Source organism: Oncorhynchus nerka, unplaced genomic scaffold (assembly GCF_034236695.1).
Source record: "Oncorhynchus nerka isolate Pitt River unplaced genomic scaffold, Oner_Uvic_2.0 unplaced_scaffold_1084, whole genome shotgun sequence".
Lineage (NCBI taxonomy): Eukaryota > Metazoa > Chordata > Actinopteri > Salmoniformes > Salmonidae > Oncorhynchus > Oncorhynchus nerka.
The window spans coordinates 40,079-112,167 of NW_027040232.1; the positions used below are offsets into that span (position 1 = coordinate 40,079).

The window sequence follows — 72,089 nt, forward strand, 5'->3', positions numbered from 1 at the left end:
CCTTTTTGGGTAGGCACCAAACTACCTTCATACTTGCATTTATTTTTTAAAACATTTGTCATTGTGCCCTCGAGCAAGGCAATTCAATTCAATGGCTCCAGGCATGTCGTTAATCATGTCTGACCCTGTCTAAAGACCCCAGCTCTCTGTGGCTGTTGGGATTTACGAGAAACACATGTCCTACTCACACCTGGACAAGTGTGAAACAGGACAAATAACAGCAGCTACTATAGTCACCATCTAGTGAGTCTGACCTGAAATAACCCCTGAACATCTCATGACTGTTTTAATCATGGTAGTTATCTACGGTTTCTCTTTCCCTGTTTGGAAACATGCAGAACTAGTTCATCATCGTTCCATTGGATAATAATGGACATGTGGTAACTTGCTGAACTAGTTCAACATCGTTCCATTGGATAATAATGGACATGTGGTAACTTGCTGAACTAGTTCAACATCGTTCCATTGGATAATAATGAACATGTGGTAAAAGATAAGATATGTATCTAAAGAGGAAAGGCATCGGCACATGCAGGATGCGTCACATATGATGAGGGTTGAGGCAAAAGGAATGGCAAATAAGTCTGGCTGTGCAACCGATTGGTAAACGTATTGCAAATTGAGAAATCATGTGACTAAACAGAATAAAAAGAAGAAGATACTACACTGAAACAAAGATAAATTACATAAAGAATGATAGTAAAAAGCTATGGAGCACCTTAAGTGACATTTTGGGAAAAAAGGCAAACAGCTCCATCATTCATTGAATCAGATTTATCACAAAACCAACTGACATTGCCAACTACTTTAATGATTTTTTCATTGGCAAGAGTAGCCAACTTAGGCATGACATTCCAGCAACAAATGCTGACACTACACATCTAAGTATATCTGATCAAATTATGAAAGATAAGCATTGTAATTTTGAATTCCGTAAAGGGAATGTGGAAGAGGTGAAAAATTGATTGCTGTCTATCAACAATGACAAGCCACCGGGGTCTGACAACTTGGATGGAAAATGACTGAGGATAATAGCGGACGATATTGCCACTCCTATTTGCTATATTTTCAATTTAAGCCTACTAGAAAGTGTGTTCCCTCAGGCCTGGAGGGAATTAAAAGTAATTATGCTAACTAAGAATAGTAAAGCCCCCTTTACTGGCTCAAACAGCCGACCAATCAGCCTGTTACCAACCCTTAGTAAACTTTTGGAAATAAATGTGTTTGACTAGATACAATGCTATTTTACAGTAAACAAATTGACAACAGAATTTCAGCACGCTTACAAGGAAGGACATACAACAAGCACAGCACCTACACAAATGACAAATGACAGCACGTACACAAATTGATGATAAAAATAATGTGTGGGCTATTTTTTTAGACTTCAGTGTGGCTTTTAACATTATCAATTATAGTCTTCTGCTGAAAAAATGTAGGTGTTATGGCTTTACAGACCCCGTTATATTGTGGATAAAGAGTCTTACAGAACATAGAGGGTGTTCTTTATGGGAAGTCTCTCTAACATAATCCAGGTAGAATCAGGAATTCCCCAGGGCAGCTGTCTAGGTCCCTTACTTTTTTAAATATTTACTAATGAAATGCCACTGACTTTGAGTAAAGCCAGTATGTTTATGTATGCGGATAACACTATACACATCAGCTACTACAGTGACTGAAATGACTGCAACACTGAGAGCTGCAGTTAGTTTCAGAGTGGGTGGCAAGGAATAAGTTAGTCCTAAATATTTCTAAATCATTGTATTTAGGACAAATCATTCACTAAACCCTTTAACCCTAAACCTCAACTAAATATTGTAATAAATCATGTGGAAATTGAGTAAGTTGAGGTGACTAAACTGCTTGGAGTGACCCTGGATTGTAAACTGTCATGGTAAAAACATAATGATACAGCAGTAGCTAAGATGGGAAGAAGTCTGTCCATAATAATGCATTGCTCTACCTTCTTAACAGCACTATCAACAAGGCAGGTCCTACAGGCCCTAGTTTTGTCGCACCTGGACTACTGTTCAGGCGTGTGGTCAGGTGCCACAAAGAGGGACAATTGGCTCAGAACAGGGCAGCATGGATGGTCCTGGGATGTACACAGAGAGCTAACACTAATAATATTCATGTCAATCTCTCCTGGCTCAAAGTAGAGGAGCGATTGACATCATCACTATTTGTATTTGTGAGAAGAGTTGGCATGTTGATAGCACCAAGCTGTCTGTTCAAATGACATGCACACAGCTCAGACACCCATGCATACCCCACAAGACATGCCACCAGAGGTCTCTTCACAGTCCCCAAGTCCAGAACAGACTATGGGAGCAATGACTACATGTAACTCTAGCCAACATCAAGTCACTGATGCAGCATTAAAATTAGATAAAAAAACAGATAAAAATAGCCTACCCCTCTCGGTGAGGGGGTAAGGAGTAGGCTACTGGTGTTCTCTGTGAGAGGGTAGGCTACTGGTGTTCTGAGTGAGGGGGTATGTGGTAGGCTACTGGTGTTCTCTGTGTGAGGGGGTAGGGGGTGGCCTACTGGTGTTCTCTGTGCGGGGGTAGGCTACTGGTGTTCTCTGTGTGAGGGTAGGCTACTGGTGTTCTCTGTGTGGAAGTAGGCTACTGGTGTTCTGAGTGAGGGGGTATGTGGTAGGCTACTGGTGTTCTCTGTGCGGGGGTAGGCTACTGGTTTTCTCTGTGCGGAAGTAGGCTACTGGTGTTCTCTGTGCGGGGGTAGGCTACTGGTGTTCTCTGTGCGGAAGTAGGCTACTGGTGTTCTGTGTGCGGAAGTAGGCTCATGGTGTTCTGTGTGCGGAAGTAGGCTAATGGTGTTCTCTGTGTGGGTAGCCTACTGGTGTTCTCTGTGTGGGGGTAGGCTACTGGTGTTTTGTGTGAGGGGGTAGGGGGTGGCCTACTGGTGTTCTCTGTGCGGGGGTAGGCTAATGGTGTTCTCTGAGCGGGGGTAGGCTACTGGTGTTCTCTGTGCGGGGGTAGGCTACAGGTGTTCTCTGTGTGAGGGTAGGCTACTGGTGTTCTCTGTGTGAGGGTAGGCTACTGGTGTTCTCTGTGTGAGGGTAGACTACTGGTGTTCTCTGTGTGAGGGTAGGCTACTGGTGTTCTCTGTGTGAGGGTAGGCTACTGGTGTTCTATGTGTGAGGGTAGGCTACTGGTGTTCTCTGTGTGAGGGTAGGCTACTGGTGTTCTCTGTGTGAGGGTAGGCTACTGGTGTTCTCTGTGTGAGGGTAGGCTACTGGTGTTCTCTGTGTGAGGGTAGGCTACTGGTGTTCTCTGTGTGAGGGTAGGCTACTGGTGTTCTCTGTGTGAGGGTAGGCTACTGGTGTTCTCTGTGTGAGGGTAGGCTACTGGTGTTCTCTGTGTGGGGGATAGGCTACTGGTGTTCTCTGTGTGAGGGTAGGCTACTGGTGTTCTCTGTGTGGGGGTAGGCTACTGGTGTTCTCTGTGTGGGGGATAGGCTACTGGTGTTCTCTGTGTGAGGGTAGGCTACTGGTGTTCTGTGTGAGGGTAGGCTACTGGTGTTCTCTGTGTGAGGGTAGGCTACTGGTGTTCTCTGTGTGAGGGTAGGCTACTGGTGTTCTCTGTGTGAGGGTAGGCTACTGGTGTTCTCTGTGACGGGGTTCATTGTTTGTTTTGGTTTGCTGAAGTTTCACTTTAAAAATAAAGATGTGGAACTCTAATCGCGCTGCACCTTGGTTCTATTGTTCCTATGACGAACGTAACACTATATTACTAATAAATTACATGAGAGAGACAGACAGACTGAGAGGTAGCCATGGATACAACAACATCAGGAGATATATCACTATACTACTAATAAATTACATGAGAGAGACAGACAGACTGAGAGGTAGCCATGGATACAACAACATCAGGAGATATATCACTATACTACTAATAAATGACCCGAGAGAGACAGACAGACTGAGACAGGTAGCCATGGATACAACCTCACAACCTCAGAAGATATCAAAACATTTAACAGAGACAGAGAGCAGCACTTTGAGGAGGAGCCATCTTGACCAGAGGTGGTTGGTGTGTAACGTGATTGGACAACATTCTCACCAGCACTCCCATCAGTCTGTAGTTTACTATACAAGCCCCAGGTCTCAGGCAAGATGACATCACTGTGAGGCTACTGTCTACCAGACAACCTACCTGTGTTACTCTGGTACACTGGCTACAGACTACAAGATCAGGGCTACTGTCTACCAGACAACCTACCTGTGTTACTCTGGTACACTGGCTACAAGATCAGGACTACTGTCTACCAGACAACCTACCTGTGTTTCTCTGGTACACTGGCTACAGACTACAAGATCAGGACTACTGTCTACCAGACAACCTACCTGTGTTACTCTGGTACACTGGCTACAGACTACAAGATCAGGGCTACTGTCTACCAGACAACCTACCTGTGTTACTCTGGTACACTGGCTACAGACTACAAGATCAGGGCTACTGTCTACCAGACAACCTACCTGTGTTACTCTGGTACACTGGCTACAGACTACAAGATCACTTTTGAATTGCACTGAATTAAATTATACTTCCTGTCACTTAAATTCTTATTCTACATCCTGTGCAGTGTTGCCAATTTAATTATAATTTCAACTCATGAGTTGAATGGGAGTCTATTCTAAAATTCAGATTTGAGCACAACCCTGGTGTATAAAATATCATATAGTGTTTTTGATTGCATTATTCTATACTGAACAAAAATATAAATGCAACATGCAACAATTTCAACAAATTTACTGAGTTACAGTTCATATTAGGGAATCGGTCAATTTAAATCAATAAATTAGACTGTAATCTATGGATTTCACGCTTGGGCAGGGGCGCAGCTATGGGTGGGCTTGGTAGGGAATAGGCCCACCCACTTGGGAGCCAGGCCCAGCCAATCAGAATGAGTTTTTCCCCACAAAGGGCTTAATTACAGACAGAAATACTCCTCAGTTTCATCAGCTGTCCGGGTGGCTGGTCTCAGATGATCCCACAGGTGAAAGCCGGATGTGGAGGTCCTGGGCTGGCGTGGTTACATGTGGTCGGCGGTTGTGAGGCCGGTTGGACGTACTGCCAAATTCTCTAAAATGATGTTGGAGGCGGCTTATGGTAGAGAAGTTAACATTCAATTATCTGGCAACAGCTCTGGTGGACACACCTGCAGTCAGCATGCCAATTGCATGGTCCCTCAAAACTTGGGACATTTGTGGCATTATGTTTTGTGACAACTACACATTTTAGAGTGGCCTTTTATTGTTCCCAGCACAAGGTGCACCTGTGTAATGATCATGCTGTTTAATCAGCTTCTTGATATGCCACACCTGTCAGGTGGAGGGATTATCTTGGCAAATGAGAAGTCCTCACTAACAGGGATGTAAACAAATTGGTGCACAACATTTGAGAGAAATAAGCTTTTTGTGTGTATGGAACATTTCTGGGATCTTTTATTTCAGTTCATGAAACATGGGACCAACACTTTACATGTTGCATTTATATTTTTGTTCAGTGTATATTTTAATTTTCACGTCAAAATTCATATCCACCCCACAAACAAGAAGTCATCAACTCACTTCATGCTACAAATGCAAAGTCATTCATTCATTTACATTTATGCTATCATTAATTTCTACAATTGACCTGTCTGATGATAATAATATTAATGACAACATGTATGAATTGACCTGTCTGACGATAACATGACAACATGTATGAATTGACCTGTCTGACGATAACATGACAACATGTATGAATTGACCTGTCTGACGATAACATGACAACATGTATGAATTGACCTGTCTGACGATAACATGACAACATGTATGAATTGACCTGTCTGACGATAACATGACAACATGTATGAATTGACCTGTCTGACGATAACATGACAACATGTATGAATTGACCTGTCTGATGATAACATGACAACATGTATGAATTGACCTGTCTGATGATAACATGACAACATGTATGAATTGACCTGTCTGACGATAACATGACAACATGTATGAATTGACCTGTCTGATGATGATAATATTAATGACAACATGTATGAATTGACCTGTCTGACGATAACATGACAACATGTATGAATTGACCTGTCTGATGATAACATGACAACATGTATGAATTGACCTGTCTGATGATAACATGACAACATGTATGAATTGACCTGTCTGATGATAACATGACAACATGTATGAATTGACCTGTCTGATGATGATAATATTAATAACATAACATTACATTCACAGAAGTTAGAAAATAATAAAGGCATTAAAAATGGCATATGTCTATTTTTCTCTTGCATTCCTCCCTCATAGCATCACATGCCCATGGCTCCTCCTCTTCCCTCCTCCACCTCTTCCCCTTCATCACACATTACAGTGTAATGTCCTGCTGAACCACCAGGGGGCCCTAGAGACAGGGATAAGTGTCCTACATAGGGTTGCAAAATTGCTGAATATTTTAATAAATTCCCTCGTTTTCCCAAAATCACTTTTGGAGGATTCCCTGAATCAGGAGGGTATACGCAGGAAACATATATTTTGTATGCATTCTTCATATCTTAAATAAATCCTACAAAGCCAAGAGTCCAAATATTATTTTATTACAAATACAACCCGTGGTCCAACTGGAAACATAAAGAACAAGATCATATCAGAGATGTTATATCGACTTCGCAGCTAGATTAGAATGGTTTAACCATGGTCTCTTGACTGACTCTCACACCTACCAAGAGGGCGACGCACTACTAGAGACCTCTAGGTAGGATGTGTCATGGGATGAGCTGGGCTGCTCAAAACGAAAGGAAACTGTAGCGCTCTGCCATCGGGCTTCATTGTTTTCCAGTCGGCTGGCTGCGCCTGGAGTGTCTGAAAATGGACTCATCAAAAGTAAGACAATATAGTTCGGAAAGGAAAACTTAGTATGTTACTATTTTATCTGTAAACGTCCCTGAAAAGGTTGTTGATACAGTTAAGTAGCTACATTGTATCCGTTTCATATTTGATTTACAGCAACATGGAAGTGCGAGATCGACTCGATCAAAGTAACGGAAAAAGGGATTTACATGATGAAATGCAATAACGTGATGTAATAGATATTAATGTAGGCCTATGAACTATATATTCTAATCTTGCTATGAATTCATAACGCAGTAATATCATAGTAATGTATAGCTAGTACTTGGCACGTCATTCGAACGAGCGAATAAAGCGGGAAATAGTTTAGAATGTACTTTGTAACGTTAAAGGGTAAACTGTTGCGATTTACAATCAAGTGATGTTGTCAAGAGAACTAGTGTTCTCAACAATGACTATCTCATCCATTAAGTTTTATTACACGCCTAGACCCTAACCTGGTGTGGTCCTCAGTAAAAAAATACTTCAGACAAGACAGACTGTGTGTGTGTGTGTGTGTGTGTGTGTGTGTGTGTGTATAGGGGGTAGCTGCCTCTGAGAAGGAACAGAAGCCAGCAGGGGAGGAGAGTGAAGAGACGTCCAGCGAACCGTCCAGCACCTCTTCTGGAATGTGAGTGGACATAGAGGATATTAGTCCAGGGTGCGAATTATGGGTTGGCTCAAATAAACCGTCAGGGTTGGGAAGGTTACTTTCTAAATGTGATCTGTTACAGTTACAAGTTATCTGTCCAGAAATGTAATCGGTAACGGTTACCCACAAACTCAATAACTTAATCTGATTACACTCCGTTACTTTTAGATTACTTTCCCCTTAAGAGCCATTAGAAGAAGACAAAAATGTATGTTACCAATTGAACGACATCTATTGCAGGATAAATCACTGTTAAAGTTTACATAACTGGCTTTATATGGATGGAAAATGTATTTATGGGTTGGTTATGTAAATGTACTTTATGGGTTGGTTATGTAAATTTACTTTATGGGTTGGTTATGTAAATTTACTTTATGGGTTGGTTATGTAAATGTACTTTATGGGTTGGTTATGTAAATGTACTTTATGGGTTGGTTATGTAAATGTACTTTATGGGTTGGTTATGTAGGCTTCTTCAAAACCATCACTTTCAACCCCATATAATAATATGATTAAATTATATCTTTACATTAAAAACCAAAGTCTATCAGAATTCCAGTCATTCCAATAAATGTTATCCCCCTTGATGTTCAAGAATAGGACTTGGAAATAGCCAAAGTATTTAACCTGAGCATGACCCCAAAACTAAGGACTTAGCCAGCCTTACTCTGTTTATGATTTTGTTGTCATGGAGGACTGATTCGCCTCATTGATTCGAGTTGAAAAATAAATGCTGTTCTCATGGAACGGTGCTTTGCCAAGAGTGTGCAATGCTGTCATCAAGGCAAAGGGTGGCTACTTTAAAGAATGTCAAATACAACATATATTTTAATTTGTTCACTACATGATTCCTTAAGTGTTATTTCATAGTTTTGATGTCTTCACTATTATTCTACAATGTAGAAAATAGTCCAAATAAAGAAAAACCCTTGAATGAGGAGTGTCCAAACTGTTGACTGGTACTGTATTTATAATTTATAAGTCCAAAAATGGATGTAGCAACTACAGATTGGCCCTTTAAGCCTATCAAAAGTTTTAGGAAAAAAAGCCCCACTTTTATTCCACAGGCTGGGATCCTCACTATGCAGCTGTTATTCTATAGGCTGGGATCCTCACTATGCAGCTGTTATTCTATAGGCTGGGATCCTCACTATGCAGCTGTTATTCTATAGGCTGGGATCCTCACTATGCAGCTGTTATTCTATAGGCTGGGATCCTCACTATGCAGCTGTTATTCTATAGGCTGGGATCCTCACTATGCAGCTGTTATTCTATAGGCTGGGATCCACACTATGCAGCTGTTATTCTATAGGCTGGGATCCTCACTATGCAGCTGTTATTCTATAGGCTGGGATCCACACTATGCAGCTGTTGCAAGAGCACATTTTTCACTGGCTGTCCATTGATTTCAAAAACAATGATTGATAGGCAGCTTAAACATCTTGAATTCAACCATTATTGGGTTAAAATACACATTTAGATTTGTTATCAGCCATCTACAACCACCACAATCCGTAAGCTAAATGAGAGAGCAGCAGTGTGATCAATGAGCTATGTAGATCAATATTAAGTGATATCCGTATAGCCGTCATCCTTACCTCAAAGCGTTTCTTCAAGTTTGATACCGACAGCAGTCGCACCATTGGAAGACATAGCTTGGACTGTAGCCTACAAAAGTCTATTCCTGCTCTTTTCCCGCGATCCATCCAACACATTTGGTGTGTCATCATAGTGGTCTCTGACATCATAGTGGTCTCTGACATCATAGTGGTCTCTGATTGGTGGTCAGACTCGCTCAGGTGGAACAAACTTAAACTTGTGCCTTTTTTTCAATGCTGATTTAAATGTTATTGAGAAAACAAAGAAGTGTCAAAGATTTTTTTTCCACAAACATATTTTCTGAATTTAAAAGTAATCCTCAAAGTAATCATCAAGTTTTTCAAAAGTATCTGTAATCTGATTACAATATTTTTCCTGGTAACGTCAGTTTTTTTTGTAATCCCTAACATGTAATCCTTTACTCCCCAACCCTGTAAAACGTCTCCCTGTCCATGAATGGAACTGTAGAATTCTATAGCTGGCTAGACAGAGGTGCTGTCCACTCAGTAGTGCTGAATTTCAGCCTCAGTTGAGCTCCTTTAGACACATGGACATCCAATCCATCCAACAAGTATACGTTAAAACCTGTTAAGGCTAGGCAGAATATAGTCTTACCTTCAGTACTATGATTACTTTTGAGTAGTCTTACCTTCAGTACTATGATTACTTTTGAGTAGTCTTACCTTCAGTACTCTGATTACTTTTGAGTAGTCTTACCTTCAGTACTCTGATTGCTTTTGAGTAGTCTTACCTTCAGTACTCTGATTGCTTTTGAGTAGTCTTACCTTCAGTACTCTGATTGCTTTTGAGTAGTCTTACCTTCAGTACTCTGATTGCTTTTGAGTAGTCTTACCTTCAGTACTCTGATTGCTTTTGAGTAGTCTTACCTTCAGTACTCTGATTGTCACGGTGATAAAAGTAACTCTCCCTAAACGTTCAATACATTTTTCAGAAAAAAAGTTGGTCAACTGTGTTTACTTGTGTTTACCCTCCACTAGACCTACACCACTGCTGGTGGCCTACACTCTCACACGAGGCAATTTTACACACTTGAACACACTGGAACACACGCAGAACAGGAAGCCTACATTCAATATAATACATGAGTTGAATCAAAACATGTTTTACATCCTAGTTCATGAGTTGAATCAAAACATGTTTACACCCTAGTTCATGAGTTGAATCAAAACATGTTTACATCCTAGTTCATGAGTTGAATCAAAACATGTTTTACACCCTAGTTCATGAGTTGAATCAAAACATGTTTTACACCCTAGTTCATGAGTTGAATCAAAACATGTTTTACATCCTAGTTCATGAGTTGTCCATAATTCATGAATGTTTGGAGTCTTTACAGATCATTTGACATAAAACACTCCCTTTCTTTCCTTACATTCATTACATTTGACAGTTTTATTTGTCATTATTTAACAACAACCTTTTATTGCCTGTCATAACTCTTCTCATTACAGCCCCCCTTTGTCCCTGTTTTCCTGTCATGAGTGGCCTGGTAATGAAAGATCAGTATCTCAATGCATTCTTAGTTTAAATAGTTAGCAGGGCGTATACCACCACCACCCCCATTTACTTCACCCGCCACTTATCATTCTAGTGTATCTTCTTCAGATGTCGTTTACAGTTCATTTTCCCAACGGCACATGTAACTTTTGCCTTTCACATTTCCTGGCCCGTGAAAATGTCCCAATTTTAATATCCAAGTAGATACTTCTGTTTCTACCATTTACATGAGTCTCTCACCTGAGCTTGTTCTCTCTCTCCACGCTCACTCCACTCGCGCTCTCAGCACCCCGGTCCTGGTCTCACTCCACACGCGCTCTCAGCACCCTGGTCCTGGTTTATGGCTCGGACTCAGATAGGAGTGGTAAAAGTCACTGTCTCTCATTGCACGCCTTTGTTTCTCTTTCTTCAGCTGGTTAGGGAGGGTTTTGAGGTTTATACACAGTGGCTATGGTCAAATTATTCCTACCATGCATTAAGACACGATCTGACGTCACCTTCCATGATAACCTAAAGAAAACACAGATCAGAACAACATTCTACTGGCGACCTCTAGGAAGAGTTACCAGATCATGAAGTTAGAACCCTAACCCCTCGCAGAATTCCCACTTCAGGATCCCGTTCTGGTGAAATTTGTATCAAAACAAAAACACAACATGAAATCAGCAATACATATATCACAATACATACATCACAATCCATACATCACAATACATGCATCACAGTACATACATCACAATACATACATCACAATACATACATCACAACCCATACATCACAATCCATACATCACAGTACATGCATCACAGTACATACATCACAATACATACATCACAATACATACATCACAACCCATACATCACAATCCATACATCACAATACATACATCACAATCCATACATCACAATCCATACATCACAATACATACATCACAATCCATACATCACAATCCATACATCACAATACATACATCACAATCCATACAATCCAACCCATACATCACAACCCATACATCACAATCCATACATCACAATCCATACATCACAATCCATACATCACAATCCATACATCACAATACATACATCACAATCCATACATCACAATACATACATCACAATACATACATCACAATCCATACAATCCAACCCATACATCACAACCCATACATCACAATCCATACATCACAATCCATACATCACAATACATACATCACAATACATACATCACAATACATACATCACAATCCATACATCACAACCTATACATCACAACCCATACATCACAATCCATACATCACAACCCATACATCACATTCCATACATCACAGTACATACATCACAACCCATACATCACAACCCATACATCACAATCCATACATCACAGTACATACATCACAACCCATACATCACAATCCATACATCACAACCCATACATCACATTCCATACATCACAGTACATACATCACAACCCATACATCACAATCCATACATCACAATCCATTTGAAGTAACTGTCATCCTTTATTAACATAACGTTCTATATGCAGCCTGAACACAATACCAGTGTATAAGTACCACAACGACCAGGACCTCAGGGTCATTTACCCCTTTCAGACACGTGATGAAAAAATAACATGTTAAATCAAAAATAAACATATTCGAATAACTAATAGTTGATCATTCCTCATCAGGAATTTTTAGTATACAGGGCTTTAGACACCATTAAAATGTTTCTTCTCCCTTTCGTTCCCTGCCCTTCGGAAACCATTTAAATACCTCTTCAAAACATTTCCTAACTGAATTGAAAAGACCCCATCCAATAAATCCCACAACACGGCGACAGTATCTCTCCACCGAGTCTAACGATTCACTGGTCTCCTTAACCACCGCGCTACAATGTTCTTCCTGTTTGTGAACAAACATTTTAAAAGGTAGTTCTAGGTTTGGCAATCCCAATACCAATTCCTCGTGACCCCAGTTAATTTTAGGTTAGGTAACCCCTATACTAATTCCTCATGACCCCTCCACCCTTTCGTCCATGCTAGAATCCTATTCCAGAATAAGACGACATCAAACGTACATTTATTTAAAAATAAAACCACATAAAATGTCTCATGATTTAAAAAAAAACCAAGGCCTTCTGAGTTTATAAGGAGTGTTTGGCCATATCATTTAAATGTGTTATCTTTAGAATCAATTCCCCTGGCATTTCGCCTAGAATCTTCCACCCAAAATGCGTTTTCCTGTGGTAAATTTAGCCAATTTGTCATCGTAAGGAATCCGCAATAATTACATGTGGTTCTCTAACCCTTTCTCTTACCAAGGCGGCCGCCTAAGCCATTTCGTCTGCTTTACGATTACTATGGCGACTTGATCTGTACGACTAGTATGAGCTTCACATTTCACCACTGTTAATTTACTGGGTAACTGACATGCTTCTAATAAAGCCTCGCGTATGCGATTCACCCTCCCCAGGCAACGGCATTAACGATGCAGGATTCAAAGCACCAATCTTATGAAATTGTAGATTTTTCCCATTTAACGTGAACTCCCATTCTGTCCATCTTGCGCTAGTAACATGTTGTGCTTTCGTGCTGTTCACTATGGTTGCTACTGCGTGTGGAACATAGAGATCTAATTTTTGACCCATTGTAAAGGAAGCAGTGTTATGCAACACCATTTCTGCCGCCTGTATCGCTCTAAGGCACGGTGGCTCTAAGGCACGGTGGCTCTAAGGCACGGTGGTTCTAAGGCACGGTGGCTCTAAGGCACGGTGGCTCTAAGGCACGGTGGCTCTAAGGCACGGTGGCTCTAAGGCACGGTGGCATGGTGGCTCTAAGGCACGGTGGCTCTAAGGCACGGTGGCTCTAAGGCACGGTGGATCTAAGGCACGGTGGCTCTAAGGCTCTAAGGCACGGTGGCTCTAAGGCACGGTACCTCTAAGGCACGGTGGTTCAGTGGCACGGTGGCACGGTGGCTCTAAGGCATGGTGGCACGGTGGCTCTAAGACACGGTGGCACGGTGGCTCTAAGGCACGGTGGCTCTAAGGCATGGTGGCACGGAGGCTCTAAGGCACGGTGGCACGGTGGCTCTAAGGCACGGTGGCTCTAAGGCACGGTGGCTCTGTGGCTCTAAGGCATGGTGGCTCTAAGGCACGGTGGCTCTAAGGCACGGGTGCTCTAAGGCACGGTAGCACGGTGGCTCTAAGGCACGGTGGCACGGTGGCTCTAAGGCACGGTGGCACGGAGGCTCTAAGGCACGGTGGCACGGTGGCTCTAAGGCACGGTGGCTCTAAGGCACGGTGGCTCTGTGGCTCTAAGGCACGGTGGCTCTAAGGCACGGTGGCTCTAAGGCACGGGGGCTCTAAGGCACGGTAGCACGGTGGCTCTAAGGCATGGTGGCACGGTGGGTCTAAGGCACGGTGGCACGGTGGCTCTAAGGCACGGTGGCTCGGTGGCTCTAAGGCACGGTGGCTCTAAGGCACGGTGGCACGGTGGCTCTAAGGCACGGTGGCTCGGTGGCTCTAAGGCACGGTGGCTCTAAGGCTCTAAGGCACGGTGGCTCTAAGGCACGGTGGCTCTAAGGCACGGTGGCTCTAAGGCACGGTGGCTCTCATGCACGGTGGCTCTAAGGCACGGTGGCACGGTGGCTCTAAAGCACGGTGGCTCTAAGGCATGGTGGCACGGTGGCACGGTGGCTCTAAGGCACGGTGGCTCTAAGGCACGGTGGCTCTAAGGCACGGTGGCATTAAGGCTCTAAGGCACGGTGGCTCTAAGGCACGGTGGCACGGTGGCTCTAAGGCACGGTGGCTCTAAGGCATGGTGGCACGGTGGCTCTAAGGCACGGTGGCTCTAAGGCACGGTGGCACGGTGGCTCTAAGGCACGGTGGCTCGGTGGCTCTAAGGCACGGTAGCTCTAAGGCACGGTGGCTCTAAGGCATGGTGGCACGGTGGCTCTAAGGCACGGTGGCACGGTGGCTCTAAGGCACGGTGGCACGGTGGCTCTAAGGCACGGTGGCTCGGTGGCTCTAAAGCACGGTGGCTCTAAGGCACGGTGGCTCGGTGGCTCTAAGGTACGGTGGCTCTAAGGCACGGTGGCTCTAAGGCACGGTGGCTTTAAGGCACAGTGGCACGGTGGCTCTAAGGCACGGTGGCACGGTGGCTCTAAGGCACGGTGGCTCTAAGGCTCTAAGGCACGGTGGTTCTAAGGCACGGTGGCTCTAAGGCACGGTGGCTCTAAGGCACGGTGGCTCTAATGCACGGTGGCTCTAAGGCACGGTGGCTCTAAGGCACGGTGGCTCTAAGACATGGTGGCACGGTGGCTCTAAGGCACAGTGGCTCTAAGGCACGGTGGCTCTAAGGCACGGTGGCACGGTGGCTCTAAGGCACGGTGTCACAGTGGCTCTAAGGCACAGTGGCATTCCTGTATCCACCGAGTCTAGCGATTTACTCCAGTACATTACTGGTCTTTCTCATCTCTATGAACCACTTTAAATCAAAATTGTATTGGTCACATTGGTCACTGTAGCGAAATGCTTGTGCTTCTAGTTCCGACCATGCAGTAATATCTAACAAGTAATCTAACAATTTCACAACAACTACCTTAGACACACAAGTGTAAAGGAATGATTAATAATATTTACATATAAATATATGGATGAGCGATGGCCGAACGGCATAGGCAAGATGCAGTAGATGGTATAGATTACAGTATATACATATGAGATGAGTAATGTAGGGTATGTAAAAATATATAAAGTGGCATTGTTTAAGTGACTAGTGATACATTTATTACATCCCATTTTTAATTATTAAAGTGTCTAGAGATTGAGTCTGTATGTTGGTAGCAGCCACTCAATGTTAGTGATGGCTGTTTAACAGTCTGATGGCCTTGAGATAAACTGAAAAACAGCTTCTTTCATCTGCTAACCAGACTCAATTGCACAGGGTGGGGTCGAGACCCAAGGTCTCGAGCTTAATGACGAGTTTGGAGGGTACTATGGTGTTAAATTCTGAGCTGTAAGCGATGAACAGCATTCTTGCATAGGTATTCCTCTTGTCCAGATGGGTTAGGCAGTGTGCTGTGTGATTGCGTCGTCTGTGGACCTATTGGGGCGGGAAGCAAATTGGAGTGGGTCTAGGGTGTCAGGTAGGGTGGAGGTGATATGGTCATTGACTAGTCTCTCAAAGCACTTGATGATGACGGAAGTGAGTGCTACAGGGCGATAGTCATTTAGCTCAGTTACCTTAGCTTTCTTGGGAACAGTAACAATGGTGGCCCTCTTGAAGCATGTGGGAACAGCAGACTGGGATAGGGGTCGATTGAATATGTCCATAAACACACCAGCCAGCTGGTCTGCGCAAGCTCTGAGGACGCGGCTGGGGATGCCGTCTGGGCTGGCAGCCTTGCGAGGGTTAACACATTTAAATATTTTTCTCACGTTGGCTGCGGTGAAGGAGAGCCCACAGGTTTTGGTGGCGGGCCATGTCAGTGGCACTGTATTGTCCTCAAAGCGAGCAAAGAAGTTGTTTAGTTTGTCTGGGAGCAAGACATCCTGGTCCGCGACGGGGCTGGTTTTCTTTTTGTAGTCCGTAATTGACTGTTAGACCCTGCCACATACGTCTCATGTCTGAGCCGTTGAATTGCGACTCTACTTTGTCTCTATACTGACGCTTAGCTTGTTTGATTGCCTTGAGGAAGGAATAGCTACACTGTTTGTATTCAGTCATGTTTCCGGTCGCCTTGCCATGATTAAACGAGTGGTTCGTGCTTTCAGTTTTGCGTGAATGCTGCCATCAATCCACGGTTTCTGATTGGGGAAGGTTTTAATAGTCACTGTAGGTACCAAATCACCAATGCACTTGCTAATAAACTCGCTCACCGAATCAGCGTATACGTCAATGTTGTTGTCCGATGCTATCCAGAACATTTCCCAGTCCACGTGATCGAATCAATCTTGAAGCGTGGAATCAGATTGGTCGGACCAGCGTTGAACAGACCTGAGCACGGCGTTTCCTGTTTAAGTTTCTGTCTATAGGCTGGGAGCAACAAAATGGAGTCATGGTCAGATTTGCTGAAAGGAGGGCGAGGAGGGCTTTGTATGCATCGCGGAAACTTATCGATCGAACAGAGACTATACTAGGAGAAAATTCCATTCTTGCTAATCTCAAAACGATTAGTTGTTGCTCTTTTGAAAAAGATGCAAACTGTTGTATAGCGGAATTTCCTTCGAATGCAGGAGGTTCCAGTGTCACCTTATACTCATTCTTCCAATGTCCGATTGTCCTACATATAAAACAGGGAGCTATCCCCTTTTATGTTTTTTTCCCCGCTACGTTTCTTAGTCTTATCTTGGCCATTGAAACTATAGTTTCAACTATAGTACTACCCTGATTTTCTCTATGGCCCTATTCACCCCTTGCACGTCTGCGAGGTGAGCAGAGTTATATTCTACTCTCAAAACATCGTCTTGAATTAAATCTACTACCCCGCAATTACCGTTTTGATCACAGGGTTCAAACCTGCCATCAAAGCAGAAGTGTAAATTCTATCAATACACTCCCGTACCCAGTCTTTCTGTGGCAGCATACTGGTACTCATTCTGGGTTTATCGTGGTGCATATTTTGTTGATAGAATGCTGGCATCAAAACGCTGGTATATTGAGCTTTTGATTCTGGTTTAATGTCTTTGTGCCAAGTCATAATTGCCTCCGTGAATTTTTTATTAGATTGGAATTCTCCGTCAGCAGGTAAATGTTGTCCAATTTCATCTAATTTGCTCAATTTTTTCCATATTCCAGCCGAATTGGTAGAATGCTCGTGCGCTTCTTTCAGTGCCTCCATGGCTTTATTAAACACTGCTAGCTCTATATTGCAGGGATAAATGGGACCGTTTGTCGCCATATAAATAGTTATTATTCCCTAAACACCCCCCGACGGTGTTCAGGGTATTTTAGATTTCTTCACTCCCATCTATAATACACACCTTCTATTAGCTATTTTCTAAGATAGCACAACACACTCCCCCGGATAATAATTCATTGGTCACGGCACTTAATACTTTCTATTAGAAAAATAGCTCCTGCAAATTTATTACGGAGAATACGGATTACTTAATGGCTTTCTCCTGTATCTCCTCCAATATCCCTATTATTGATAACACTCATCACCAAAATGATTCACACTTGTCTTCCTATTTCCACATAATCTGCCATGGTTCACTACCCCAACAGGGCACAAAACAAACCTCCTTCACACATACAAACTCACACCCTGTGCTCTCACGGCCACTGTGACTGGGCCTTTTGCCCTTCTTACTGGTCTATATACCGTTACACTATGGTTTTACCCTCCACAGGACTACCCTGTTTAGGTCTTCCTCTCTCTCTAGGAGATGTTACCCTCCACAGGACTACCCTGTTTAGGTCTTCCTCTCTCTCTAGGAGATTTTACCCTCCACAGGACTACCCTGTATAGGTCTTCCTCTCTCTCTAGGAGATTTTACCCTCCACAGGACTACCCTGTTCAGGACTTCCTCTCTCTCTAGGAGATTTTACCCTCCACAGGACTACCCTGTTTAGGTATTCCTCTCTCTCTAGGAGATTTTACCCTCCACAGGACTACCCTGTTCAGGACTTCCTCTCTCTCTAGGAGATTTTACCCTCCACAGGACTACCCTGTTCAGGTCTTCCTCTCTCTCTAGGAGATTTTACCCTCCACAGGACTACCCTGTTTAGGACTTCCTCTCTCTAGGAGATTAGTAGTAGTGCTGTAGGGGAACAGAACAGTGTAGTGACCACAGCATGTGGTGGTGGTGTAGGGGAACAGAACAGTGTAGTGACCACAGCATGTGGTGGTGGTGTAGGGGAACAGAACAGTGTAGTGACCACAGCATGTGGTGGTGTAGGGAACAGAACAGTGTAGTGACCACAGCATGTGGTGGTGGTGTAGGGGAACAGAACAGTGTAGTGACCACAGCATGTGGTGGTGTAGGGGAACAGAACAGTGTAGTGACCACAGCATGTGGTGGTGGTGTAGGGGAACAGAACAGTGTAGTGACCACAGCATGTGGTGGTGGTGTAGGGGAACAGAACAGTGTAGTGACCACAGCATGTGGTGGTGGTGTAGGGGAACAGAACAGTGTAGTGACCACAGCATGTGGTGGTGGTGTAGGGGAACAGAACAGTGTAGTGACCACAGCATGTGGTGGTGGTGTAGGGGAACAGAACAGTGTAGTGACCACAGCATGTGGTGGTGTAGGGGAACAGAACAGTGTAGTGACCACAGCATGTGGTGGTGTAGGGGAACAGAACAGTGTGTGACTGTTTCCTGTGTCCAGGTTGACCCTGTCTGGAGAGAAGTGTCGTAGTGATGATGAGGATCTAGAGACTGAGATCTCTAGGTGGAAGGGGGAGCTGAAGGTAAGACTAGTGGTCATGTCTGAGAAGTCAAATGTCATTGTGATCAAACCACATATAGATCACAGCCACGTGTGTGTGTGTGTGTGTGTGTGTGTTAATGTTCCTAATGTATTTCATGATGATATGTGATATTGAGAGACCAGTAGAAATATTATAGTACGTCTTAACAATATGAATATATTCATGTTCTTTATTTTATTTCAGTTGTCAGGTTTTATATTCCTTCCTCACTGTTGTTATCTTTGTTGTTTTAGAGAACGTTGGCTGTTCCAGTTCTGTTGCTGACCACTCTGGTAGAGATGAACTCAGATGGGTTGAGGAGATTTCAGTCTAACCTGACTAGTGGCCATCCGTTTAGCTTTCCTCCCATCCCAGAGAGCCAGCTGGAGAACACTGACAGACAGGTCACAGTGGATCAGATGGTGAAGAGATACGACCATGAGGGAGCTGTAGAGAACACACTGAAGATCCTGAGGAGGAGGAATCTGGATGATCTGGCAGAGAAGTTAGAGAGAGATCACACTAGAGGTAACATAGACAGAATGTACATCAATCTATACATCACCATCACAGTTCAGTGTAGGTCTAACCAGAAATAACATTCAACTGACTTCATAATAACATTCAGCAGACCCCTCTTTTATAATGTGTATTCATGATGTATCCAGGTGACCCCTCTTTTATAATGTTTATTCATGATGTATCCAGGTGACCCCTCTCTTATAATGTTTATTCATGATGTATCCAGGTGACCCTCTCTTATAATGTTTATTCATGATGTATCCAGGTGACCCCTCTCTTATAATGTTTATTCATGATGTATCCAGGTGACCCCTCTTTTATAATGTGTATTCATGATGTATCCAGGTGACCCCTCTTTTATAATGTTCATTCATGATGTATCCAGGTGACCCCATGATGATTAAACAACAATCCAACATTCATTACATTCCATACAGTCACCAATACAGTAGTGAATATTTCACAAACAGATGAGACTTTCTAACCATGACTGTATATCTCTTCCTGAGCTTCCTGATCTGGAAGATGAACCAGAATGATCTGGCAGAGAAGTTAGAGATCAGAGAAGTAGAACTGTAGACAAGGACCCTAACTGACTCTCTATCCCCCTATCTTCCCCCTCTATTTCCCCAGTTTCTCCCTCTTTCTCAGGTATTCCCACTGCCTCATACATGTCCTTATTCCAACCCAGGCCCAAATCCTCCCTCTCCCCCTCTACGACGCAATACACCCCCTTCTCTCCAGCTCCCCTCCTTCCTGTTGTCACTAACTACTGGTAGCTCAGGACAGCTTAGCTCACAGGTAAGAGCACGGTTAGAGAAGTGTTTGATCACTTCTACCCTCATATGTTAAAACACCTGTACTCACTGTCATAGTCAGTTCTACAGTTCTACCCTCATATGTTACATCACCTGTACTCACTGTCTTAGTCAGTTCTACCCTCATATGTTAAAACACCTGTACTCACGGTCATAGTCAGTTCTACAGTTCTACCCTCATATGTTACATCACCTGTACTCACTGTCATAGACAGTTCTACAGTTCTACCCTCATGTTACATCACCTGTACTCACTGTCATAGTCAGTTCTACAGTTCTACCCTCATATGTTACATCACCTGTACTCACTGTCATAGTCAGTTCTACAGTTCTACCCTCATATGTTACATCACCTGTACTCACTGTCATAGACAGTTCTACCCTCATATGATAAAACTGTCATGTGAAACTGTACACACATACAGTCTAGATAATTAACTAATCTCTCATTTACACTATGAGTGGTAGAGATCAGGCTATATCCACACACACACACACACACACACACACACACACACACACACACACACACACACACACACACACACACACACACACACACACACACACCACATTAGACAAAAAAAGCTGTGAGTATATTCCTGTACCACGTTGTTTGTATGTGGCTATGTTAATGTTCTTTAAATCAGTAGTCAGTATATTCTCTATCTCTATCTATCTCTATCTTATCACCTTTGTTATTTTAGAGACCCTCCATGTTGGATGTTCCAACTGTGCTGCCTACAACTCTGGAGGAGCTCACTGAAGAACAGCTGAAGATATTTCAGTCTAGCCTGTCTAGTGACCCAGAGAGTCAGCTGGAGAACACTGACAGACAGGACACAGTGGATCAGATGGTGAAAAGATACGGCACTCAGAGAGCTGTGGGGAAACATGGAGGATCCTGAGAAGGACGAACCAACATAATGTAGCAGAGAAGTTAGAGAGAGATCAGGGTAGAGGTAACACAGTAAAACTGTCTGAAGAAAATATATCATAAATGTTCCTTCAAACAAAGACAACATGATTTAAATAGATAATTGTATATCAACAGGACAATGTAATGAACAACAACACCATTATCTCTCTTCACTTCCTCTTCTATACCTGTATCTACCACAGCAACAACATGCTCATCAGACACTGGTAATGATGAAAAGAGAGAGAAGAAACAGGGCCGTCTGGCTACAAGTTCTAGAGTCTGGGACAGAGTGCTACACAAGGCCACACAACACACACACAAACACACAGGTTCTGAGGTGAGACATAGAGAGGTGAGACATAGAGAGTCTGGGACAGAGAGGTATCAAGCACCAGTTTCATTGGAATTCATATGGCCAAAGATGCCCTGGTCAAGTTGAGGAAGAGACGGGATGTTTGGGTCCATCTTTTCGCCTTCATTTTGGAGGACTTTTATTTCGACACAAGTTGAAGAAATGTACCTGCAGAACCTGTGTGTTTGTGTGTGTGTGTTGTGTGGCCTTGTGTAGTCTACTCACCTTGTGTGTGTTGTTTGCAGTCAAACAGAGGTTTCCGGAGTGAAAGGTCAAGCTCCCTCCTGCTGCCTTCATCATGCTCATCATTACAGCCTGTTGAGGAATCCATGGGTCATCTCGCCTTCAACACACTTCTCCATGCCTCCCACTTTCATGTCTCACCTACACGTAAGTCACCTGTCTATGTCTCACCTCTCCACGTCTCTCCTCTCCACGTCTCTCTTTTCCATGTCTACTTTTTCTTCATCTGAGAAGAGCCTCTCCTCTTCCCTGGGGTTTACCAATACTTTACCAGCCTGATTCAATAGAGTCTGTCTGGTATTTTAACATTATCTACAGCAGTTTAAACACCATCAACAACATGGACCAGGGGGTGGGATAACAACATGGACCAGGGGTGGGTTAACAACATGGACCAGGGGTGGGTTAACAACATGGACCAGGGGTGGGTTAACAACATGGACCAGGGGGTGGGATAACAACATGGACCAGGGGTGGGATAACAACATGGACCAGGGGTGGGATAACAACATGGACCAGGGGTGGGATAACAACATGGACGAGGGGGTGGGTTAACAACATGGACCAGGGGATGGGTTAACAACATGGACCAGGGGTGGGTTAACAACATGGACCAGGGGGTGGGATAACAACATGGACCAGGGGTGGGGTAACAACATGGACCAGGGGTGGGGTAACAACATGGGCCAGGGGTGGGGTAACAACATGGACCAGGGGTGGGGTAACAACATGGACCAGGGGGTGGGATAACAACATGGACCAGGGGGTGGGGTAACAACATGGGCCAGGGGTGAGGCCACCATGACCTCCACTCCACCATGACCTCCACTCCACCATGACCTCCCTCCACCATGACCTCAACTCCACCATGACCTCCACTCCACCATGACCCCCACTCCACCATGACCTCCACTCCACCATGACCCCCACTCCACCATGACCCCCACTCCACCATGACCTCCAGTCCACCATGACCCCAGGCCACATTTACATTTACATTTACATTTAAGTCATTTAGCAGACGCTCTTATCCAGAGCGACTTACATGACCTCCACTCCACCATGACCTCCCCTCCACCATGACCCCCACTCCACCATGACCTCCACTCCACCATGACCCCCAGGCCACAGCCTTTCAGTGGACAGTGTCTCTCTGTCTTTGTTTGTCAATGTTCCTCTCTTCCCAGAACCCAATGATCCCATCTTAGGACAGGCCTTGCCGATATCACCCAGCCCTGTGGCTCGCTCTCCCAGTTGTTCCTCATCAGACACTGGACCAAGTGAAGAAGAGAGAGAAGAACGAGTTTTACCAGCTCAAAGAGTAGTGGCTGACACCGAGATGGAGGAGTTAACCTGGATGGAGACAACTGCAACAGTCCAATCAGCTGAAGATCCAGTCTCCAACAGTCTGACTCCAACAGTCCAATCAGCTGAAGATCCAGTCTCCAACAGTCTGACTCCAACAGTCCAATCAACTGAAGATCCAGTCTCCAACAGTCTGACTCCAACAGTCCAATCAACTGAAGATCCAGCCTCCAACAGTCTGACTCCAACAGTCCAATCAGCTGAAGATCCAGTCTCCAACAGTCTGACTCCAACAGTCCAATCAGCTGAAGATCCAGTCTCCAACAGTCTGACTCCAACAGTCCAATCAGCTGAAGATCCAGGGCCCTCATACAGTTATGCGAATAGCCTCACCTCGAGTTGGCAGCCATCGCTGGTAAAGGATTATTACAGTGATATAATTATATAATATATTGACTGACAAATGAATTGGATTTATCTATAAATATTTTGAATACGTATATACAGTGCATTCAGAAAAGTATTCAGACCCCTTGACATTTTCCACATTTTGTTACTTTACAGCCTTATTCTAAAAATGATTAAATAAATTAAAATCCTCATCACTCTACACACAAGACCCCATAATGACAAAGCGAAAACAGTTTTTTAGACAGAAATACTTTATTTACGTAAGTATTCTGACCCTTTGCGATGAGACTCGAATTTGAGCTCAGGTACATCCTGTTTCCATTGATCATCCTTGAGATGTTTTTACAACTTGATTGGAGCCCACCTGTGGTATATTCAATTGATTGGACATGATTTGGAAAGGCACACACCTGTCTATATAAGGTCCCACAGTTGACAGTGCATGTAAGAGCCATAACCAAGACATGAGGAATTGTCCGTAGAGCTTCAAGACAGGTGGATGCACAGATCTGGGGAATGGGTACCAAAACATTTCTGCAGCATTGAAGGTCTCCAAGAACACACAAACACTCTTCCTAGAGCTGGCCGCCCGGCCAAACTGAGAAATCAGGGGAGGTTACCAAGAACCTGATGGTCACTCTGACAGAGCTCCAGAGTTCATCTTTCGAGATGGCAAAGCCGTCCAGAAGGACAACCATCTCCGCAGCACTCCACCAATCAGGCCTTTATGGTAGAGTGGTCAGATGGAAGCCGCTCCTCAGTAAAAGGCACATAAAGGACTCGCAGGCCATGAGAAACAAGATTCTCTGGTTTGATGAAACCAAGATTGAACTCTGGCCTGAATGCCAAGCATCACGTCTGGAGGAAACCTGGCACCATCCCTACGGTGAAGCATGGTGGTGGCAGCATCACATCTGGAGGAACCCTGGCACCATCCCTACGGTGAAACATAGTGGTGGCAGCATCACGTCTGGAGGAACCCTGGCACCATCCCTACGGTGAAGCATAGTGGTGGCAGCATCACGTCTGGAGGAAACCTGGCACCATCCCTACGGTGAAGCATAGTGGTGGCAGCATCATGCTGTGAGGAAGTTTTTCAGCGGCAGGGACTTGGAGACTAGTCAGGATCTAGGGAAAGATGAACGGAGCAAAGTACAGAAAGATCCTTGATGGAAACCTGCTCCAGAGCGCTCAGGACCTCAGACTGGGGCGAAGGATCACCTCCCAACAGGACAATGACCTGTCGCGATACGAAACCTTCAGCCCCACCCCTTGGCCGGCAGTGGGGCTGCTAGAGGTGGTTAGCGTCCCGTTCCCTGGATTGGACAGGGCACTATAGATACTTCAGGTTATCTCGGTATAACCAGGACCGCTCGCGTAGCCCTGCCTCTCTTTCTATATCGAAGCGTTGTCCGCGTAGAGAGGTCTTTTGCCTTGTCACTCTCAACGGTCTAGCTCTAGCTGGGATGTGTGAACCCCACCTTTATCCTCTAGACTCTTTGCTTCACCACTAATTGATCCCTGAGTTGTTATTAAGCACTAGTCCTACCAGTCTCTATATGATTTCCCTGTGGTTGAGTATTTCCCCTCTGTGATGTATCTAGTTTAAAGTGTGAAGACCTTTAGTCAACTTCAAATCAAATCAAATCAAATTTTATTTGTCACATACACATGGTTAGCAGATGTTAATGCGAGTGTAGCGAAATGCTTGTGCTTCTAGTTCCGACAATGCAGTGATAACCAACAAGTAATCTAACTAACAATTCCAAAACTACTGTCTTATACACAGTGTAAGGGGATAAGGAATATGTACATAAGGATATATGAATGAGTGATGGTACAGAGCAGCATACAGTAGATGGTATCGAGTACAGTATATACATATGAGATGAGTATGTAGACAAAGTAAACAAAGTGGCATAGTTAAAGTGGCTAGTGACATAAGAATGCAGTCGATGATCTAGAGTACAGTATATACATATGCATATGAGATGAATAGTGTAGGGTAAGTAACATTATACAAGGTAGCATTGTTTAAAGTGGCTAGTGATATATTTACATCATTTCCCATCAATTCCCATTATTAAAGTGGCTGGAGTTGGGTCAGTGTCAATGACAGTGTGTTGGCAGCAGCCACTCAATGTTAGTGATTGCTGTTTAACAGTCTGATGGCCTTGAGATAGAAGCTGTTTTTCAGTCTCTCGGTCCCAGCTTTGATGCACCTGTACTGACCTCGCCTTCTGGATGATAGCGGGGTGAACAGGCAGTGGTTTGGGTGGTTGATGTCCTTGATGATCTTTATGGCCTTCCTGTAACATCGGGTGGTGTAGGTGTCCTGGAGGGCAGGTAGTTTGCCCCCGGTGATGCGTTGTGCAGACCTCACTACCCTCTGGAGAGCCTTACGGTTGAGGGCGGAGCAGTTGCCGTACCAGGCGGTGATACAGCCCGCCAGGATGCTCTCGATTGTGCATCTGTAGAAGTTTGTGAGTGCTTTTGGTGACAAGCCGAATTTCTTCAGCCTCCTGAGGTTGAAGAGGCGCTGCTGCGCCTTCTTCACGACGCTGTCAACTTAGTCTCACTACTCTGCCCGTCGGCTATGTATCGCTTGGAAAATAAAACTTAGATAGATCGATAAGACAATTAAATGAATCACTACTGGACACACCTTCCTCCTTGTCTTTTAATGGTAACTCATTCTGTCATAGAGCATTGATCCATGTTTCCAGTGTCCCGGTAGCGGGGAGTGTCAGAGTTGTTATCTCCCGTGCCGTTAACTGTCTTTGAGAGAACCTTTTGCTCGAGACAAAATAAGACTACCGTTTATTTTTGAAAACACTCTGTTTTTTGTCTTTTACAATCAAGCACACTTCAAAATACACAATTTGTTACTCGGTCACACACAGCGTTAATCAAAAACATGCAATTGACTTAATGCTCTTATAAAATGCCTGGTACAATGATAACACTTATCTCTATATTAAATACTTATAATAGTTATTTAATTACCTCTGAGAGATGACGAGAAGACCCACGAGATCAGGAGCAGAGTTTCAATCGGTCAGAGTTCTGTTAACAATTTAGATAGGTAGCGACTCCCCTCTACTGGCTGAGAGGTTGAATTGGAGTCGGTGCTTTACTAAATTGAGAGATTCAAGTTTGGCCTGGATGGGAGAACCCGCTGGTGATTCCCTGCCCCAAATGGAATATCAAAAAGTCTGTGTCCGCAACGAGGTCGAGATGCTGAGCTCAATCGAGAGGTTCCGGAGAACACTTCTGGATATATTTGCATCAACACCCACGCGCCTGGCGCAAAATCACAGGGTCAATTCAGACATCCATAAGAGAAAGCAAGGGATAACCTTAAGGTCTAGAGTGGCTCTCAACCCCGTTGAACTACCGCAGTGTCAGTGGCCCGCAACAAGGTCGAGATGCTGAGCTCAATCGAGAGGTTCCGGAGAACACTTCTGGATATATTTGCATCAGCACCCACGCGCCTGGCGCAAAGCGACAAAACAACTGGTCAATAGTTAAACGGTATATCGGAGAGTCACTTCTCAGATCCGACAAGTTAGAATCTTTTAAGTAATTTGAGTCAGGTGTCAATTTACCCGAAGTCAAATGGTTGTCTAAATGAATTCAGAATTCAAGAAGTCAGCGCCAAAGTAATGGCAAATGTCTCTTTATATACCGTTTGATTCTCTGCACCCGATCCACTGCTCCTCCCATTCCCTCAGAGCAGAGAGGGTGATGACATATCTTACAACAGGAAACACTTTTCTTACAGTGCATATATGGGCCTCTGGTTATGACAGAGCCTATTACTCTAGCAACAATGAGGAAACACTTTTCTTACAGTGCGCATATGGGCCTCTGTTTATGACAGTGCCCTTACTCTATCAGCAATGAGTCTATCAGCTGTTCCCCATTCAGAGGTGTCACTTGAGGCAGAGGGTGATTCTTCCTGACACCAGTCAGGTTCAATAGTTGGTTGGCTTGAATCGTCTTCTGGTGGCTTTGCCCAATCCGGTTTTTCAGTAGGCCAGGTCATCTCTGTCTCTACCCTTGGTGGGTAAGACCATTCATTTCAGGCCCTCTTTGCTGGGGTCTGGGGGGCACTGAGGTAATACAAATGTGCCCATAAGAATGTCTATGAGGACCAGGAGGTAGATCCATTTGGCGTTTTACTACACCCTCTCCAGGATCTACCCCTGTCTCTTTTCTCTTAGTGCCTTTAACCGGACTCTGATTTCCAACTCTGGTTATCCCTAGCACTAGTCCGTCTGACCTAGCCGTTATTCCCCATACTGTTGCCCAGCTACGATGTCCCGGCATTGTTGCCTTATTATCAGCTCTGGCCCTCATTCTCAAATATACACCATCTGTATGTCTACATCTAGTAGCTATTCTACCATGTTCAAATATATCAGCATATTCTCTCTCCATAGGCCAAACCTCATGTTCGTCCTCGCTATACCACTCCTGCCTTTTTCTAGCACAACTCTGACAACATAAGCATCTCTTGCAAAGCGCCACTCTAACACCATCCTTATTGCCCCACTGGGTGGTGTACTTTCCTCTGGTTCCTGATTCACAGCCTGTGCATCTTTGAACCCGTCTCTGTGGTCCTTCTTCTCCAACCTGTTGAATAGGTCTCGTAAGCCATCCCATGTAATTCAACAGTGCCAGTTCTCTTATCCCAGTCTACTTCTTGTCCCTTGTAAACCATTGTTAAATGTAACTCTTCTGGCTCTTCTACATGTCCCCATCTATCTCCCTTGTTTACTATGGGTTTTAGGGTTGGCCACTTATCTCTGAGGGCTAGACATAACATACATACGTTGTCTAACATCCGTCCTCTTAACATTAATGTCCCGCTGAGTACCCCTTCAGTACTTCTATCACATGAGCCACATGTTTTAAGAGCGTCAGGGTAAGGAATTATTACTACTGGTGCTATCCACCCTACAGGATAATCCCTAGTGTCTGGGACTCAGTCATACCCTTACGTTCTAATTCTTGCCATCTGGTTATTACTCTGTGCCCTATTGGCCTATTAACTTCTTCTTGTTCCCAATCATCTTCCCCGGACTGGGTGTCTTCCATGGGGCCCTGGAGAAAGAAAGGTTATTCTCCTATTGTCTACCTTGCCCCTTCCTGGTTCTCTTTTTGTCCCTGCGACTTTGAGGTCCATCGTTCCCCTGGGGGTCATTCTGGGTCAGAGCTCCTACAGTTCTTTCTGCGGCCAGGGTCAAGTCGGCCAGTCTATGTCCTAAGACTGCGTGGTTCTCCCTATATCTGAGCTCTAACTTTGTGTCTGGACCATTCCTTTCAGGCCCTCTTTGCTGGGGTCTGGGGGGCACTGAGGTAATACAAGTGTGCCCGTAAGAATGTCTATGATTCCCTGGCTCCCTAAGCCTGAACCCATTTTGCCTCCTTTGGGTTCCTCTTCTGTGCTTCCTACTGAAGTCAGCCAGAGTTTCACTTCCCCCTGTCTCAGTACACCCAATCACTTTGGACATTGGCTCTCTCTTATCCTTTCTAATGGCTATTTTATCGTCTGCGCTAGGGAACCAGTGGTCCTTTACGGCCACATAATTGCTTAGGTTCCACTGGTCACAGCTGAGTCTTTCCCTTTTTGGTGGGAAGATTTGGCAACTCAGTAGTGGTCTAGCACATGAACCAAGGGCTCTGTTTTAGCATGGTGAGGTCTTCCTGAGACCAATGGGCTTCCAGGTCTTTGACTACCAGAGCCTCGTCCCACTGCCCGGTCAGCATACCATTTTCTATGTCCCCAGCCACCCTCCCTCCGGTGGTTAAGGGTCAAGGTTCGGTATCCCGGCTTTCTCCATGCCTTTCTGGGCCATGATTCGCTTTTCCAGAGATTCAGGTTGGGTCCGTTGGGACTCAACTTCCTGATCCATCTGTCCCCCTCCTCTGTTACTGGCCCCGTGGCTCCCCACGAGGTCACTGGGCCCGCATAAGTACCAATGGGGTCATGGCTACGCCTAATGCGTTATGCTACACCCCCTTGGTAACAATGAGCACATATGAAGGTGGTTCCGCCTATCACTACCCCATTGGTAGAGTCTATCCCTAGTGGCAATGGTTCCAATTGGCCACAACCCCCACAATTTGTATATGCCTTAAGGGCATCTAAATGTCTTGCCCACATGTCTATGAACCATATTCTACTCTCCTGTACCTCTATTAATACCCCTGCTTCCCCTATTGGTTCTGTCACTGGGGGGGGCACTATTACTTTAGCCATCCTTACCCCATCCCATGGCTTGACGTGTTCCTCCTGGTCCTGCTGGGAGTGGGGGGAAAGAATATGGGTAAACACAATCCCCAAACTACTTTCAAAATGTTTGTGGGCCACCCCATTTCTTCTCCGCAACTTAGGATCAATAGGACAGTTACCCAGAGGACCAGTGGGATGGCCTTTAAGACTGTTTTCCGCTGATCTTTTGGTTTTAGTTTTCTCATTAATTTGACTATTTGGACACATAGCATGCCAACTAGGCCTGCTTCAATGATCCGCGCCACATAGTGTATTCCAATTATGGTAGCACACACAGGTTCCATTTTACCGTCTGTTCCGTTCTTCTCTATTGCACCTATTTTACTTACTACAGTCATAGCTGCAGCTAAGGCTTCTAAGCATAGACAGACCAAATAACATTTTCCTAATATTGTGTACATTCTCTGGATTAGTATTATCGGTACAACGGACAGCATTATTTTTTGTCATATTGTTAACCCTAGTTTATCAATGGCCACTAATGAATTGATAAATAGAGCAACCCAAGTTACTAAGCCATTATTATGCCTATTTTCCCATGCTATTTTCCCAAACACTACGAGAACTAATATTTGACAACAGATGTTTTCCCATACCTGGTCAGTGAAGGGACTGCATGCCTCAGCCGAGGTGTCATGGTCAGTTTCGTTGGATGTCATGGTAGAGGATATCTTTAAGTTTCACTGCCTAAATATTCTGGTTGTTTATTTAAGTTGTTTTGAGAGTAGGATGATTCTTTATCTCTGATCAGGAAGGTGTCGTGACCTGAGTTGTTCAGGGTTCACTTATGTAGTCACTTTTTGCCCCTTAAACTTGGGTCACATCCGTTCCTCTCGGGGTCATGAGCAGTACATCCTGTTCAACAGGAACTGCTGGTCCCTGTCTTCTAGGAGGATGCACTCTCTCATATACCATGCTCCAGATGATCAGTCCTTTTAACAACCATCTGATCCCCTTGAAGATTGACCAGGTAATTGTTAGGGCCAGTTTACTTATTTTGACCAGTAGTTTAAACAGTCCTTTCCAAATTCTCTTGAACACTTTGTCTATCGGCATGCCTAATTGTTTTGCATACCCTAACGCTGCCATTATTGTGACATTTTCACCTAGGCTGTTGTTCCACTTAGTGTAATTAGTTCTGCTTTTTAGCTTTACAGTGGGGAAACCTGGACACTCAGTTTCATTGGCTGTGTCACATTGTACCAGGATGTCCCATTTCTTTGTGTATGTTCTAAATGTGATTAAGTCACTTTCACATTTTTTGTTGCTCTAGGTATTTTACTCTTCCTGTTTCTTTAGGTATTTTACTCTTCCTGTTTCTTTAGGTATATTACTCTTCCTGTTTCTTTAGGTATTTTACTCTTCCTGTTTCTTTAGGTATATTACTCTTCCTGTTTCTTTAGGTATATTACTCTTCCTGTTTCTTTAGGTATATTACTCTTCCTGTTTCTTTAGGTATATTACTCTTCCTGTTTCTTTAGGTATATTACTCTTCCTGTTTCTCTAGGTATATTACTCTTCCTGTTTCTTTAGGTATTTTACTCTTCCTGTTTCTTTAGGTATTTTACTCTTCCTGTTGCTCTAGGTATATTACTCTTCCTGTTTCTTTAGGTATATTACTCTTCCTGTTTCTCTAGGTATATTACTCTTCCTGTTTCTTTAGGTATTTTACTCTTCCTGTTGCTCTAGGTATATTACTCTTCCTGTTTCTTTAGGTATATTACTCTTCCTGTTGCTCTAGGTATATTACTCTTCCTGTTTCTTTAGGTATATTACTCTTCCTGTTTCTCTAGGTATATTACTCTTCCTGTTTCTTTAGGTATATTACTCTTCCTGTTTCTTTAGGTATATTACTCTTCCTGTTTCTTTAGGTATATTACTCTTCCTGTTTCTTTAGGTATATTACTCTTCCTGTTTCTTTAGGTATATTACTCTTCCTGTTTCTCTAGGTATATTACTCTTCCTGTTTCTTTAGGTATTTTACTCTTCCTGTTTCTTTAGGTATTTTACTCTTCCTGTTGCTCTAGGTATATTACTCTTCCTGTTTCTTTAGGTATATTACTCTTCCTGTTTCTCTAGGTATATTACTCTTCCTGTTTCTTTAGGTATTTTACTCTTCCTGTTTCTTTAGGTATATTACTTTTCCCATTTCTACATTTTCTTGATCGTATTTTAGGCCCAAATACAATCCTAATATGGTGGCGCTGGGGACGCCAACTATAATTAAAAACACACTTACCCACCAGCATCATCCTATCTTACATTCCCTATGCTTTGTTCTGTACTCCCCCAACTTCATATTTCCAGTGAAATATAAGAGGGAGAGCATCTTTTAGTTTATTTTTTAACTATTGGGTTTCTGGGTTTGGATAGGCCCTCTCCAGGGTCTGATCAAAATGCCAGTTTCACCCTAGCCAGGAATGATTTCTTAGGTGGGCTATATTCTCTTTTGAGTGCTGCCTTTTGTTTACCTTTTCCCTCTCCAGCAGCACTATCTCTACATATGTACTTGTGACAAGAGTAGACTCCTTCAGTTTTATACACGGGGTCCTGGGCTAAGTACAGCTGCCCTCCTAGGCCTAACCTGTACCTTCTCCTGCCATCTCCATCATGGGGAGGGACATCATTTCCTCCAGTCATGGGGGTGACGAAAGTGAACATTTGTTCCTTTTCCATTGCTCTGCCCCAGTGTAGCTCTCTAACTGGCCTGCACTGACCTTCCCACCAACACCTTCTCATCCATCCAGGATGTTTGTTGGTTGTTGTCTAGGAGATATTTGTCCACCTGGTCCCAACCCGTGGACTCCAGAAGCACTCCATCCCAGGCTACACTAGGGTCTACTAGGATCCATTCACCTTGTCCTGTTTCCATCCAGGCCTGTCTGTTGACTCTGTCTATCCCATATCCATCACTAGGTCCCTCTCCAAGGTCCCTATCTCTCAGATACTCATAGCTGGAGTTAAACCTTTGACCTGTTAGAGCTGGGTCTGGGCCTGCAGTTCCAGTGGGAATGGGCCAGAGTGGTGCTTCTATTCTAACTGGGATTAAGAGGGCACTTCTGGTTAGTTTTGACCTCTGTGACCCTCTGTCTGCGACATTCCAGGCAATCTTTGTCTGAGATGTTTCCATATCTATCCCAGGCACACTGGCACCCTCTGGGGTCCCAGGAACCATTAATGGTCCTTATGTCTAGTGCACAGTTGGTCATGGTGTTGCAGTTGCACCTGCCACACGTCTGAACTCTTCCATACCTGCACCTATACTCTCCTGAGGCTCCATCAGGGCACATCTCTAGTTGCCTGATGCTTAGCTCAGCGGGCCCTTCGTATTGCATATCGCCAGTGGGCTCATTGCATACGTCACAAGGGACACACTTCAGTCTGCTTGAGCCAGGTAGACCTGTCGGAACGCTTCGTTCCCAGACTACTCTTCCTGTGCTCCCTCCTTTGAGGCCCTGTCTGGCTAATTCCTCATGTCTAAAGTGCCTGCCTACCCAAATGGTGTTTGGACTCCTCCTGACTTGGAGGCCTGCTCTGCACTCTAGGAGGTATTTCCAGTCTGGTACGATTATGGAAGACATACTTTCTTAAATTGTGCTATGTCAACTCTTCCGCAAGCTGTCCTCGCAGTATTAGCGCTTATTACTTCCTCAATAATACGCCTTTTACCGTATTTCTTTGGTACTACCAGGTCACTTTTATCTGCCGCTGGATTTTTTCTAATCCTGATCCAGTCTCCTACCTTTAAAACACAAGGTAGAGGGGTAGACTGGGGATTAGGAACATCCACCGTACTATTTTGTCCTGGTAATCCCATTAACTCTCTTGGACTAGGCCCTGAACTGGTTGGGGTGCTACTTAACTCTATGCATGCTTGCACTAGCTTTGGTCCCCAATCTTTGTCCGCTCTCCACAACCCCAAAGTTGTTTTGAGTTTGCCAATGGTCCTCTCTGCACACCCATTTGCTTGAGGTGTAGGGAGGTGAGAAAGTGTGCTCTACTCCCCTCTGGGTGCACCATTCCTCTACCTTTTTGTTTTTATACTGACGTCCATCGTCAGTCCTGATCGATTGAAACCGTCCTAGGGTCAAAGTCAAAAGGTTAAGCATTGTCAACACAGGCAGAGCATTGCATGTTTTCGCTGTGTGTACCATTGTGTAGCCTGTTGCCATGCACACCGCTACTATAGCATACCTATGTCCCAGTACCGTAGCACTTTTCATGGGACCCATAGTCTCTAATGCTATTTGACTCCAGGGCGTGCATGTTTTGATGTGTTGATCAGACACTCTTCCTAGATTACTAGGCTTTTGCTCTTGACAGGTAATGCACTGCTGGCACACCAGTTTGGCCTCTACTGGGTCAAATTCAATCTGGTCCTGTCTAAGACGCTTCATAAAGATTTTGGGACCTAGATGTCCCCAATCTATGTGTAACGCCTTGAGTTAGTCTGCTTCAGTTTTGTAGAGAATTATTCTGCCCATCTGGACTAGTTCATCTACTTCCCTGTTACCTTGTTTATTGAAGTCAGCTTCCTTTCCACCCCCATCTACTGTGTGGGCTTTTTGGTGACTGACAACAATATCCATTCTATCCATTAACTCATGGATCTTTCTCCACTCTCCTTCGTGCTGAATTGTTCTGTTTTTAGCACTTCTGTAACCATTGTTCTGCCATATCTTTTTGTCAGAAGTCATGGCCTGGGCACTGTAGTAACTGTCTGTAACCAGTTCTATTCTCTTTAGATTGGGTGTAGAACAGTGTAGCAGTGCTTCCATTATGGCCATGACTTCTGCTTTCTGGGCAGTGCCTGCTATTTCATGTTTCCTTTTTATGAGTGTTTCGCCAGTGGCTTTGTTTTTTACAATAAAACCCCACTTGGTTACTTCCTGTTTTCTCACTTCCATCCGTGAGCACTACTATGTCCCTAGGTTTATCCTCCTTTGGTTTCACCTTGACTGTTGTAGGTCCTGGTCCTGGTTCGTCAGTGTCCCATCCTTGGTCACTGATGAACATAACTCCTTTGGTGGCATGTACGTTCCTCCACTTATCCCAAGTGGTGGTTGTAAAACCTACCATTTTTTTCGTATGGTTAGTCGCCCATAGTTCGTTTAGTTCTGTGTCTTTTATGATTATGGCCTGTCCTTGGGCAAGGGACACTATTTTGTTCCAGTGTAGCTCTAGCAGGGCCATTTTAGCCCCTGTACTGGAGTACTTCATTGTGGGCCCTTTCAGCTGTTTGCTGTAACATTTGAATTGTTTTTCCTGATAGATCATTCGAAATCCAAATGTAGCCATCCCTCACCACCTCTGGCCCTTCAAGTTTCAGACACAGCCAGAGGGGTACGTTGGGGTCTCTGGGCTTATTTTCTTGGGCTGCTATGGCCATTAATTTCACATTTTCCCAGGATTCTTCCATTTTCTTGACACATGTTATGGTTTGTCTACCATATTCTTTGTGTGACATGTCTCTTTGGTGATCTTCTCTAGTTATGCCTCTATAGCAATGCTTAGCTACTCTGCTATAGCCCGGTATGTGGTTTCTAATATACACTAGTTTACCTAGGCATTTCTGCATCTCATTCACTGTTTGTGGCTTGCTGAGCTCTGCTACTTTTTCAAATACATTTTGGCTTGCGGTGATTCCAGTGCCTATAGTGAAACCGAGAAAGTTCACTTCCTCTCGACCTATTTGGCTCTTTGTCAAGTTCAGTTTCATGCCTGCTCTGTTGAGTCTGTCTAGGGCTGCTATTACTGCCTCTGTGTGTTCTGACTCTCTATTTGGTCTGGAACAAAAAATTGTTCATTTTTTATGACTCCCCTTACTTATAATTTTTTTTGCGTCCGATAAGCTGAGGAGATTTTCTTCTCCTTGTAGCATATTTATCCCTATGTGGTTTATTATTTTCATATCCTTTTTTTTAAGTCCATCCTGAAATTTTACCCCGAGGCGTCCACTCTTTGCAATATTTACTTCCATGTAAAGTCCCATTCCCCTACTCCTGTGTCAGTGTCTAACTGACCTAATACATTATTTACCTCCATGTAAAGTCCCATTCCCCTACTCCTGTGTCAGTGTCTAACTGACCTAATACATTATTTACCTCCATGTAAAGTCCCATTCCCCTACTCCCGTGTCAGTGTCTAACTGACCTAATACATTATTTACCTCCATGTAAAGTCCCATTCCCCTACTCCCGTGTCAGTGTCTAACTGACCTAATACATTATTTACCTCCATGTAAAGTCCCATTCCCCTACTCCCGTGTCAGTGTCTAACTGACCTAATACATTATTTACCTCCATGTAAAGTCCCATTCCCCTACTCCTGTGTCAGTGTCTAACTGACCTAATACATTATTTACCTCCATGTAAAGTCCCATTCCCCTACTCCTGTGTCAGTGTCTAACTGACCTAATACATTATTTACCTCCATGTAAAGTCCCATTCCCCTACTCCTGTGTCAGTGTCTAACTGACCTAATACATTTGCACATGGGCCACTATCTGTCTCAGCTCTTTCAATGTAGTTATGTCTATGTTTAACTTCCTCTTAACTGCTGCTTTTAATGGCTGTGGTTTAAAACCGGCCTTTTTCGCTTCCGCATCTACTTCCTGTTGCCGCAGCTAATACTGACAGTACCAGATATGGTCTCTGTCTCCAAATATTGACTGACTGTCTCACTGTCTCCCTGTTTACACTAATGCATTTTATAGAACTCAACATTTCTATGTAGATAATTATATAGTTCAACTTAATTAACCCCATACTCTCAATGACCCTGGGTCACAACAGATGCCATATATTCTTGTCATCTTTCTACTATTTGAAGACAAACCTTCAAATGATTAGATAAGGCCAAAACGCTGCTAAACATAGCATATGTTTTCTGTACTAACGAAATCTCTCTTTCGGGAGTCCACTGTATTTTATCTAACAATAACCTGGGTTAATCTTAACTCAGTCTCATCAATAATTGTATATATGTTGCGTAGTATGGGATCCATTATCTACAGTACTTTATTATCCCTAAGAACTGCAACATGTTTATTTTCATAAATAAATTTAATGCTTATAAAATCACTATTTTTCTACCTTCATCTTTTTTCTGCCCTGTTGGCTTAAAATATACCCTAAATATTTAACATAAATCTTCCTGCATGGCTCTCAACATTACACTAGTGTCTCCTAGATTCGTTGGAGTCCCGTCTTGTAGCAGGGCCATTGCCATGTGGTACCAGGGCTGTGCATAGAAGGCCACTTTGCCACAATACACACTTACATCCTCTGGTCCCCCTTCTTCTTCTGGGATGACTTTTATTAGAACCCAATTTCGTATTACTACGAGGTCTGCCTGCCTTAACGGCGCTGAAAATAATTCACTCTTGTTAACATATCTTCACCTTGAGGTTTGTATAAATTTCCTATTTAGTTGTAAACTCTATAATATTTTCTAGTTTCCTCAGGGATTTTTTTCTCAAAGAGTAGACTCTAACCCGCCATTGCTCTTTACCTCAAGATTTAATTTAGTTTTCCTATTTAGTTATAAACTCTATAGTACTTTCTTATTTCTCAGGGATTTTCCCTCATACAACGCCCATAGTGACACTTACGCACTATGTTAGCTTTACTTTCCCAAGGAAATAATACAATTATTTGTTATACACTTTGAATAGAGGCTGGTGTTCCTTAATCATTTTATAATTAATTTCCACCTGTTCCAACAATTTCTAGTGAAGTTGATCAGTCTTCACGGGAAATTCTTAGGATTCAGGGCTATTTGCCTAATCCTGTAATTGGAGGGGCCGTCTGTTCCTTCTTGGTCAGCGGCCCCAGGGTATTCCTGGTACACACATTGCGAGCCTAGTGCTGGGTAGACCTGCCGTTTGCCTGCGTATCATTTCCTGTTCTGTACCATTATTTTCTACTCTACTTTGCTCCTCATGAGCTGCCGTAGTATCTATGGTAGTTGCCATTTAGGGTTCTTTTCTGGAATTTTTTATCATCCCAGAAAGTTTGCCTTCCTTCTATTCCCAGAAGATGTTTTATGGCTGTCTGGTCTACCGTTCTCAGTTTACCCCATGGTAGACCCGGTAAGACGAAACATCCTGATGGTTTGTAAGGTAAGGCACTAGCTCGCCCATTTTTTTGTAATTCCTCCTCATCCGCAGGGAGAGCCAATGCTCTCTCTGCGTCTGGGTAGGTTGGTACTGCCGTAGCCATATCTCTAACTCTTTAAAGATACCTACTTTAGTAAGTTGTTTGGAAATAGAGCGCTGGTAGGGGCCGTTAACTCAGGTAGTAGTAGAGTCTTAAATAGAGGTGTGGGGCCCCACGTTGGGCGCCAAGTGTCGCGATACGAAACCTTCAGCCCCGCCCCTTGGCCGGCAGTGGGGCTGCTAGAGGTGGTTAGCGTCCCGTTCCCTGGATTGGACAGGGCACTATAGATACTTCAGGTTATCTCGGTATAACCAGGACCGCTCGCGTAGCCCTGCCTCTCTTTCTATATCGAAGCGTTGTCCGCATAGAGAGGTCTTTTGCCTTGTCACTCTCAACGGTCTAGCTCTAGCTGGGATGTGTGAACCCCACCTTTATCCTCTAGACTCTTTGCTTCACCACTAATTGATCCCTGAGTTGTTATTAAGCACTAGTCCTACCAGTCTCTATATGATTTCCCTGTGGTTGAGTATTTCCCCTCTGTGATGTATCTAGTTTAAAGTGTGAAGACCTTTAGTCAACTTAGTCTCACTACTCTGCCCGTCGGCTATGTATCGCTTGGAAAATAAAACTTAGATAGATCGATAAGACAATTAAATGAATCACTACTGGACACACCTTCCTCCTTGTCTTTTAATGGTAACTCATTCTGTCATAGAGCATTGATACCCGTTTCCAGTGTCCCGGTAGCGGGGAGTGTCAGAGTTGTTATCTCCCGTGACGTAAATAAGACTACCGTTTATTTTTGAAAACACTCTGTTTTTTGTCTTTTACAAATCAAACACACTTCAAAATACACAATTTGTTACTCGGTCACACACAGCGTTAATCAAAAACATGCAATTGACTTAATGCTCTTATAAAATGCCTGGTACAATGATAACACTTATCTCTATATTAAATACTTATAATAGTTATTTAATTACCATTGAGAGACGACGAGGAGACCCACAAGATCAGGAGCAGAGTTTCAATCAGTCAGAGTTCTGTTAAGAATTTAGATAGGTAGCGACTCCCCTCTACTGGCTGAGAGGTTGAATTGGAGTCGGTGCTTTACTAAATTGAGAGATTCAAGTTTGGCCGGGATGGGAGAACCCGCTGGTGATTCCCTGCCCCAAATGGAATATCAAAAAGTCTGTGTCCGCAACGAGGTCGAGATGCTGAGCTCAATCGAGAGGTTCCGGAGAACACTTCTGGATATATTTGCATCAGCACCCACGCGCCTGGCGCAAAGCGACAAAACAACTGGTCAATAGTTAAACGGTATATCGGAGAGTCACTTCTCAGATCCAACAAGTTAGAATCTTTTAAGTAATTTGAGTCAGGTGTCAATTTACCCGAAGTCAAATGGTTGTCTAAATGAATTCAGAATTCAAGAAGTCAGCGCCAAAGTAATGGCAAATGTCTCTTTATATACCGTTTGATTCTCTGCACCCGATCCACTGCTCCTCCCATTCCCTCAGAGCAGAGAGGGTGATGACATATCTTACAACAGGAAACACTTTTCTTACAGTGCATATATGGGCCTCTGGTTATGACAGAGCCTATTACTCTAGCAACAATGAGGAAACACTTTTCTTACAGTGCGCATATGGGCCTCTGTTTATGACAGTGCCCTTACTCTATCAGCAATGAGTCTATCAGCTGTTCCCCATTCAGAGGTGTCACTTGAGGCAGAGGGTGATTCTTCCTGACACCAGTCAGGTTCAATAGTTGGTTGGCTTGAATCGTCTTCTGGTGGCTTTGCCCAATCCGGTTTTTCAGTAGGCCAGGTCATCTCTGTCTCTACCCTTGGTGGGTAAGACAAGGGAAGAGGACCAGGAGGTAGATCCATTTGGCGTTTTACTACAGACCCTAACCACACAGCCAAAACAACGCAGGAGTGGCTTCGGGACAAGTCTCTGAATGTCCCCGAGTGTCTTCCAGCCAGAGCCTGGACTTGAACCCAATCGAATATCTATGGAGAGACCTGAAAATAGCTGTGTAGCGTCGCTCCTGAACCTGGTAGAGCTTGAGAGGATCTGCAGAGAAGAATTAATGAAAGGCCCCAAATACAGGTGTGCCAAGCTTGTAGCGTCATACCCAAGAAGACTTGAGGCTGTAATCGCTGCCAAAGGTGCTTCAGCAAAGTACTGAGTAAAGGGTCTGAATACTTACGTAAATGTTATGTCATTTTTAAAAAATGTTATACGTTTGCAAACATTTTTGAAGAACTGTTTTTGCTTTGTCATTATGGAGTATTGTCTGTAGATTGATGAGGGAGAAAAAATATATATTTTAGAATAATGCTGTAACGTAACAAAATGTGGAAAAAGTTAAAGGGGCTGAATAATTTCAAAATGCAGTGCATAAATACAGTTCTATTCTCTAGTAACTTCTCCAAACTGTTGGTTTAAGACCTGTTGTAACTACATTTTAGGAACTTTGTAATGAATTTACTCCAGACATCTTGGATCATGAGGGCAACGGAACTTACCGGTAACATATATTTCTTGTTTTCTCATTGTATGGTCGTAGATAGGAAATATTGTTACATTATATTTATCATGCTGTTTGGTCTAGATTCCAGTGCCCCCATGCAGGTCTGTTCCAGTGCAGTATAACAGGCCTGGTGTTCAGGATGGAGGGAGAAGGAGAGGTGCTCTATAGGACAGTCCACTGGGACAGGAGGCTTCTATCTCAGAGAGGCAAGAGGCCTGCAGGACCCCTGTTCATGTTTAGATGCCTTAAAGGGTCTGTCAGTCAACTACACCTCCCACACTGTCAGATGCATTCTGGTAAGTATTCATTTCAAGTAACTTTCAGGAATTAATTTCTCTTTCAAGACTGCTCTAAAATCTGCTAATATGCTACATTGTCTTGATTGTCATTTCTATTGTATATCTGAGAAAGCTCTAAATGTTCTGTTTCTTTCCCAGGTGGTGGATGTGACTTCCTGTCTGTAGCCCATGTGACTGATGACAACATGGAGTTTATCCCTCCACATGAGATAACAGAAACACACATCATAATTAACGTCACTGGATTCTCTGCTTATGGCATCGTCCATGAAGAAGATGCTCCCATCTCCCCTATCCAGGGGCTTGTGTTGATATTCTACCAACCGTTTGTCCCTGAACAGAGGTCCATCCTGAATGTGTTGTTGCTTCCCAGTAATGTTGTGAGAAAAGAGGTGAGCTGGAACCCTACAACCCTAAAAAAACACTTCTATCTGTCAGGAATTCAATCAAACACACAATGGGGAATGTAATGCTAGCATAACGGCTAAACATGTAGTCAAACACACAATGGGGAATGTAATGCTAGCATAACGGCTAAACATGTAATCAAACACACAATGGGGAATGTAATGCTAGCATAACGGCTAAACATGTAATCAAACACACAATGGGGAATGTAATGCTAGCATAACGGCTAAACATGTAATCAAACACACAATGGGGAATGTAATGCTAGCATAATGGCTAAACATGTAATCAAACACACAATGGGGAATGTAATGCTAGCATAATGGCTAAACATGTTATCAAACACACAATGGGGAATGTAATGCTAGCATAACGGCCAAACATGTAATCAAACACAATGGGGAATGTAATGCTAGCATAACGGCTAAACATGTAGTCAAACACACAATGGGGAATGTAATGCTAGCATAACGGCTAAACATGTAATCAAACACACAATGGGGAATGTAATGCTAGCATAACGGCTAAACATGTAATCAAACACACAATGGGGAATGTAATGCTAGCATAACGGCTAAACATGTAATCAAACACACAATGGGGAATGTAATGCTAGCATAACGGCTAAACATGTAATCAAACACACAATGGGGAATGTAATGCTAGCATAATGGCTAAACATGTAATCAAACACACAATGGGGAATGTAATGCTAGCATAATGGCTAAACATGTAATCAAACACACAATGGGGAATGTAATGCTAGCATAACGGCCAAACATGTAATCAAACACAATGGGGAATGTAATGCTAGCATAAAGGCTAAACATGTAATCAAACACACAATGGGGAATGTAATGCTAGCATAACGGCTAAACATGTAATCAAACACACAATGGGGAATGTAATGCTAGCATAACGGCTAAACATGTAATCAAACACACAATGGGGAATGCAATGCTAGCATAACGGCCAAACATGTAGTCAAACACACAATGGGGAATGTAATGCTAGCATAACGGCTAAACATGTAATCAAACACACAATGGGGAATGTAATGCTAGCATAACGGCTAAACATGTAATCAAACACACAATGGGGAATGTAATGCTAGCATAACGGCTAAACATGTAATCAAACACACAATGGGGAATGTAATGCTAGCATAACGGCTAAACATGTAATCAAACACACAATGGAGAATGTAATGCTAGCATAACGGCTAAACATGTAGTCAAACACACAATGGGGAATGTAATGCTAGCATAACGGCTAAACATGTAATCAAACACACAATGGGGAATGTAATGCTAGCATAACGGCCAAACATGTAATCAAACACAATGGGGAATGTAATGCTAGCATAACGGCTAAACATGTAATCAAACACACAATGGGGAATGTAATGCTAGCATAACGGCTAAACATGTAATCAAACACACAATGGGAATGTAATGCTAGCATAACGGCTAAACATGTAGTCAAACACACAATGGGGAATGTAATGCTAGCATAACGGCTAAACATGTAATCAAACACACAATGGGGAATGTAATGCTAGCATAACGGCCAAACATGTAATCAAACACAATGGGGAATGTAATGCTAGCATAAAGGCTAAACATGTAATCAAACACACAATGGGGAATGTAATGCTAGCATAACGGCTAAACATGTAATCAAACACACAATGGGGAATGTAATGCTAGCATAACGGCTAAACATGTAATCAAACACACAATGGGGAATGCAATGCTAGCATAACGGCTAAACATGTAGTCAAACACACAATGGGGAATGTAATGCTAGCATAACGGCTAAACATGTAATCAAACACACAATGGGGAATGTAATGCTAGCATAACGGCTAAACATGTAGTCAAACACACAATGGGGAATGTAATGCTAGCATAACGGCTAAACATGTAATCAAACACACAATGGGAATGTAATGCTAGCATAACGGCTAAACATGTAGTCAAACACACAATGGGGAATGTAATGCTAGCATAACGGCTAAACATGTAATCAAACACACAATGGGGAATGTAATGCTAGCATAACGGCTAAACATGTAATCAAACACACAATGGGGAATGTAATGCTAGCATAACGGCTAAACATGTAATCAAACACACATTGGGGAATGTAATGCTAGCATAACGGCTAAACATGTAATCAAACACACAATGGAGAATGTAATGCTAGCATAACGGCTAAACATGTAATCAAACACACATTGGGGAATGTAATGCTAGCATAACGGCCAAACATGTAATCAAACACACAATGGGGAATGTAATGCTAGCATAACGGCTAACCATGTAATCAAACACACATTGGGGAATGTAATGCTAGCATAACGGCTAAACATGTAATCAAACACACAATGGGGAATGTAATGCTAGCATAACGGCTAAACATGTAATCAAACACACAATGGGGAATGTAATGCTAGCATAACGGCTAAACATGTAATCAAACACACAATGGGGAATGTAATGCTAGCATAACGGCTAAACATGTAATCAAACACACAATGGGAAATGTAATGCTAGCATAACGGCTAAACATGTAATCAAACACACAATGGGGAATGTAATGCTAGCATAACGGCTAAACATGTAATCAAACACACAATGGGGAATGTAATGCTAGCATAACGGCTAAACATGTAATCAAACACACAATGGGAAAATGTAATGCTAGCATAACGGCTAAACATGTAATCAAACCATTATGGAGAGTAGCAAGGAACAAGTAGCAAGTTTGACTGAATTCCATCTGCTGACCTTTTTCATCTTATTGCTTTATTCTCAAACTTTATGTATTTTTTACTCACATTCTCGTAAAAAAATGTCATTTTGAAGCACAACAAACCTGTCTATTGTTGGCTCTTTCAAGGTGCGGGAGGTGATTGAAAGGGATGGAATTAGAGAAATTCAAACAACTTCTCAGTGTAAACTAACCCCGAAGCAAGAATACACCCTCTCCACTTATTCTGCAGATGGACATCGAATACAACCAAAAGTAAATCTGGGATATTTTTCAATAACAATTTTTTTATTACTGCCATTTTTCATTTCATTCTCACTTATCATTTCACTGACTAGAAACGTCTCTTGATTTCAGGAAGCAGAGTTTGTGAAATGTGATTCCTATGAAAACTACTACTACCCCACATTTCAGTTGTTCTTACAAACTATAGTTAAAGAAGTTGATCTGCTTCTGAAAGAAAAGGAAGGTGATGAACTTGTATGGAACAGACTTGTCTGGCTGCCAGGTAACAGACATTCAGAGATCAAATCAAATGAAGTCAGACCAGGAGCAGCAGAACTAGTACATGTTGTAGTTCTCTGATAGTAGTACTGTTACATGTTGTAGTTCTCTGATAGTAGTACTGTTACATGTTGTAGTTCTCTGATAGTAGTACTGTTACATGTTGTAGTTCTCTGATAGTAGTACTGTTACATGATGTAGTTCTCTGAAAGTAGTACTGTTACATGTTGTAGTTCTCTGATAGTGGTACTGTTACATGTTGTAGTTCTCTGATAGTAGTACTGTTACATGATGTAGTTCTCTGATAGTATCACTGTTACATGTTGTAGTACTGTTACATGTTGTAGTTCTCTGATAGTAGTACTGTTACATGTTGTAGTTCTCTGATAGTATCACTGTTACATGTTGTAGTACTGTTACATGTTGTAGTTCTCTGATAGTAGTACTGTTACATGTTGTAGTTCTCTGATAGTATCACTGTTACATGTTGTAGTTCTCTGATAGTAGTACTGTTACATGTTGTAGTTCTCTGATAGTAGTACTGTTACATGTTGTAGTACTGTTACATGTTGTAGTTCTCTGATAGTATCACTGTTACATGTTGTAGTTCTCTGATAGTAGTACTGTTACATGTTGTAGTTCTCTGATAGTAGTACTGTTACATGTTGTAGTTCTCTGATAGTATCACTGTTACATGTTGTAGTTCTCTGATAGTATCACTGTTACATGTTGTAGTTCTCTGGTAGTATCACTGTTACATGTTGTAGTTCTCTGATAGTAGTACTGTTACATGTTGTAGTTCTCTGATAGTAGTACTGTTACATGTTGTAGTTCTCTGATAGTAGTACTGTTACATGTTGTAGTACTGTTACATGTTGTAGTTCTCTGATAGTAGTACTGTTACATGTTGTAGTTCTCTGATAGTAGTACTGTTACATGTTGTAGTTCTCTGATAGTAGTACTGTTACATGTTGTAGTTCTCTGATAGTATCACTGTTACATGTTGTAGTTCTCTGATAGTAGTATTGTTACATGTTGTAGTTCTCTGATAGTAGTACTGTTACATGTTGTAGTTCTCTGATAGTATCACTGTTACATGTTGTAGTACTGTTACATGTTGTAGTTCTCTGCTAGTAGTACTGTTACATGTTGTAGTTCTCTGATAGTATCACTGTTACATGTTGTAGATATGTACATATGATTATAGTTGGTTTTTATGAATGTACCTTTCATCAGATAGTTAAACACCTTCTCTTTTCATCCTCAGCCTCACCAACGGATGTCCCCTCTACAGGTACTGTTGACCTTCCACTGACATTCACCACCATTATAAACCTCTCAACAACCAGCTAGAGATTCATCACCATTATAAACCTCTCAATAACCAGCTAGAGATTAATCACCATTATAAACCTCTCAATAACAAACTAGAGATTCATCACCATTATAAACCTCTCAATAACAAACTAGAGATTCATCACCATTATAAACCTCTCAATAACCAGCTAGAGATTCATCACCATTATAAACCTCTCAATAACCAGCTAGAGATTCATCACCATTATAAACCTCTCAATAACAAACTAGAGATTCATCACCATTATAAACCTCTCAATAACAAACTAAAGTTAACTGGACAGTATCTTGTCATCCTAGACAGTGTCTTATCATCCTAAACAGTATCCTATCACCCTAGACAGTGTTTTAATACATAATTTCCCCCTCCCAGTTTCAGCTGTTTCCCCTGCAGCCCCTACTGCCAACCCCTCTACCCCCCCTGGCAGAGCCTTCATCAGAAGACACAGGATGTCTCTAGAGACTCGCCTGGGACTCTTACAGCCCATATTCCTGCGTCTCCAGGATCGTGGTGTTCTGATTCACGAGGAGAGGGAGGAGGTGGTCAGTAAATCCACCAAGACCCTACAGAACCAAGCCCTGCTGGACATGGTGGTAAGGAAGGGGTCTCGCGCCCAGGAACACTTCTACCAGGTCCTGAAGGAAGTAGATCCCTGCCTGGTCGAAGACCTGGAAGAGCAGACAGTCTGAGAGGTAACCATGGATACAACAGCATCAGGATATATATCACCACAATACTAATACATGCTCTGAAAGAGACAGAGGTAACCATGGATACAACCTCAGAAGATATCAAAACATTTATCAGAGACAGAGAGCAGCACTTTGAGGAGCTACTGTCTACCAGACAACCTACCTGTGTTACTCTGGTACACCGGCTACAGACTACAAGATCAGGGCTACTGTCTACCAGACAACCTACCTGTGTTACTCTGGTACACCGGCTACAGACTACAAGATCAGGGCTACTGTCTACCAGACAACCTACCTGTGTTACTCTGGTACACCGGCTACAGACTACAAGATCAGGGCTACTGTCTACCAGACAACCTACCTGTGTTACTCTGGTACACCGGCTACAGACTACAAGATCAGGGCTACTGTCTACCAGACAACCTACCTGTGTTACTCTGGTACACTGGCTACAGACTACAAGATCAGGGCTACTGTCTACCAGACAACCTGCCTGTGTTACTCTGATACACTGGCTACAGACTACAAGATCAGGGCTACTGTCTACCAGACAACCTACCTGTGTTACTCTGGTACACTGGCTACAGACTACAAGATCAGGGCTACTGTCTACCAGACAACCTACCTGTGTTACTCTGGTACACTGGCTACAGACTACAAGATCAGGGCTACTGTCTACCAGACAACCTACCTGTGTTACTCTGGTACACTGGCTACAGACTACAAGATCAGGGCTACTGTCTACCAGACAACCTACCTGTGTTACTCTGGTACACTGGCTACAGACTACAAGATCAGGGCTACTGTCTACCAGACAACCTACCTGTGTTACTCTGGTACACCGTCTACAGACTACAAGATCAGGGCTACTGTCTACCAGACAACCTACCTGTGTTACTCTGGTACACCGTCTACAGACTACAAGATCAGGGCTACTGTCTACCAGACAACCTATCTGTGTTACTCTGGTACACTGGCTACAGACTACAAGATCAGGGCTACTGTCTACCAGACAACCTATCTGTGTTACTCTGGTACACTGGCTACAGACTACAAGATCAGGGCTACTGTCTACCAGACAACCTATCTGTGTTACTCTGGTACACTGGCTATAGACTACAAGATGAATGAATTTCTATCTGGAACATGGTGAATGTTGAATCATCTTGGACAGGTCTCAGACAACAACATGTGAGACTTAACATCTACTGGACAGCTGTACTGGCTGAACACCAGAGCTAGATACAGTGGGGAGAACAAGGATTTGATACACTGCCGATTTTCCAGGTTTTCCAACTTACAAAGCATGTAGAGGTCTGTAATTTTTATCATAGGTACACTTCAACTGTGAGAGACGGAATCTAAAACAAAAATCCAGAAAATCACATTGTATGATTTTTAAGTAATTAATTGCATTTTATTGCATGACATAAGTATTTGATACATCAGGAAAGCAGAACATAATATTTGGTACATAAACCTTTGTTTGCAATTACAGATCATACGTTTACTGTAGTTCTTGACCAGGTTTGCACACACTGCAGCAGGGATTTTGGCCCACTCCTCCATACAGACCTTCTCCAGATCCTTCAGGTTTCGGGGCTGTCGCTGGGCAATACAGACTTTCAGCTCCTCCAAAGTTGTTCTATTGGGTTCAGGTCTGAGACTGGCTAGGCCACTCCAGGACCTTGAGATGCTTCTACGGAGCCACTCCTTAGTTGCCCTGGCTGTGGGTTTCGGGTCGTTGTCATGCTGGAAGACCCAGTCACGACCCATCTTCATCAATGCTCTTATTGAGGGAAGGATGTTGTTGGCCAAGATCTCGATACATGGCCCCATCAATCCTCCCCTCAATTGTGCCGTCGTCTTGTCCCCTTTACAGAAAAGCATCCCCAAAGAATGCTGCTTCCACCTCCATGCTTCACGGTTGGGATGGTGTTCTTCTTCCTCCAAACACGGCGAGTGGAGTTTAGACGAAAAAGCTATATTTTTGTCTCATCAGACCACATGACCTTCTCCCATTCCTCCTCTGGATCATCCAGATGGTCATTGGCAAACTTCAGACGGGCCTGGACATGTGCTGGCTTGAGCAGGGGGACCTTGCGTGCGCTGCAGGATTTGAATCCATGACGGCGTAGTGTGTTACTAATGGTTTTCTTTGAGACTGTGGTCCCAGCTCTCTTCAGGTGATTGACCAGGTCCTGCCGTGTAGTTCTGGGCTGATCCCTCACCTTTCTCATGATCATTGATGCTCCACGAGGTGAGACCTTGCATGGAGCCCTAGACCGAGGGTGATTGACCGTCATCTTGAACTTCTTCCATTTTCGAATAATTGCGCCAACAGTTGTTGTCTTCTCACCAAGCTGCTTGCCTATTGTCCTGTAACCCATCCCAGCCTTGTGCAGGTCTACAATTTTATCCCTGATGTCCTTACACAGCTCTCTGGTCTTGGCCATTGTGGAGAGGTTGGAGTCTGTTTGATTGAGTGTGGACAGGTGTTTTTATATAGGTAATGAGTTCAAACAGGTGCAGTTAATACAGGTAATGAGTGGAGAACAGGAGTGCTTCTTAAAGAAAAACTAACAGGTCTGTGAGAGACGGAATTCTTACTGGTTGGTAGGTGATCAAATACTTATGTCATGCAATAAAATGCTAATTAATTACTTAAAAATCATACAATGTGATTTTCTGGATTTTTGTTTTAGATTCCGTCTCTCACAGTTGAAGTGTACCTATGATAAAAATTACAAACCTCTACATGCTTTGTAAGTAGGAAAACCTGCAAAATCGTCAGTGTATCAAATCCTTGTTCTCCCCCACTGTATATCTCTGTTTAGATAGTGTATATGTTTATATAACGGTTAAGAGCATCTTTTAAAATGTACTGACATTATTTTCCAACAATAGGGACTAGTCTCCTTTGTGATTGATCAGAGAAATAGGAGTTTGACTTCTGCCATTACAGACTTAATCAGGCTGAATCTCAGGGACTCATTTCACTCTCAGGGAAAGATGTCATATTGTGTAGTGTTTAAATATCTGTTATAGTGTTTTGTAATTGCATGAATCTATTTAATCTCCCTCAATTCAATTGAGATTACAAATACTGTATATCAGCAGTAGGGGGAAGCAGCCCCACTGTCCGCCCCACCACAGTTGTTTTTGTTGCCTAGCAACAGAGCGTCGTGTAGCATGGTAAAAATCATTAAAGTGAATATTGTGCTCCTCTATTGAGCATAAAAGGACGTTCAAGGGGAAAACAGTGTGGTTGTTTACAGTAGCTTGTTTGTAATATTGCAAATGGACGTGGCTGTTTAACCATTAAGGATTCCAGCTTTAATCAGACTGAACGTCAGGGAGTCATTTCACTCAGGGAAATATGTACTGTAGTGTATAACAGAGTTGTGGTCAATTCAGAATTGAATTTAGAATGGCTCATATATTAAATTCATGAATTTGAATTAATAAGCAGGATACCGAATTGCAATTCAAGGAAATAGAGTTGAATTCAGTAATATTCAAATGCCTATTTGATTCTATAGTTGTAGTGTATACAAATATACATCTTGTAAATAAAATACCAAACATATATACATGCGTATAAAATATTGATGAAACAATTGATTTTCAGGACAAACTCTTAAAATGAATGAAAACAAGGAAAACAAAACCTGTAGTTATATTTCATTAATCACTTATATGTTGTTCAATATGGGGAAAATACATTTCCCACAATGCATTAGTTTAATGCACAAATTTACCCTAAAGCCTTCAAGACAAAGCCAAACAAATGAAATGGTTGGTGGAAATATAATGGTTTATTCTAAGCAGTAAGGTTAATAGAGTATATGAACATTGTTTCCAGAGAAAAGTGATATATTCTTTGGTTTCTGGAAGTGTGACCTGTCAGACAGATTCAATGAAACTCATGTTCTATGACCGAGTGAAATTTCTTTGAATTTCCTGTCACTCAAAATTCATATTCTACATCCTGTGTTGTGGCCGATTGAAATTTAATTTCAACTCACAAGTGGAATGGGAGTCAATTCCCAAATTCGAATTGAGCACAACCCTGGTGTATAAAATATCTGATATCATATTAGGAAATCAGTCAACTGAAATGAATTATTTAGTCTCTAATCTATGAATTTCACTATTGGGCAGGGGCGCAGCCATGGGTGGGCATAGGCCTACCCACTGGGGAGCCATGCCCAGCCAATCAGAATGAGTTTTTCCTCCACAAAAAGGACTGATTACAGACAAAATGCTCATCAGTTTCCTCAGCTGTCCGGATGGCTGGTCTCAGATGATGAAACCGAATGTGGAGGCCCTGGGCTGGCATGGTTACACTTTGTAGGAGGTTGTGAGGCCGATTGGACATACTGCCAAATTCTAAAACAACGTTGGAGCTTATGGCCGAGAAAAATCATAAAATTCTCTGGCAACAGCTCTGGTGGACATTCCCTGCGGTCAGCATGCCAATTGCACCCACCCACAAAACTTGAGATATCTGTAGTGTTGTGCATCAAAACGGCACATTTTAGAGTGGGCTTTTGTCCCCAGCACAAGGTGCACCTGTGTAATGATCATGCTGTTTTAATCAACTTCTTGATAAGCCACATCTGTCACGTGGATGGATTATCCTATCAAACAAGACATGCTCACTAACTGGGAAGTAAGCAACTGTGCATAACATTTGAGAGAAATAAGCTTTCTGTGCTTATGACATTTTTGGGGGTTCTTGTTTCGTTTACATTTTTGTTCAGTATAGAATTGCAATACATATCGTATCGGCACTGAAGTATTGTATTGTGAGGTCCCTGAAATTCCCAGCTCTACTAAATCACAGATTGCTCCTTTAAGATACTTTTCATTAAATGTTTATTTGGAAGCCGCTGATTTGATTATCTCAAGTCTAGTTAATCTTCACGGACAGATGGACGGACAACAGCAGTAGGAGCTGCAGGCCCATGAGGCTGGACCTGGGCGGGGCCTGCTGGTACTGGTGCAGGCCCATGAGGCTGGACCTGGGCGGGGCCTGCTGGCTGAGGTGCAGGCTGATGCAGAGTTGGAACTGCCTGAAGCTGGATAGGAACTGCAGGCCCATGAGGCTGGGCAGAAGCTGCTGGTACTGGTGCCACAGGCCCGTGAGGTTGGACCTGGACAGGAGCTGCAGGTGTAACACATAACACATTTTACAACACAGAACCATTAGAAGAATTTTTGTTTTTTTTTCAAATGGGATTTCCTCATATTATCATTGTTTGTGATGAGGTGGCCATCAGGGAGAGACTAATAGAACTAGAAATCCTGATGAGAACATTTCATCATAATTCAATAACAGCAACACCTGTAGTTCTACTTCTATTCCTAATGCTACTTCTACCTACACCACATGTCAGAGTTCATTTGAGTTTAGCTCAACATTTCTGTTACCTGGAAGCCAGACATGTCTCTCCCATTGATTTTCAGTGCTGCCATTTTCTTTCAGAAGGAGATCAAACTCTTTAACAACAGTCAGCAAGAACAACTGAAATGTGGGGAAGTAGTTTTCATAGGACTGAAATCCAGAAATTCTGCTGTCTGGAACAGAAAAGCCAGAGTCAGAATCTACGATTTAAATGAAGTGTGAAGATACTGAGGTCACAGAGAAAAATCTAAAGTTGTAATCTCTTTATGACTTATAGATATGAATTACTGTTGGGCTGATCCTATATCCATCTGTAATATCTGTGGAGAGAATGTATGCTTTCTTCGGGTTAGATTACAGTGAGGATTTGTTTCAACAAAGGTTTCTTTGTCTCCATTCCTCCTCTTCCTCTCCTCCTGCACCTTGAGAATCAACAATGGACAGAAATGTTGCTTCAATCAAATACACATGTGGTGCAAACTCAAGCCCTTTGTCAGAATTATTAATACTTGATTCTGGTTTGGTGTCAACAAGTATATGAACATGTGTTCTTGTGGCACAGAGAGAATGTTATTATTCTATGTTGTTTGACACTGCCAGCCTGATAGAATTCCAGACAGATAGAAGTGGGATTTGAAATCTTAGTTATGCTTCCTCCCTGATCACAACATTTCTGGGAAGCAACAACACATTCAGGATGGACCGCTCTTCAGAGAGAAACGGTTGGTAGAACAACAACACAAGCCCCTGGATAGGAGAGATGGGAGCATCATCATCTGTGACATCACCATAAGCAGAGGATCCAGTGATGTTTATTATGACATGTGTGTCTGTTGTCTCATGGGGGGGAGAAACTCCACGTTGTCATCAGTCACATGGGCTACAGACAGGAAGTCACATCCACCATCTAGGAAAGAAACAGAAACTCAAATTGGATTTCCTCAATTCCTCTCGCATCCTCTCCTCACCTCCTTCTGAAAAAGGTCAAAGGTAATTGAAGTAATGTGGAAACAAATGCGCTTGTATGAAATGAAACTCCTTCTCCACTATCGAGTCACACAAATTAAATTTACAAGGGTGGAATCCCAAATGACATGTAGTTAGTTGTGCTGGATGTTTCATAGATAATATGCTACTTCTCCATTTGTTTTCAAAGGTACGCATTTTCTCTTATAAGAAAACAGCTGTTTCAAAGGGCTGATTTCGTAATCTTCCGCGGGAGGATAGACCTGAGCATCCTCTTCTACAGGAGGATAGGCCTGAGCATCCTCTTCTGCAGGAGGATAGGCCTGAGCATCCTCTTCTGCAGGAGGATAGGCCTGAGCATCCTCTTCTGCAGGAGGATAGGCCTGAGCATCCTCTTCTGCAGGAGGATAGGCCTGAGCATCCTCTTCTGCAGGAGGATAGGCCTGAGCATCCTCTTCTGCAGGAGGATAGGCCTGAGCATCCTCTTCTTGCAGGAGGATAGGCCTGAGCATCTCTTCTGCAGGAGGATAGGCCTGAGCATCCTCTTCTGCAGGAGGATAGGCCTGAGCATCCTCTTCTGCAGGAGGATAGGCCTGAGCATCCTCTTCTGCAGGAGGCAATCGGCATTTTATTATTAGTAATTATTACTACTCTTTCTAGGCAGACTTTTGTGCAATTGAGAATCTCCCAAAAGAGAACACTGAGCTTTCTGATGTACTACAACAGCAATGACAAATGAGGCAATGAACAAATTCATTTACAATCTTGTTCTGGTCAGTTGAACATCTTTCACTCATGAAAATACTCACCAGAATGAATCTGACAGTGTGGGAGGTGTAGTTGACAGACAGACTTCTGAGGACAGTCGATGTTGAACAGGGGTCCTGCAGGCCTCTTTCCATTCTGGGAAAGAAGCCTCATGTCCCAGTGGACTGTCCTATAGAGCACCTCTCCTTCTCCCCTCCATCCTGAACACCAGGCCTGTTATACTGCACTGGAACAGACCTGCACTGGGGCACTGGAACCTAGAGGAAACAATGGTGAAGAATGACATTTTAATTACATTCCCTGAATATGACTTGAAAAATGAGGCATTGTCCTTACAAACTATTCATGAGAAAACAAGTAAAATAATACTGAGTTACCTGTATGCTCCTTGCCCTCATGATCGTAGATTTCTGCTTCAAAGTTGTCAAGAGACTTCTAAAATTGAAAAACAATAGATTTGAAAGAATATGAAGAGAAATGTAATAGAAACATAGTCAACTTGTATTTCTTTCCAGTGAGGGTCTTACCATGGGAGGATCAGTAGTACACAGGCTCTGGTCCACTACTCTACACTCTGTGATGCTTAACTCCTCCATAGCCTCAGCTGAGCTGTCAGACACTCTGACACAGTCCTGGCTCTCTTCTTCCATTGTCCCATTAGTCGATGATGACAAGGTGAAGGCCTGTCCAACAACGGGATCATTGGGTTCCAGGAGGAGAGGAGAATCTGCACAAAAATAGTGTAAACATCAAATGTTGTTAGTTACTGGTTTAAAGTGGTCTTTGTATTACATACAGAGGTAGGATCTTCATTTGAGCCATGTTTGCTTCAGCAAGAAAATAATCCTGCAGCAACAGGAAATGTGAACTATTTTTCATTTAACTAGGCAAATAAGTTAAGAACAAATTCCTATTTACAATGACGCCCTACCCCAACCAAACCCGGACGACGCTGGGCCAATTGTCGCAGCCCTATTGGACTCCAATTACAGCCGGTTGTGATACAGCCTGGAAATCGAACCAGGACTGTAGTGACGCCTCTTGCACTGAGATGCAGTGCCTTAGACCGCTGCACCCTTGGTAGCACATTGTGTATTATAATTAACCTTGGGTTCTAGGAGGATTATGGGCCATGTCTAAAGTCAATGAGCAAGGAACATATAGTAAATCACATATAGATCATATATAGTAGATATTCTCTGCAAACACTGCAATCTACTGTGTGTGTGTAAATTAGATAGAGAGACCAGTAAAGATTGTAGTATTTCCTACGAAAATGAATTTATATTTTTTTTATTTGACCTTTATTTAACTATGCAAGTCAGTTAAATACACATTCTTATTTACAACGACGGCCTAGGAACAGCGGGTTATCTGCCTTGTTCAGGGGCAGAACCACAGATTTTTACCTTTTCAGGTCGGGGATTCGATATAGCAACCTTCCGGTTACTGGTTCAACGTTCTACTGTGGAACGTTCCAACAGGAATCTGTTCCAAAAACTTCATAAAGTTCAAGGTTGCCAACGAACAACATATACAAAGTGGTTTGATCAATTAATCTAGCTAACTAGCTGCGGAATAGGTATCACCTCACCGCGTAGTTTGTCCACAGCACAATCGATACGACTGAGTCTCGTGTTGTTCTCCTCTTTGTTCGTGTCGTATTTCCGGGATTGACGTTGTGTTGTTGGCGAGGTTTTCTTCTTCTTCATGGCGGTCCGCAAACAAACGTTTAAAGTGCCGCCAACTCCTGTCCTGGAATCAATCATGATTTGACTAATTCTGTACTACCACGAATATACAATTCAAAACCAAATAAATCCTTAACTTCTACCACAACCTCCCCCCACTCCCCAACCCTAATAAGCTTTATCTTTAAAACTCCTGCTTTAGGATTGTTCAGCATGTCAACAACCGTTTGTTACCACCAATATATATTTTTCCATCTTCACAATAACCTTCAACCTGTCATTTCTGCTTTCCACATCCAGAGTCGTATTGATAAAAACTATGAAGCCAACTTTATTCATTATGGGGCGGCAGGGTAGCCTAGTGGTTAGAGTGGTGGACTAGTTCAATCCCCCCGAGCTGGCAAGTCTGTCGTTCTACCCCTGAACAGGCAGTTAACCCACTGTTCCTAGACCAGTTAACCCACTGTTCCTAGGCCGTCATTGAAAATAAGAATTTGTTCTTAACTGACTTGCCTAGTTAAATAACGGTAAATAATAATTTTAATCAAAGTGTCCACAATATTTCTGAACAGACCTCCAAACCAAGCCAGGACCAGCAGAAACACAAGACCCACTACAGATACATCCATGTCAGCTCCATCAGTCTGACAGTAGGTCTACTTACTACAGGTACATCCATGTCAGCTCCATCAGTCTGGCAGTAGGTCTACTTACTACATATACATCCATGTCAGCTCCATCAGTCTGACAGTAGGTCTACTTACTACAGATACATCCATGTCAGCTCCATCAGTCTGACAGTAGGTCTACTTACTACAGATACATCCATGTCAGCTCCATCAGTCTGACAGTAGGTCTACTTACCACAGATACATCCATGTCAGCTCCATCAGTCTGACAGTAGGTCCACTTACTACAGGAACATCCATCTCAGCTCCATCAGTCTGACAGTAGGTCTACTTACCACAGATACATCCATCTCAGCTCCATCAGTCTGACAGTAGGTCTACTTACTACAGATACATCCATGTCAGCTCCATCAGTCTGACAGTAGGTCTACTTACTACAGATACATCCATCTCAGCTCCATCAGTCTGACAGTAGGTCTACTTACTACAGATACATCCATGTCAGCTCCATCAGTCTGACAGTAGGTCTACTTACTACAGATACTCCATGTCAGCTCCATCAGTCTGACAGTAGGTCCACTGTCCATCTCAGCTCCATCAGTCTGACAGTAGGTTCCCTTACTACAGATACATCCATCTCAGCTCCATCAGTCTGACAGTAGGTCTACTTACCACAGATACATCCATGTCAGCTCCATCAGTCTGACAGTAGGTCTACTTACCACAGATACATCCATCTCAGCTCCATCAGTCTGACAGTAGGTCTACTTTACCACAGATACATCCATGTCAGCTCCATCAGTCTGACAGTAGGTCTACTTACCACAGATACATCCATCTCAGCTCCATCAGTCTGACAGTAGGTCTACTTACCACAGATACATCCATCTCAGCTCCATCAGTCTGACAGTAGGTCTACTTACCACAGATACATCCATGTCAGCTCCATCAGTCTGACAGTAGGTCTACTTACCACAGATACATCCATCTCAGCTCCATCAGTCTGACAGTAGGTCTACTTACCACAGATACATCCATCTCAGCTCCATCAGTCTGACAGTAGGTCTACTTACTACAGATACATCCATGTCAGCTCCATCAGTCTGACAGTAGGTCCACTTACTACAGGAACATCCATGTCAGCTCCATCAGTCTGACAGTAGGTCCACTTACTACAGATACATCCATCTCAGCTCCATCAGTCTGACAGTAGGTCTACCACTACAGATACATCCATGTCAGCTCCATCAGTCTGACAGTAGGTCCACTTACTACAGATACATCCATGTCAGCTCCATCAGTCCTCACTGTAGTTCTACCAATCTGTTTTACAGCCTCTGCATATGATACATCATGACTGGGATCCTGTATCTCTGAGCCTCTCTATCCTCTCTCTGTACCTGGCATCCACTGTGTTCTCCCCACATTTACAGCACTTAACCTTCACATTGCTTCCACATCCACCGTCATCATGTTGTTCTCCCCACTTGGCACATCTTTTCTTTTTACACTGAGCAACTACATGTCCCATTCTTTGGTATTTAAAACACTGCAGTGCATATGGGACAAATTCTCTAACATTGAAACTAAGGAATCCTATACGTACATTTCCCAGGAAAACCTTCAAAGCCTTTGACATCCATCTCATCCTTGTTCTGACTGGATATTCTGTAGTGGTGACTACGATTTATTATTACATTCATGGTCCTTTGATTCTCTACAACTCAATCTATTTTTCTGCATTAGTTAGTCAGATAAGGTGTAAGTGAGGCCCTGTGGTCTCATTAAACTCACCAACTCCACTCCAACACATCACTGCTCTTGCTTCCTACCCTCGGCCCTCTTTATGCTTTCTTTACTAGACGCTCCCACTGTTTTCTGTATCATCTCTCTTCTTCTTCTTTCTTTACTAGACGCTCCACTGCTTTCTGTATCATCTCTCTTCTTCTTCTTTCTTTACTAGATGCTCCTGCTTTCTGTATCATCTCTCTTTCTTCTTTCTTTACTAGACGCTCCACTGCTTTCTGTATCATCTCTTCTTCTTCTTTCTTTACTAGGCAGCTCCACTGCTTTCTGTATCATCTCTCTTCTTCTTCTTTCTTTACTAGACGCTCCACTGCTTTCTGTATCATCTCTCTTCTTCTTCTTTCTTTACTAGACGCTCCACTGCTTTCTGTATCCATCTCTCTTCTTCTATTTTCTTTACTAGACGCTCCCACTGCTTTCTGTATCATCTCTCTTCTTCTTCTTTCTTTACTAGACGCTCCATCTTTCTGTATCATCTCTCTTCTTCTTTCTGTCTTTACTAGACGCTCCACTGCTTTCTGTATCATCTCTCTTCTTCTTCTTTCTTTACTAGACGCTCCACTGCTTTCTGTATCATCTCTCTTCTTCTTCTTTCTTTTACTAGGCGCTCCACTGCTTTCTGTATCATCTTTCTTCTTCCTGTCTTTCCACTACAGACCGTTTCCTGTCCTGAACCTCATCCTGCTCCATACCATCGCAACTGACAACTATATTGTTCTCATTCAGCTGTTGCTTCACCAACTTTTTCTCCGTTTCCTCCAATTCGTCCACTTTTCATCGCCTCCATTTCCATGAAGATTTTTTCCCCCAAGGGAATTAGTTAATGGAATTGCCTGGTTGCAGGACAATTCCAATGGAACTTTAACAGACATTAAACAGGAATTATACGTGAATAATCTGCTATCAACCAGTGTCCAAACAAGTTGTTTTTATGCAATGTAATTATAATAGAAAAAACAGAACTACAGTTGAACTGCCAAATTACCACGTGGGAAGCACTAGTGATGTGTTATAACCTGCTATTACACTTTGGCTATTGACATAACTGACCGTAGGCCTGCTAGGGATTGTGGCGTTTGTTCATATTAGGCATATCTGTAAAATAGGAACGGAATAGCCCATGTCTTCAGACTTTTTCATTATGTTTTTAGTGGTGCTGGTTCTGTTTTCATTATGTTAGTAGTGGTGTGGTTCTGTTTTCATTATGTTAGTAGTGGTGCTGGTTCTGTTTTTATTATGTTAGTAGGTGCTGGTTCTGTTTTCATTATGTTAGTAGTGGTGCTGGTTCTGTTTTTATTATGTTAGTAGTGGTGCTGGTACTGTTTTCATTGTTAGTAGTGGTGCTGGTACTGTTTTCATTGTTAGTAGTGGTGCTGGTACTGTTTTCATTATGTTAGTAGTGGTGCTGGTTCTGTTTTCATTATGTTAGTAGTGGTGCTGGTTCTGTTTTTTATTATGTTAGTAGTGGTGCTGGTTCTGTTTTCATTATGTTAGTAGTGGTGCTGGTTCTGTTTTCATTATGTTAGTAGTGGTGCTGGTTCTGTTTTCATTATGTTAGTAGTGGTGCTGGTTCTGTTTTTATTATGTTAGTAGTGGTGCTGGTACTGTTTTTTTCATTGTTAGTAGTGGTGCTGGTACTGTTTTCATTGTTAGTAGTGGTGCTGGTACTGTTTTCATTATGTTAGTAGTGGTGCTGGTTCTGTTTTCATTATGTTAGTAGTGGTGCTGGTACTGTTTTCATTATGTTAGTAGTGGTGCTGGTTCTGTTTTTATTATGTTAGTAGGTGCTGGTTCTTTTTCATTATGTTAGTAGTGGTGCTGGTTCTGTTTTTTTCATTATGTTAGTAGTGGTGCTGGTTCTGTTTTCATTATGTTAGTAGTGGTGCTGGTTCTGTTTTCATTATGTTAGTAGTGGTGCTGGTTCTGTTTTTATTATGTTAGTAGTGGTGCTGGTTCTGTTTTCATTATGTTAGTATGCAAAGGTGCTGGTACTGTTTTCATTGTTAGTAGTGGTGCTGGTCCTGTGTTTTTGTCCACTGGGTGTCATCAAGTGTTAATAATGTATTGTTGTCTGCAGCAGAGTGTTAAGACAGGTTTCCCAACTCGGTCCTGGGCCCCATCATGGCATTGTAAGCACTAAGCACCATGCTCTACCAGCTGAGCTAGAGGACTCCTCTAGGTCCTACCAGTTTTTAGTTCATGGAGTTGAGCTTTGATGGCCAATCTGACGTTCAAACTACAACCACAAAGCAGTTACCCCCACCTCTGTTTTGTTAAACAGGGTGGAGAAACTGTAAACACTCACATTCATAAACAGAGAGATGGATGCAACGACTAACCATCCATGAGTTCAACGTCGTATGTGTTGGAGGCTTTATGGTGTTTGTTTACAATTACATTGTTTTGAAACGATGTGGTAAAATCCGCTATCTTTTGGGTTTCGATGGGTGGTGTGACAGTTGAACTATGATCATGAAGCATTTTTCAGTAATATTCTTCTTTTAAAAACCTATGCGGTACTCCCATTTGGGTCAGCGACTGTCAAGCCAAAACCGTTATACTAGAGTTCCCGACCACCTTGACGAAGTGCAGCCAGTGGTCGGGTTAAGGTTCACTAAAATTGGCCTTACCGAGGTTTCTTTAAAACATGACAACGTTCAGTTTGAAGATGCTAAAAGGTATTGGTGTCTGAAAACGATTCAAATGAAATGTTATTTGTCCCATGCTTGGTAAACAACAAGTATAGACTAACAGGGAAATGCTAACTAACGCTCCTCCCAACAATGCAGAGAAATAAACTAGAAACAGTCATAACAGGTAATTACAGTGTATTCAGAAAGTATTCAGACCCCTTGACTTTTCCACATTTTGTTACGTTACAGCCTTATTCTAAAATGGATTAAATACTTTTCCTCCTCATCAATCTACACACAATATCTATAATGACAAAGCATAAACAGGTTTTTGGAAAATGTTTGCAAATGTATAAAAAATAAAACCCCAAATGCCTTATTTACATGAGTATTCTGAGCCTTTGCTATGGCAGGAATTGTCCGTAGAGCTCCGAGACAGGATTGTGTAAAAGCACAGATCTGGGGAAGGGAACAAACATAACTACAGTGCACTGTAGCAGTTCTATTCTCTATTCACTTCTCCAAACTGTTGGTTTAAGAGCTGTTGTTTTTCCATTTTAGGATCTTTGCAATTCATTTACTCCAGACATCTTGGATCATGGGAACTTACCGGTAACATATATTTATTGGAGATTGGAAATATTACTACATTATATTGATCATACTGTTTCCTCTAGGTTCCAGCCATAATGACAAAGCAAAAATAGGTTTTTAGAATATTTTGCAACTGTATTAAAAACAAACAAGTGAAATAACACATTTACATATGTTTTCAGACCCTTTAGTCAGTGCTTTGTTGACAGACCTTTGGCAGCGATTACAGCCTTGAGTTTTCTTAGGTATGACACTACAAGCTTGTACACCTGCATTTACGGAGCTCTCCCATTCTTCTCTGCAGATCCTCTCAAGTTCTGTCAGGTTGGATGGGGAGAGTCGCTGCACAGCTACTTTCAGGTCTCCAGAGATGTTCGATCGGGTTCAAGTTGGACCACTGAAGGACATTCAGAGACTGAAGCCACTCCTGTGTTATCTTAGCTGTGCTTAGGGTCATTGTCCTGTTGGAAGGTGAACTTTCGCCCCGGTCTGACGTCCTGAGTGCCTCTGGAGCAGGTTTTCATCAAGGATCTCTCAGTACTTTGCTCCATTCATCTTTCCTCGATCCTGATAGTCTCCCAGTCCCTGCCGCTGAAAAACATCCCCACATCATGATTCTGCCACCACAATGTTTCACTGTAGGGATGGTGCCAGGTTTCCTCCAGACGTGACGCTTGGCATTCAGGCCAAAGAGTTCAATCTTGGTTTCATCCGACCAGGGAATCTTGTTTCTCATGGTCCTTTCGAAGCCTTTGGCAACTCAAGCAGGCTGTCAGGTGCCTTTACTGGGTGTGGCTCTCCGTCTGGCCACTCTACCACAAAGGCCGCAATAACACCGAGATGTTTTGTCCTTCTGGAAAACTCCGGAGCTCTTTCAGAGTGACCATCGGAATCTTGGTCACATCCCTGACCATGGTCCTTCTCCCCTGATGCTCAGTTGTGCCAGGCGTGTCTGGAAACTAGGTGAGTGAGGGAAGAATCAGAAGCAGAGAGCATAGAGTTCAAGAAGTGCACTTAATGACGACGAACACAATGCCCACAACACAGGGCGTTGGGAAAATGTGGACCAAGCCAACACAGGGTACCAGGTCCGGAGCACAAACACCAAAATCATACACACGTAACATAAGAATAATCCATACAAAATAAGGGTTGGTAGCCTAGCTTTACATAAGGAAGCCCCATCAAGTAAAACACAAAAGACACAGGTGCAAACTAATAAGACAAAACAAGGGCGGGTAGCTCCTGCTATAAATAAGGAAGCCCATCAAGTAAACACAAAAGACACAGGTGCAACTAATAAGACAAAACAAGGGCGGGTAGCCTAGCTATAAATAAGGAAGCACATCAAGTAAACACAAAAGACACAGGTGCAACTAATAAGACAAAACAAGGGCGGGTAGCCTAGCTAAGTGAATAAGGAAGCCCATCAAGTAAACACAAAAGACACAGGTGCAATATTAAGACAAAACAAGGGCGGTAGCTAGCTATAAATAAGGGCCCATCAAGTAAACACAAAGACACAGGTGCAACTAATAAGACAAAACAAGGGCGGTAGCCTGGCTATAAATAAGGAAGCACATCAAGTAAACACAAAAGACACAGGTGCAACTAATAAGACAAAACAAGGGCGGGTAGCCTAGCTATAAAAAGGAAGCTATCAAGTAAACACAAAAGACATGTGCAACTAATAAGACAAAACACAAGGGCGGGCAGCCTAGCTATCCATGAGGAAGCCCATCAAGTAAACACAACATGACACGGGTGCACCTAATAAGACAAAACAAGGGCGGTAGCCTAGCTATAAATAAGGAAGCCCATCAAGTAAACACAAAAGACACGGTTATAGGTGCAAACTCAATAAGACAAAACAAGGGCCCGGGCAGCCTAGCCATAAATAAGGGAAGCACATCAAGTGCGGCACAAAAGACACAGGTGCAAGCCTAATGAGACAAAACAAGGGGTGGGTAGCCTAGCTATGAATAAGGGGAAGCCCATCAAGTAACACACAAAAGACAATAGGTGCAACCAATGCCAATAAGACAAAACAAGGCCAGGTAGCCTAGCTATAAATAAGGAAGCCCATCAAGTCAAACACAACAGACACCGTGCAGATGCCTAATAAGACAAAACAAGGGCGGGTAGCCTGGCTATGGCAAACAAGGAAGCACAGCGTCAAGTAAACACAAGAGACACAGGTGCAACTAATAAGACAAAACAAGCAAAACGAAAAGGCTAGTAGGTCAGGTGATTTACGATCACGAAAGCACCGCCCGAACAGGCAGGGGGCCAACTTAGCGGAAGTCGTGACAAGGCAGCTCGAGGAAGTCTTGGTGGTTCTAACCTTCCATTTAAGAATGATGGAAGCCACTGTGTTTTTGGGGGACCTTCTATGCCGCAGAAGTGTTTTTATACCCCCAGATCTGTGCCTCGACATAATCCTGTCTCACCTGCCTCTACGGATAATTTTCCAACCTCATGGCTTGGTTTTCGCTGATATTCACTGTCAACATTCGACCTTATATAGACAGGTGTGTGCCTTTCCAATAATGTCCAATCAATTTAATTTAGAATAGGTGGACTCAACTCAAGTTGTAGAAACATCTCAAGGATTATCAATGGAAACAGGATGCACCTGAGCAAATAAATGTTGAGTCTCATAGCAAAGGGTCTAAAACCTGTTTTGCTTTGTCATTGTGGGGTAATATTTGTAGATTGATGAGGAAAAATTGTTATTATATCAATTTAGAATCAAGGCTGTAACGTAACAAAATGTTGATAAAGTCAAGGGTTCTGAACAGTTTCTGAATGTACCGTATAGAACTAGAAAACCAGTTTAAACTATGAAATGGCGTCACTAAGCCAAATGTTATATTGTATATCTTGAGAAATCTCTAAATGTTCTCTTTCTTTTGGTGGTGGATGTGACTTCCTGTCTCAGCCCCATGTGACTGATGACTGAGTTTATCCTCTTGAGACAACAGACACGTCATAATATACATCACTGGATTCTGTCTCGGTAGGTTCCTTGTTTCTTATCAATCATTGGCTTAGTGTCTGACTGCTGATTTCACCAATATCTTCTTTAAGTGAACCAATCACACCTTTATTAATGCAACTGCAGACAGAAGTTAACAATGGAAACACAGGTTGTATACAGCCCACCTAAGGGCACAGCTGATTATATACATGTGATCACCCCTAGTGGTGTGATCACCTACGTCAATATTATGTGTGTATCAAAAGCTGGAAGTTAATTATAAGGCAACCTAGTACAATAGTTTCTCTGAATTCATTAGCATTGTCCACTGTTACACAAAATGTCAACACCAGACAGTGGTAACTTCTCTTTATCTAGTTTCAGTTTTGACTCCAGACCTAACATGCAAGCACACTCTTACATAACAGCTGAGCATAACCACAGATGGCTTGTGCAATGTAGAACACACAATGGGAAATGTAATGCTAGCATAACATATAAACATGTAATCAAACACACAATGAGGAATGTAATGCTAAAACTTTAACATTAAACATGCACTGAACACAATGGGGAAATGTAATGCTAGCATAACGGCTAAACATGTAATCAAACCATTATGGAGAGTAGCAAGGAACAAGTATCAGGTTTGACTGAATTCCATCTGCTGACCTTTTTCATCTTATTGCTTTATTCTCAAACTTTATGTATTTTTACCTATATAAATTAAATATTTAAAAATGTCATTTTGAAGCACAACTAACTTGTTTATAGTTGGTCCTTTTTCAAGGTGCGGAGGTGATTGAAAGGGATGGAATTAGAAGAAATTCTAACAACTTCTCAGTGTAAACTAACCCCAGCAAGAATACACTTTTCTCTCCACTTATTCTGCAGATGGACATCAATACAACCAAACGCAAATCTGGGATATTTTTTGAAAACAATCTTTATATTCTATGTAACTTTTCATTTAATTCCCTCATCATCATTTCACTGACTACAAGGTCTCTTGATTTCAGGGAAGCAGTGTTTGTGAAATGTGATTCCTATGAAAACAACTACTTTCAGTTGTTCTTATAAACTATAGTTAAAGAAGTTGATCTGCTTCTGTAAGAAAAGGAAGTTGATGAACTTGTATGGAACAGACTTGAAACTGGCTGCCAGGTAACAGACATTCAGAGATCAAATCAAATGAAGTCAGACCAGGAGCAGCAGAACTAGTACATGTTGTAGTTTCTGATAGTAGTAGTACTGTTACATGTTGTAGTTCTCTGATAGTAGTATGACTTGTTTATGTTATGGTTTCTCATGATGATAAATGCACTTACATGTTGTGGATTCTATTAGTAAGGCTGCTGTTACATGTTGTGGTTACTGATAGTAGTGCTGTTATGTTGTGGATTCTCCCAAATAGTGGTATATTACATATTGTAGTTCTCTGATAGTAGTACTGTTACATGTTGTAGTTCTCTGAGTAGTAGGCTGTTACATGTTGTAGTTACTACAAATAAGTGGTACTGTTACATGTTGTAGTACTGTACATGTTATGATTCTCTGATAGTAGTACTGCTGATGATGTGGTTCTCTGATAGTGAGTATTTCAGTACATGTTGTGGTTCTCGCTGATAGTGGTACTCGTTACATGTTAGTAGTTCCTCTGATAGTCGGTACTGTTGCTACGTTGTAGTTCTCTCGATAGTGGTACTGTTACATGTTGTAGTTCTCTCTGATAGTAGTAATTATATATGCAGGTTGTAGTTCTCTGATGTTACATGTTACATGTTGTAGTTCTCGATGAGTATTACTGTTACATGTTGTAGTTCTCTGATAGTAGTACTGGCTTACATGTTGTAGTTCTCTGATAGTAGTACTGTTACATGTTGTAGTTCTCTGGATAGTAAAGTACTGTTCAAACATTGCATGTTGTAGTTCTCTGTGTCATGCTCTTTGTATTGTAGTTCTCATGATAGTAGTTTTTACTGTTACATGCTGTAGTTCTCTGATGGTAGTACTGTTACATGTTTGTGGTGTCTCTGAGTAGAGATACTGTTGCGTGTTGCAGTTTCTCTGATAGTATTACTGTTACATGTTGTAGTTCTCTGATAGTAATTACTGTTGCATGTTGTAGTTCTCAATGAATAATGTAGTTACATGTTGTAGCTCTCCTGATAGTAGTACTGTTACACATGTTGTAAAGTTCTCTGATAGTAATACTGTTACATGTTGTAAGTTCTCTGATAGTAGTACTGTTACATGTTGTAGTTCTCTGATAGTAGTACTGTTGCATGTTGGAGTTCTCTGATAGTAGTACTGTTACATGTTTGTAGTTCTCTTGATAGTAGTACTTCGTTACTACGTTTAGCCAGTTCTCTGATAGTAGTACTGTTACATGTTGTAGTTCTCTGATAGTCAGTACTCTTACATGCTTGTAAGTTCTCTGATAGTAGTACTGTTACATGTTGTAGTTCCCTGATAGTATTACTGTTACATGTTGTAGTTCTCTGATAGTAGTACTGTTACATGTTGTAGTTCTCTGGATAGTAATTAGTACTGTTGCATGTTGTAGTTCTCTGATATGTAGTACTGTTACATGTTGTAGTTCTCTGATGAGTATTACTTTGTTACATGTTGGCTAGTTCTCCATGATAGTAGTACTGTACGTGTTGCTAGTTCTCTCTGGTGATGTATGTATTCTTACGTTGTAGTTCCTCTGATAGTATCACTTGTTACATCTTGTAGTTCTCTGATAGTAGTACTGTTTGCATGTAGCAGTTCTCGATAGTATCACTGTGCCATGTTGTAGTTCTCTGATAGTATTACTGTTACATGTTGTAGCCTACTCTGACAGTATCACTGTTACATGTCATTGTAGTACTGTTACATGTTGTAGTTCTCTGATAGTATCACTGTTACATGTTGTATGTTCCTCTGATGAGTATTACTGTTACATGTTGTAGTTCTCTGATAGTATATCACTGTTACATGTTGTAGTTCTCTGGTAGATATTACTGTTACATGTTGTAGTTCTCTGATAGGTACTGAAACACATGTTGTGGTTGCTATCCTGATAGTAGTACTGTTGCATGTTGTAGTTTTCTCTGATAGTAGGTAACTGTTACATGTTGTAGTTCTCTGATAGTATCACTGTTACTATTGTTGTAGTTCTCTGATAAAGTATCACTGTTTCTATACATGTTTGTAGTTCTCTCGATAGTATCACTGTTGAGCTAGTACTATTACATGTTGTAGTTCTCTGATAGTATTACTGTTACATGTTTGTTAGTTCTCATTGACAGTAGTACTGTTACATTTTGTAGTTGTACTGTTACATGTTGTAGTTCTCGATCGTAGCACTGTTGCTACGTTGTAGTTCTCTGATAGTAGTACTGTTATATTCGTAAGTTTTACTGTTACATGTTGTAGTTCTCTGATAGTAGTGCTCGTTACATGTTGTAGTTCTCTGATAGTAGTACCGTTACATGTTGTGAGTTCTCTGATAGAGTATGAAGCTGTTACATGCTGTAGTTCTCTGATAGGTAGTCCTGTCATGCATGTTTGTAGTTCTCTGATAGTATTACTGTTTTGCATGTTGTAGTTCTCTGACATTAAGTGGCATGCTGCCCACATGCCCGTACAGTTCTCTGATAATTATTACTGTTACATGTTGTAGTTCTCTGATAGTAGTCACTGACACATGTTGTAGTTCTCTGATAGTATTACTGTTACATGTTGCTGTTCTCTGATAGTATCTAACATTACATGTGTTCTTGCATGATTCAAATGTGTCACTGTTACATCATTGATTCTCATTAGCATACATGTTGTAGTTCTCTGATAGTATCACTGTTACATGTTGTAGTTCTCTCAGATAGATAGTACTGTTAAGCATGCGTTGTAGTTCTCTGATGGTAGTACTGTTCTGCATGTTGTAGCTTCGATCAGTAAGTCGTCTGTTACATGTTGTAGTTCTCTGATGATATTAGTAGTTCTCTGATAGTATCTGCTGTTACATGCTGTAGTTCTCTCGATAGTATCACTCGTTACATGTTGTAGCTCTCGATAGCATTATCAACAAACACATGTTGTACAGTATTCAATGTTGTAGTTCTCTGATAGTAGTCACTGTTACATGTTGTGGCTTTCTGATAGTCATTGTTTGTACATGCTTGTAGTTCTCTTGATAGTAGGGGTATCTGCACCTGTTAGAAGCCCAGGTTACCTACAGCTCTGATAGTAGTACTGTTACATTTTGTAGTTTTACTGTTACATGTTGTAGTTCTCTGATAGGGGTAGTATCTGTTACATGTTATGATTCTGAAGTAATAGTACTGGCTGCATGTTGTGAGCTCTCTGATAGATAGTACTGACGTACACTGTTGCAGTTCTCTCGATAGTATCCACTGCTAAGCATGTTGTGAGTTCTCATAGTAAGTGTCACTGTTACGTGTTGTGAGTTCTCTGATCAGAACCGTACGTGTTACGTTGTTTGTAGTTCTCTGGATAGTTATTGCTGTTACATGTGCCTTAGTGTCTCCCTTAGTAGTATCACTGTTACATATTTGTAGTTCTCTGATAGTATTACTGTTACATGTTTGTAGTTCTCTCTGATAGTATCACTGGTACATGTTGTAGTACTGTTACATGTTGTAGTTCTCTGATAGTATTACTGTTACATGTTGCTTAGTTCTCGATGAGTATCACTGGTAGCATGTTGTACTAGTACTGTTACGTGTTGTAGTTCTCTGATAGTATTATTGTTATTGGGCTATGGTTCCAGCCATGCAACAGATTTGACTTGTTTGAAATGTGGGACAAGTTACAATGACTTTTCTTGGCTTAGTCATGCATGTTGGGGACCAGGGGGATTTCATTAGTGTATAAACCATAGTGCTGTGTCTTGAACCTCTACATGTGGTAACTTAGAAGGATGCGGCTTTGTCGGCATCAGCGCTACACATTTAGAGCCAGAACACAACAAGGCATACATTGGAAGGAACACAGAAAATCCCAAGGATCAAATCGATTACATAACTGCTGTCACGCATGCTAACTCCACTGTTCCATGGAGTCAATATTGAAAATAAGAATTTGTTCTTAGTTAACTTCAGACATATGTGACAAATGAAGTAAAATAAAAAAATAAAATAAAAATGTAAAACCTAGGCGTACTGCTCCAAATTTGTCAAAATAGATTCCTCATTGTGAGCAATTAATGGCCTCACTGATACAGATGATTTCAGGTAATGCTATGCTAACATTAATTCTTTTGGTAGTTGGTCATAGAAAGTGTCTTTGGCTGGTATAACATGGTATTACAAAGTACGTGTATGCATAATGACAGTCTCACTTACTTCATGGTTTATAGTACATTGTGCCTCAAAGCAGTCTGTTTACTTCCATGGTTTATAGTATATGTATAAACCCAGTCTCACTTATATGGTTTATAGTGCATAATGATAGCAGTCTCACTCCACTTCCCATGGTTTATAGTACATTATGTATAATGACAGTCTCATCAAACTAGCTATCAGTTTATATTTGTGTATAATGACAGTCTCACTCACTTCACGCATGGTTTATAGTGCATCATGCGTAATGACAGTCTCACTCACTTCCATGGTTTATAGTACATTATCGTATGAATGACGGTCTCACTCACTTCCATGGTTTGTAGTACATTATGTGTGACCCAGTCTCGCTCACTTCCATGGTTTATAGTTACACGTATGTATAATGACGGTCTATCGCTTTGCACTCGGTTTATATGTGCATTTGCATGCACAATGACAGGTCTCACTTCACTTCCATGGTTTATATTACATGCTATGCATAATGACGATCTCTTGCACTTACCTCCATGGTTATATGTACGTATATGTGACAGTCTCTCCCTTCCATGGTTTATAGTGCGTGCCATGTGTGTGATCCGCTCAGCTTCCGTGGTTTATAGTAGCGTAAAATGACAGTCTCCTCACTTCCATGGTTTATGTTGCATTATGCAGCAGTCTCTGTTTAGCACGTATGCATAATGACAGTCTCACTTACTTCATGGTTTATGGTTTGCCTATGGTTGAAACCCGATTGGTCCATTTCATTGAGCGCGTTGGTCTGCCTTCAGCGTAGACCTCAAAGTGGGTGGCAGGAGGAGAGGTTCGGATTAAACGTGTTTGACTCCATGCCCCACATTGAGGTCGGCCCCGACTTTGACTCCGCCCACAGTGGGCGTACAGACTTTTTGCAGTCCAGAGCTTCTCTCAGGAATAGTAGTGCGTTGTAACTCTTGTTGTGACCTTCCCATGATCAGTGCTGAAGGCCCTTCTTATCATGAGTGAAGTGATGCAACATCTCTGATGTGATCTTGTTCTTTATGTTTCAGTTGGCTCCCAGGTTGTGTTTGTAATGATACAAAATTAGACTCCTTAGTGAGTTATTGATTCATTTAACATATGAAGAATACTTACAAATATATATTAACTAATTATAATAAAGTAACAAGTATTGATATACAGAAGCTGCAATCCAGTACATTATAATGAGACGACCTTTCTGAGTATATGTCAACATTGTGAGCTGGTTTTAAGATGACACATTTCACAGGCTGGTTCTAGGATTGACATTTCTGGGCTGGTTCTGGATGATATTTCTGGGCTGGGTTCTAGGGTGATATTTCTGGGCTGGTTCTAAGAGGGTGTTTACAGGCATAGTTCTAGGATGGCATTTATGGGCTGGTACTTTAGGATGACATTTCTGGGCTGGTTCTGGGTATTGCTGGGCTGGTTCTAAGATGACATTCCTGGAGCTGGTTCTAGGATGATATTCATTGAAGCCAAGCTCTAAGATGGTGACATTTTTCTGAACTGGTTAAGGGAGTGAAATGTTACTGGGTTGGTTCCTAGGATGATATTTCTGGGCTGGTTCTAGGATGATGTTCCTTAGGCTGGTTTTAGAATGATATTTATGGGCTTCAGTTCTAGGATGACACTTCTAGGCTGGATTTCTAGGATGATATTTCTGGGTTGGTTCTAGAATGATATTTCTGGGCTGGTTCTAGGATGATATTTGGGTTGGTTCTAGAATGATATTTATGGGCTGGTTCTAGGATGATATTTCTGGGCTGGTTCTGGATTATATTTCTGGGCTGGTTCTAGGATCATATTTTATGGGCTGGTTCTAGGATTATATTTCTGGGCTGGTTCTAGGATTATATTTCTGGGCTGGTTCTAGGATTACATTTATGGGCTGGTTCTAGGATGATAATCATGGGCTGTCTCTAGGATTATATTTCCTCCTCCTAAAACACCAAGATTAAAGTTATGGGCTGGTTCTAGGATGATAATCATGGGCTGGTTCAGGATTATATTTATGGGCTGGTTCTAGGATGATATTCATGAGCTGGTTTTAATGATATTTCTAGGCTGTTCTAGAATGATATTTCAGGGATGGTTCTAACATGATATTCATGGCCTGGTTCTAGGAATGACATTTATTGTCTGGTTCTAGGATGATATTTCAGGATGGTTCTACGATGATATTCATGGCCTGGTTCTAGAATGACATTTATTGTCTGGTTCTAGGATGATTTTTTCTATGCTGGTTCTATGTTCTATCCACTGATGTCATAAGGTGAAAGCACCAATTTGTAAGTCGCTCTGGATAAGAGCGTCTGCTAAATGACTTAAATGTAAAATGTAAATGTAATGTTGAGAGGCAGACATTTCTTCTGTTTCTGAGCTAATATCCTGCAACTGGACTGCCAGTCTGTCTGCTAGCACTGTCTGACTGCCTGCCCCTTCGGGGTGCAGCTGAACACACAAATAAGTGAGAGGGAGAGAGGGGAGGAGAGAAAGAGACTGCCGAGACAACACCACACCTTGAAGACTGAAGACAGACA

At 42.4% G+C, this 72,089-nt stretch overlaps 1 protein-coding gene and 1 long non-coding RNA gene across 4 annotated transcripts; one reads left to right on the forward strand and one right to left on the reverse strand.

The window, feature by feature from the left end:
• Positions 1-6,818: 6,818 nt before the first annotated feature.
• On the forward strand, positions 6,819-47,083 carry LOC135570133 (caspase recruitment domain-containing protein 8-like). 3 transcript variants are annotated; one of them, XM_065016203.1, is made up of 12 exons: positions 6,819-6,922; positions 7,471-7,559; positions 19,034-19,115; positions 19,370-19,643; positions 23,160-23,692; positions 40,625-40,683; positions 40,768-40,982; positions 41,124-41,377; positions 44,298-44,423; positions 44,526-44,676; positions 45,940-45,966; positions 46,402-47,083. In XM_065016203.1, the coding sequence occupies exons 1-12, from the start codon at positions 6,908-6,910 to the stop codon at positions 46,716-46,718; spliced, it is 2,142 nt and encodes a 713-aa protein (XP_064872275.1). In that variant the 5' UTR covers positions 6,819-6,907; the 3' UTR covers positions 46,719-47,083. The 3 variants fall into 3 exon arrangements, with proteins under 3 accessions (XP_064872275.1, XP_064872277.1, XP_064872276.1); XM_065016205.1 differs by lacking the exon at positions 44,526-44,676 and having other exon boundaries at positions 46,402-46,585; XM_065016204.1 differs by lacking the exons at positions 6,819-6,922; positions 7,471-7,559; positions 19,034-19,115; positions 19,370-19,643 and adding exons at positions 21,005-21,312; positions 21,975-22,119 and having other exon boundaries at positions 46,402-47,077.
• LOC135570134 (uncharacterized) lies at positions 19,298-35,163 on the reverse strand. Its single transcript, XR_010463441.1, has 3 exons — positions 26,695-35,163; positions 21,955-22,044; positions 19,298-19,609 (listed from the first exon to the last, which is right to left on the reverse strand). It is a non-coding gene; the product is annotated as an uncharacterized LOC135570134 (long non-coding RNA).
• Positions 47,084-72,089: the final 25,006 nt, after the last annotated feature.

Bases quoted from the DNA above. Each gene is read 5' to 3' on its own strand.
- LOC135570133 (XM_065016203.1), top strand. The intron at 19,116-19,369 runs GTAAGACTAGTG...TTGTTGTTTTAG, and splicing joins GGTGGAAGGGGGAGCTGAAG to AGAACGTTGGCTGTTCCAGT. The intron at 23,693-40,624 runs GTAAAGGATTAT...ACTACATTTTAG, and splicing joins CGAGTTGGCAGCCATCGCTG to GAACTTTGTAATGAATTTAC.